The 72,089-nt window shown below is 34.7% G+C and overlaps 1 protein-coding gene across 2 annotated transcripts; it reads left to right on the top strand.

Annotated features, from left to right (window-relative positions):
* The first annotated feature begins 30,690 nt into the window (after positions 1 to 30,690).
* LOC142350783 (mite allergen Der f 3-like) lies at positions 30,691 to 63,750 on the top strand. Of its 2 annotated transcripts, XR_012760910.1 has the most exons (4): positions 30,691 to 30,997; positions 42,089 to 42,178; positions 48,665 to 49,329; positions 63,230 to 63,750. XR_012760910.1 is itself a non-coding variant. In XM_075402738.1 (3 exons), exons 1-3 carry the CDS (start codon positions 30,802 to 30,804, stop codon positions 62,211 to 62,213), a joined length of 435 nt encoding a protein of 144 aa, XP_075258853.1. In that variant the 5' UTR covers positions 30,691 to 30,801; the 3' UTR covers positions 62,214 to 62,227. The 2 variants fall into 2 exon arrangements, 1 of the variants encoding a protein (XP_075258853.1); XM_075402738.1 differs by lacking the exons at positions 48,665 to 49,329; positions 63,230 to 63,750 and adding an exon at positions 62,065 to 62,227.
* Positions 63,751 to 72,089: the final 8,339 nt, after the last annotated feature.

The raw sequence follows: 72,089 nt of genomic DNA, 5'->3' as shown, positions 1-72,089 counted from the left end.
TTTTAAAATAGCCGAAATTCTCTTCCAGACAATTGAATTTTGACAATACGGTTGAAAATTTGATTGCACTGTACAATGAACGCTGAAAATCAATAGACTATTTCAATCAAACATTGAAATAAATACGAAACAACAGTAAGTTTAGTCAGAATTATTGCCGCAGAATGAGAATGCACTTACATCAACATTTTTGTCTTTATACTTGATCAGAGGTTCACGTACAAAAAATGGCTCTCCTTTCGTTATTTCATGGTAAACCTTCTTTTATTTGAGGCAGTTGTAATTTAATAAGATCAAAAATCTCAACCAAACTCATTTTAACCTGAAAAAAAAATTCTGTCTTAAAAGTAAAGTTGATGAAAAATCTCAAGTAAAGTATTACACTTGAAAACAACAAAAATAACTAAATTAGTAAGCTGACACACACAACAAGCCAACAACTGTAAAAGTGTATACAATTAACGCGCTATCTCTCATTTTCTCATGCATACTGTTACAGGTCATAACATAACTGGTTCACAATTAAAACTACACACTGGCAAATCTATCAACTGCAAGTTACACAACACTTAACGGCAAGTACTAACAGCAGTTTAACAACGCTAATTTAGCCTTCGTCATCTCTCACTCAGCAAATGAAACAAAACACCCATTAGAAAGATCATGGGCACCAACACAATTATGATCGGACATGCAGAATAATGGTTTCCAGGTGTTTCAATATTATTTGCAATCAATTGAACCGGGCAAGGTGAAGCTCTGTGCGGAGTATAACCCAATAATTGGCCTCCTTCTGTCCACATGTTCCGTGCAACAGTACAATCCGTACTGGCCATACGATATGTTAAAGCACATGTTGAACTGAAAGACTCAAAATACAATTAGCCATGCATTTTTGCAATTTTGTGAGCGAATCCGTCAAATCTAACACGAGTAACATGTAACATTCAAAGAGCCTTCATCTACGAACGCAAACAGAGGAGATAAATCTCGTAAAACTCAATCAATAGATAAAGCGCTGAGAGAATTTGGTATGCGAGACTATAGCTCTATATTTGATCTAACAAAAACAATAGAAAGACGTAGAAAAGAAAGGGGAAAGGAGAAAACAAACACCCCGTCAACTTTGATTGAATCAAGTTCAAGTCAAGATACTTCAAAAAACAAGTCCAAAAAACACAAACCCAGCAGTTCTAAACAATCCCTGGCAAAAATAGATTACGCTAGTTTTGAGTTGAGCAATATAATTTGTATGAGAGCGGAAATGAAAGATATAATCGGCAATATTGTACAAAGTACATCGTCTAATTCATTATTTTCGAAAAACTTTTGGCAAAATCTTGCAAAATTTTGTCCTAACTTGGTAAATATTGAAGTACAAACTAGCACGAAACTTAGACCCGGCTCATTACACGGTCATTACGATAGTTACTCGGACCGATTTGTTTATAATCTCATCACAAAACAAAAAGTTTCGAAAAATGAGTTGATAGCAAAATTTTACCAATCGCTCATTTTACTAAGAAACCATGCCGTAGAAAATCATTTGACACAAATTTTTATACCGAGACTAGGAATTGGTCTTGACACAATACCCTGGCAAGCAGTGAAGCAAATTTTTCAGAATATCTTTGGACAAACAGCGCTAAATATCGTGATAGTTTTTCCCACAGCAATTATTTGAACTTGAAAATCTCTCAAAGTTAACGACAATTTCAATCAAACATTGGAAAAACTGGGAACCCATAACTACATCATATCATGTGTCAATCATTGCAGGCAGTTTGTACCATTTGGGCACTTGGAATACGAGAAAAGTTAACTAAAATACCAAAAAAATCACAAAACTGAAATATTGACCAAACTTTAAAAAGCACATAAGTTACAACTGATAAACAGATAACCACACAAAACCACACAAGACCTTCAACAATAAGCCAGGGGGACGCAAAAAAGAGCCGTTTTTGCCGAAAAACATGCAAAGTTTTATGTAAATTTATGTGAAGGTTAAGTAATGGCAGGACCACCAAACTTTACCACCATCTGCACCAGTTCTTCTTGTAAACGCCTGCCAAGTTTGCTCGATTTTTAAGCAATAGTTTAGAAGTTATAGCGTTTTTTCTAATTAGGCCAAAAACTGGGAAAAATTAATTTCTACGAATTTTCCAAGGGCTATTTTTCCAACTTTTAATTGCACTTGGGGTACCAAAATTGGCCTGGAGTCCCAACTTGAACCATACTAAAAGGAATTAGGGACAAAAATTTCCTACCTATTATATAATAGGAGAACTGATCACCAAAAATCGCCAAAAATCAGACTCTAAAAAATGCGATTTTTTTTCCATTGACGAGGGAGCCGTAAAAAATTTTAGGGGAAAACTTTCCACACTGAGTACACCATAAAGTACATTATAGTTGCACCTAACACCATGCCAAAAATCAAAATCATATCACAAGTAGTTACATAGTTTTGGCCCTTGATTGGGGGAAATTTTTCATAGCCTAAAAATCGATGTTTTGACCGAAACTTCAGAGGTCGATTGTACTCAAGAAAATGGACTAATACAAACTTTTTAAGGCTTCAGAACTAGACTCACTACTCCTGAAGGAAGTCCAGTCACTTAAAATGACCAAACTTACGGAAAAATGAGTTTTTGAATGATCAGTTGGGGTGCTAAATTTTGAACCCCCAAAAAAGCGATCAAAATGGCCAAATTGCAAGTCAAACTTTAAACTAAGAACAAATACGTAGTAAATTACCTTTCGGCATGCGTACTTTATAGTTTAACACTTAATTCGTTATTAAATTCAGCATGCCTAACACATCTTACATGCAATAAGTGGTTTGAAAGTCGAGCCCAAAAATTTTTCAGAAATTGTTAAATTACAGTGGTAACCTGTACAGCTGACACAGGAACCTCCCAGCGCCGTAAAACTCGTTCTCTCTGTAGGCGGCCTTGGCTGACTAGCTTCCATACTCGTGTTTCACTCACCGGACTGATGAAAGTCGAAACAAACACGTCCATTGAAAACTTTCTGCAATTGTTACTACTAGATGAAATTGTCCAAACGGCAAATAAATGGTATCACCCGGAAGCTGAACACAAAATGACCCGTTTTGCTTTAAATCCTTCAACTGAGTCAACAAATTTTTGGGGTTTTCAGTCAGCCGTTCGTAAAGTTCCGCAAATTTTCCAGGTGGAAGAAAAATCCAAATTTTTTTTACCATGTAATGTAATGTAATGAATGCATCTGTTGGGTCTTCCCAGTCAGTATGGAAATTAGTATATTGAGGACCACAGCTGAGAATGTTGAACCTGAAGGACCAGGGAGAAAGGGTAAATCCATCGGGTAATTTACAGGTCAGGAAATCTTCTTGAGTTTTCTTTAAGACACAGTTATTATAAACTTGGGTTTTAAAATAGCCGATATTCTCTTCCAGACAATTGAATTTTGACAATACGGTTGAAAATTTGATTGCACTGTACAATGAACGATGAAAATCAATAGACTATTTCAATCAAACATTGAAATAAATACGAAACAACAGCAAGTTTAGTCAGAATTATTGCCGCAGAATGAGAATGAACTTACATCAACATTTTGTCTTTATACTTGATCAGAGGTTCACGTACAATAAATGGCTTTCCTTTCGTTATTTCAGGGCCAAAACCGTCTTTTATTTGAGGCAGTTGTAATTTAATAAGATCAAAAATCTCAACCAAACTCATTTTAACCTGAAAAAAAAAATTCTGTCTTAAAAGTAAAGTTGATGAAAATGTATTACACTTGAAAACAACAAAAATTACTAAATTAGTAAGCTGACACACACAACAAGCCAAGAACCGTAAAAGTGTATACAATTAACGCGCTATCTCTCCTTTTCTAATGCATACTGTAACAGTACATAACATCACTGGTTCACAATTAAAACTACACACTGGCAAATCTATCAACTGCAAGTTACACAACACTTAACAGCAAGTACTAACAGCAGTTTAACAACTCTAATTTAGCCTTCGTCATCTCCCACTCAGCAAATGAATAAAAACACCCATTAGAAAGATCATGGGCACCAACACAATTATGATCGGCCATGCAGAATAATGGTTTCCAGGTGTTTCAAAATTATTTGCAATCAATTGAACCGGGCAAGGTGAAGCTCCTCTGTGCGGAGAATAACTCAAAAATTGGCCTCCTTCTACCCACACGAATGTTCCGTTCATGCAACAGTACAATCCGTACTGGCCATACGATATGTTAAAGCACATGTTGAACTGAAAGACTCAAATTACAATTAGCCATGCAGTTTTGCAATTTTGTGAGCGAATCCGTCAAATCTAACACGAGAAGCATAAAGACGCTAGAAAACGAGCATCCAAAAAATTAATTTGATTTGAGTAAAGCAACAAAAATAAACAAACACCAGGTATATAGAAAATAAACAGTTACAATGAATTAAAACGTTTAAGAAATTAAAGTTTCACTTCACTGCTCTCATGTTGTTTCATCTGTTTCCTGTTTGTATCCTCATAAACGGAAAACCTAAACGGAAATACTTCTTTAGGAAAATGAACCTGATTTGGCTAGCAGGCAGTATACTTTTGGCAATATTGCTTCTAATCGATGAAAACACTGCTTTCACAAAAGTTGAGGAAAACAGAGAAAATGCAGAAAATTTGCAAAAGGAGTAATCTTTCACGAAAATTCAAAAATTCTTCTAGCCAAGAAATTTGTTCCTGTTGAATTTCTTATTCCATTTCCGAGGTACAATTTTACCGTAAATACCGACCTTGAGAAACTGCTAAAAGATCTTAAGAACATGTGGCACCAATCATCTTATTTTTGTCCTCTCAATTTTTCTACGAGCTTTCAATCTAACACGACTGGCTTTAACGTTGATTGGATTCTACAAGAAAATTGACGCTGAGGTGGCAATAGCTAAGTCAGAGGTCAGATACCTACATAATGAAACAGAGCACTTCCTGGAGGCGATAAAAAACACAGTTCCTAATCGCAAAAAAAAGAGCAGCGCCAGTTATCTTAGCGGGATTGGCGGCAATCGGACTTATTGGAGGAGGAATTGCTTTTGGATCGTCTGGAAGTTGTGTAATCATTGGAGTATTTGGCGGATGTCACGACAAATCAAAGAAAAATGCAGAAAACGATCAAAAACTGGCCGACTATACCGAACAGATAGCGACATATGTCTCACTTGTAAAATCCGAGACAGACGATAAATTCTTTCTCATTTCGAATGAACTGGCCACTCTGCAAAAGATTCAAAATGAACTTATTGAGAGCCAGAACAGAAACTGGAAAATAATTCAAAAACAGTTTGAAGTTTTCAACAAAAAACATTAGATTGCTCCAAGACTGTGACCAACTACTCTTTTCAAATCAACAGATAAACTTTAATTTTGACACGACGGCATCGTTACTCAATATGATATATTCAGACGTCAAGAGCTATAAAACTGCACTTACAGGATATCGCATGAATTTACTTAATTCAATACCAACACTGTCACAAAAAAGATTACCGATGTCTTTAGTACCTCGAGATTCTCTAATGAAAATTCTAGACTATGTTGCCCGCGAACAGATGAACACTCGTGACCGACTGACCCTAGCAATTCCGATGGATGATCTACTGTCTTACTACAATGCAGAACTGTTGACGGATGCACTATCGGTTAAGGAAGGGCTACTCATAACCTTCGCAATCCCGTTGGCTTCTCGTCAAACAGTTTTCACAGTTTTTACCGCAAAAATTGTACCAATGCCACAAAAAGACACTGGAAGTGCAATTAGATGGAAACTAGAAGCTCCATACTTAGCCGTACCAGAGAACTCAGTACTAAGCAAACATCAACTAGGAAAATGTTTAGGATCTTCCAACTACAGAATTTGTCATGAGACAATTCCAGCTAAGCTTGAGGAGTGTTGGGACACTCCTCATGCTTAGCTACACTCTTCTTTGGAACGACTATGGATGCATTAGTAACTTGTCCAACCGAAAGTGTTGTTTTACCAGTGATAGAGGCAGCAGAATATTTAGGATACGGAATCTGGGTAATCTTGTCAGCGACGGACACATTTACCATGCGAGAGTCTTCCATGGATAGTTCAAACGCTCTCCAAGTCAGAACTTACCCCGGTTGCCAAATATGTATTATCACATTGGAATGGGGCAAGCAAATTACAACTCCACACTTGAAAATTAGATCTGACCTAGGAAGCTGTCACAAGATTCCAGCAGTTAAAATTCAAGTAGAACTTTCTGACCCTCTCAAGCATTTATTGACTGAAGTGCCAGAAATCAACCAACTACCATATTTCAACAATAAAGATCAGGCCGTTCTTACTCTTATTAGACAAGTACAAGAGAAATTAATAAAAATGCCGTCAATGAGAAAAACAGAAAACCTTGCAGAGATAGCCAAGCCCATCGCAATTCAAATGACACAATTGAAACCTGTTTTGAGTAACACTTTCGAGAGCTACATGCCGTTTAAATACGCACTCCTTATGGGAGTGGTATCATTACTAGTTTCACTGGCCTTGCACTTAATACATGTATCTTTATCACCGATTTAGCTCTGTACGTCGTTTAGTTCCGAACCTAATGAAGGTCGGAAAACAAAAGGTTCCAGTCAAACCAATGGTTGTAGTTGACAGAACTCACTTTCGAAAAATAGCTGGAGAGAGAGATAAGTGGGAAAAGCGTGCACACGTTGTCATGAAAAAGTCTAAATCGGAAAACAGCCTTAGAGCTCCTGACACTGAAAAGGAGGAAGAGCTTATGGAGCGGAGAAAAAGTTTATGCTCGGTTTATACAAAAGGTGACTCCATAAACGACTTCGAGGAAGTCAATGTGTAACTTATTCATATTTGGAAGAAAATGTTTATCCTTTTATATTTGAAACATTCTGTAAATCACTCATTACTGTTTTCTTAAAAATTTTTTGGACTCAATTAAGCTGTGGTAAATTGGTGTAATCACATATCTGTATATTCTTATTTATAAAGGGAGCTAGTGTGATTTCCTTGGATATCAAGTAGTCCTAAAAAGGATTTTTTTGATGATCATAGAGCCAATAAACATTTTGTTGTTTTGAGTTACATTTCTTAACCGATGCATTTAAATTATACAAGTATATTTGTTGTTAAATTTGCTATGCTGTAAACTATTGTACTCACTGCCCTTATATGCCTCTGTTGAATCCGGATAAATATTTAATAAATACACATAGCAAATGTTACTTACTGAAAGCTATTAAATTATAAGAGAGAGAGAGAGAATAAAGTCTTGAGAACAGTTGGTTGTTTTAAAAGAGAAGAAAAACCGTGATCCACCACTCCGAAGAGCCTTAAGAGCTCAGGCTGAAAGTTAAGAAGAAGCATATTAGTTACATTGCGGCGGCTATACCTAATCTTATTAAATTGCGGCGGCTACACCTAATCTTATTATATTGCGGCGGCTACACCTAATCTTATTACATTGCGGCGGCTATATCTAATCTTAATACAATGCGGCGGCTATACCTAATCTTAATACATTGCGGCGGCTATACCTAATCTTAATACATTGCGGCGGCTATACCTAATCTTAATACATTGCGGCGGCTATACCTAATCTTAACACATTGAGGTGGTTATACCAAAAAAATGTTTAAATTTACTGCGAGGGGAATTATCTGTTAATGAGCGCTGCCTGTACAATTCCCATTCGCGCTTCCTGTACAATTCCCCTGCGCGCTGCATGTACAATTAATTCTCTAAAATCACCTGAAAGCTGGCTCCGGAAAATCACCCTGATCTGCTCCTTCCTTGCTACTCACCCCCTGGAACACATGTAGGCGCCCCTAGATTCTATACCCGATCTTAATACATTACTGTAGACCCGCTCAGAAAAATACTCCTATACCCTATCTTAATACATGGGATCTACACCCCCCCCCCCGGGAGACTTGCTCACCCTATTACTACTCCTAACAGTTCAATAGAAGCAAAAAGTTGTCAGTTTTCGCAAAAACACTTGACTGCTTGATTTCTAATTAAGGGCTGATTCCTTTTATTTTCCTTTTAAAGTGTTGAAGAAAAAACGGAAACAGTTTAAGAATAATTTTCATGGGCGTTATTATATCTTATGGCGAGAAAAGTGGTTGTTTATTTACTTCCGTTGATAAATGGAGGTGATTTTTTCGCAACTATTTTTCCTTACACCGAATAATATAGCTTTGGTACCAATAGTTTTTTGATATGAATTTTTGTTTCCCCCCAATTAGCAACATTTCACTCATCGCTCATTCAACTTAATCTCAGTTTCAACTTAATCTCACAAGTGGGATGACAGCAGAACCCTAAAAACCCTACCCGAAACAAAACTTTCCATTAGTTCTGCTATTAATTTATTTGACTGCAAGTTTAAATTGTGTCAACCAAAAAGCTGTCATTTCATTAGAATATATTTTGTGCCCAACTGCCCAACCTCCAATTACAAGTTATGTGTTGTCATATATAACGTGATTATATGTACAGTAATAGCATGGCGTCTGATGGGCGTGAAAATTAATGACCATGAAGATGGGGGCAGCCGAAACTAAATAAAACTGTTCTTTCTTATTAGGCTCGGCAAACAAGAGCTTAATCAAAGAACAAAAAAAGTAATCTTGAGATTCAAAAAATTCTGGAATGCATAATGAGGTGTATATTGAATTAAAGAGAATAATACAATCCAAGATCAATGATGAGTACGGATTATTCTCAAAATTTGTCTGCATAAAAACATGAACCAGTTTTCAGAAGTTTTTTTTTCAAAATTTCAGGTTTCGCTCACAAGTTGAGATTTTGACTTATCAACAAACTCTTGATTACTGGAAGGAACTTCAAATTAGTTTCACCAAAATGTGATTTTCAGATCATACTAATTAGTTTCTTTCAAAGCTTTAAAATTTCGAAGCAATTAAAAAAAATTTTGTTCAAATTTTAACACGTTATATAATAATCAGGAAACACAACAGCTCTGATTGTTTGACCTCTACAAAGTAAACAAAAAATCTAGCTGTTACTCTAGCCGATAATGGATGGTTATATTGTAGTAATCTGGCAGGTTCTAACAGAATCCCCCATGACAATGCGTTTTTTAGTAAAAATGACAGATACATACAACATAACTTTTTCTGCCAAATTTCTGTGAGATGACTACTTTTTGCCAAGTTTGTACTAAATAAACATTTTCCTGTTAGATTCCTAGAAGATGAACACTTTTTCAACCACACTCCTGCAAGATGCCCAATTTTCCACCAGAATCCTTATAGATAACAGTTTTTTGGCCAGACTCTTACAGGATAGTAGTTTTTTTGCGGATTCCTTCTAGACAATCATATTTATGCCAGATTCTTACAGAATAACCAACTTCTGACCGATTCATACAAGATATCCTTTTTCTGCTTTATTCCTACAAGATATCCTTTTTCTGCCAGATTCGTGCAAGATAGCCATTTTTCTTCCAGATTCCTAAAGGTTAACTCTTTTTTGGTCAGATTCCTATAAGACAGCTTTTTCCTGCCAATTTTCTTACAATTTCGGTCAGATTCTCACAAGATTATCTTTTTTTCAAGCAATTAATACAACAATAAAGCTAGTGCAAACCATCCTAGGGTTCTAATGAGCTCGGAAAAAATCAGACCATTGCAAATTTTGAAATTACACTTTTTTAGCACGACAAAACAAAAAGAAAAAAGCGTAAGAAAAAGCCTTTTCATCTACAACTTTTTTGATCTTCTCACTTTTTATCATAATTTGTTGAATTTGTAATTTTTTCCTGATATTTCATTTTCTTTGGTTGATGATGGGTTGATGATGGATTATAATCTTTCGGTAGACTCTCGAAATATTATCAGTTTTCTGCCAGAATCTGACGGATACTGACGAGGTAATCATACGTTCTCAAGTATGCTTGCTTTGTTCTTTAGATTGGAATGATTTCTTGGAGAGTTTCAGTTGCAGAGATTTTCATTGAGCATATAAGTCCGCATAAACAAATTTAAGTTACCACACCGTAAAATTTAGATCGCAAAAAAGTGTTCCTCCTTGGATTATTTGAATAGTTTTTCCAAGCCTCCTTCTAACAAAGTTCTCCTGGTGCCGTCCGTTTCCTCAAGGTCAGATAATTCTGCAGCTTTACGAAAAAAATTCAAATATTTTGTGTCTTTGACATAAATTTAAGTGCTTAAATTCTCAGGTTCCATTTTTAGTTTAGACTACCGATATATTGTTTGAAAGAGGCTATTAATCACAATTTCTAGCTGTCGTTAATATTCTGGATGTTTCACTTGCCTAGATCTCAAATGTTTTCAATATTAACAAAATACGAATATTTGGAAAAAAAATTAAATCCATACCAAAAATATATAGAAGGGTTGAAATCAGATAAAATTTGGACATCACCAATAGTTATGTCACATAATTTAAGCAATTGTTTTGGGAAAATCCTGAAAGGAAAAACTTAGAACCCTGTATGTCATATTTGCTCAAGTAATTTTTTTTTTCAAAATCTCATTTAGGTCTTGTCTTTACACTGCTTCGCAACAATTTTTCAATTGAAGTCCTGTTATGACGAGAGAGATCTTTTACGCCAATTTTCCAAGCAAAATCTTCAGAAAACGATAAGAAGGTCATCTGTTTTTTCTTGACTGATCAGTCAAATCATCTTTTCTTGTGAAAAAAATATTTTAGTGCTATTTGTTTGCTTATATTATTGAGGGTACTGTGGTAAAAGAAGTGACACTTAATAAAACATTTCATTGTGATTTAAATGCAAAGTAATTAACACAAACTGTCCCTGATATCACAGTAGAAAGTGGAAATCTTTGAACTCGTCAAATATTTACATTAGCAAGTCGGAGACCTTCATCCTTGACGTCAAACATAGCAAACCTACGGTCTTTTTTTATACGACAGTAGTGTTCATATAGCGCACTATGAAAGTGGGGGTTATCGTTCGATATTATACTTGGGATAATAGGGAGTGGGTTATCCTTCGATATAATACATGGGATAATAGTGAGTGGGTTATCCTTAGCGGTGATACATGTAAAACATTTCACTGGCTTTCAATAATAGGGTTTAATTTTTCCATTGGGATAATATGGTATAGAATTTAAAATCCGCAAATGGGTAAAAGGGGTGAAGATTTGAGTTAGGATAGCGGAGTATAGTATTGTATGGGGATAATAGGCTATAATTGCGCCATAATAGTATTGTATGGGGATAATAGTGTATAGATGCGCCATATGCTGATAATAGGCTATGGTTGTGGGGATAATAGGGTATAGAATTAACCTGTTAAAAGAGTGAGAATTTTACCTGTTAAAATGGTAAAAATTTGAATGGTGATAGGAGGGTCTAAAAATGCATGGGGATACTTGGGTATAGTTTTGACATGGATATAGTAGGGCACAGATTTCAAAGTATGCAAGCTGGTACTGGAGTGAAATTGGAATCAGGATAGTAATTTAAAGTGTTGCATGGGATAAAAGGCTATAATGTTGCCTTCGAGATAATAGGCTTTATATTTGAATATCTGCAAACAGATTATAGTGTGAAGATTTGAATCAGTATAGTAGGGTATTGTGTTGCTTGGAGATAATAGGGTGTAGATTTAAAAATCTGCAAGTGGGTATTAGGGCGAAGATTGCAAACAGGAGAGTAGGATCGAGTATTGCTTGGGGATCATAGGGCTTAGTTTTGCCATGTGTTTAATGGGGCAAAAGTTTGAATATCTGCATGCGGTAATAATGTGAAGATTTGAATCGGGAAAATAGGACATAGTCTTGCTTGGGGGTAGTAGGGTATGGGTTGCCATGGAGACAGTAGTGTATAATTTTGTATGGGAATATAAGGGTATACATTACAATATCTGCATGCTGGTAAAAGGATCAATTTGAATTAAGATAGTTTGGTATTGTATTTCATGAAAAAGTATGCTCTGTTTTTGCCTTGGGGATAATAGGATACAGATTGAGTATTTGCGATCGCGTAATAGCGTGAAACTTTGAATCAGGATATTAGAAGACAAAAATTGTATGGGGTGGAATAGATCGTAGATTCGCATGGTGGTAATAGGATATAGTTTTGCCGTACAGATATGAGGATGTAGATTTGAAAATCTGCAAACGGTCAATAGGGTGATGCTTTGAATAAAGATAGTAGGGATAGAATTGCATGGGTATAATAGGGTGAAGGTGGGCATGGAGGTAGTTAGTTATAGTTCTGCTATAGAGATACTAGGGTGTAGAGTTGAGTATCTGCTAACGGTTAATAGCGCGAAGACTTGAATCAAGAGAGTGGGGTTCAGTAACGCATGGAAATTAACAACGTAATGTTTTGCCATAGGGATAATAGGGTATAGTTTTTAAATTCTGCGATCGAGTAATGGGTTGAAAAAATATTATTGGGTATAATAGGGTATAAATCTCTTGATAATAATGAGATATAGCTTTTGCACGAGCATATTAGATAGTAGTTGCTAAATGTACATGGCTACAAGCTACAGTTTGTCTATTGGAATTAAAAATCATCTTCAACGTCTGGATGATTTGGTGTAATTTTGCCCTGAGGATAGTGGGGTAAGAGCCTGACTATCTGCAAAAAAAGCTGAAGTTTGATTCGGGATATTTGAAAATCTGCATACGGGTAAAAGGGTAAGAATTTGAAACAATATAGTAGACGTAGTATGGCACTGGGATAAGAGGGCATAGCATTGTCACGGTTATAGTGGGGTATAGGATTAAATATCTGAAGAGCAATAGAGTGAAAATTCTATTTGTGATATTTGTTTAAACTATTGCATGGTGTTAATAGGGTATAGTGTATATGGGGATTTATAGTTTAGTTTCGCAATGGTGATACTAGTTTATAGAATTGATTTTTTGCATGCGAGTAGTAGGGTTGAATTTTGAAAGGGATTAGTATGCTACAGTATGGCATGGGATGAAAAGAAATATATTACTACATACAACTTACTGATGCTACTTAATACATTCTACTTAGTAGATACTAATTACTTCATACTATTTACTACACACTACTCATTAAAAACTACTGGCTACGAAATACTTACTACAAGCTACTTGCCCCTTACTGCTTACTGGTTACTACTCAATACATACTACTTACTACATATAACTTACTACTTACTACATAATAAATGCTACTTACTACATTTTACTTTCTTTAACTAACTATTACATACTACTTACTTTCTACTACTTACTGCTTAATTTTCCTTACATCCTACTTACCGCCTAGTAATTACTAATTTTTTAATACTACCTACTACTTAACGACTTAGTTTACTAATAAGAACACACTACTTACTGCAAAAAATTTAACAAAAACTATTTACTAAAACTACTTATTACGTACAGCATGATACCTACCACTTATTAAATAATTCCTACCAAATACAAGTTACTACGTAATACTTACTACTGAACACATACTACTTAATACGTACTTCTATCTTCATATTATATACTACTTTCTACATACTGCACACTACTTACCACAAAACTGTTTACCGCCGCCTGGTTTTTGCTCACTACATATTACTTATTATTTAGAACAGATTATCTACTAAATACTACTTACTCTATACTACTCAAAACATACTAGTGACAACATACTAATTACATACTACATACAATATAATACATACTAACTACCACAAACTAAATACTACTTACTAATTAAGACGTACTAAGTACTGCTTACTACATGATCATTACTACACACTGCATACAAATTACCATATACTACTTACAACCTACCTAATAGTTTTTACAATATAATCTTTACTACACTACATACAACTTACTTCATACTACCTAGTCAGTACTAAGTAAGCAAAATTTAGTAGGTGGTAGGTAGTATGTAGTAATCAATGAAAAGTATGTAGTAAGCAATAAGTAGAAAGTAATATATAAAATGAAGTAAGTAGTATGCAGTGAATAGTCTGCATCAAGAAGTAGGTACTATAAAGTAGGTACTGGTGCTTGCTAGGTATACCTAGTGCTAACTACAAACTACTGATTACGAACAGCTTACCCATAATAATAACTAAAAACTACTTTCTACTCACTAATTACTGCGTACTATAAACTACCTACTATATACTACTTAGTTCTTGATGCAAATTATTCACTATATAGTACTTACTTCATCTTATATATTACTTTCTACTTACTGCTTACTACATACTTTTCATTACTTGCTACATACTACCTACCACCTACTACTCACTACTTCCTACCTACTACAAAAAATTTTTTACCTTTCACATACTACTTACTCCACACTAAATTTTGCTTACTATCTAATAGACTAATACGAATACTTAATACAACAATCAACGCACTGCGAACTACTTCCTACAGTGTTACAAAATTTTACTTACATCACACTACATACCACTTAGAACGTACTACTTAGTACTTACTGTTTGCTACTTACTACTTACTGCGTTCTACTGGCTGTTTTAATCTGACTATTTTGTTTCTACTACTACTACTTACTGCTTAGTACTTACCACTTGCTTATCTTACTTACGTTTGCCTACTTAATAGTCACTACTTACAACCTAATTCTTGCTATTTACTACACACTATTTAGTACTTACTACTTTATAGTCACTTTTTAAAAATATTTGTTAATTACTTCATACCTACATTATTACAATTACTACTTACTTTTAGGTTTTCCAAAATTTTGTCCGTGTATTTGATTTCTAAATCGTTTAATCTTCATTCTTTTTTCAAATTTAGCACTTCGAAGTCATCTGCACTTCTTGTACTTTTTTAATATATAATTTACTAGACAACAACTAGAAGTCCAGCGGAATAGTTTTTTCAATGGTGAAATCAAACGTAAGGAACTTCTACAGCTTTCGTTTTCTGCTCAGAACTTATCCATAAGGGTCATCACAGGTCAGAAATAGCGCATTTTATATTTACTATTTTAAAATATCCCTTAGAATAAAAAGAATAATAGGTTGAAAATGAAACAGAGGTGTTCTTATAGAGTTCCAATCTGTCCTCAATAATCATTGGCTTTTATGCTCTTTTATAAAAATATGTGGACAAAAACATCATTATTATTAAAAACGTTTGGAAGGTGAAAACTAAGTGACAAAGATTATATAATTGCACCACTTTGGATAAAACAAACGTAATAGAACTATTTTATCAATTTTCAGTTGAACTGGTTTAAAAATGAGAAAAAAAATTGTATCGATAGTGGAAACTAATAAAAATCTGGTCAGCTTAGAGTTCTTGCATAATTTGGTGTCAAAGAGTACATATGAGAATAGCCGAAGCTATGAGAATAACTATAGTTTTGTGATCAACTGAAGTTGAAAAATGGTTTTATGGCGAAACCTGACATAAAAATGCTTGCAAAGGCCCATTTATATGCAAATAACACTACGAGTGAAACATGGCAGGTCCAAAAATACATCAGAATATGCTCCTAGATGCTCAAATCTCAAAAAATGCCAGAAAAACTTGATTCAATATTGAACACTAACGCTATTAAAACTTGCAAAATTATAGGTTTCTGTCTCAGGGGGTACCTATGAGTCGCCAAAGGTCAATTGCACATTAATTTATCTTTTAGTATATGTAATTCGTATTGAAGACTTTATTCGAGAAAAGTTATTTAAAATTAGCAAAACAACCCCAAAATTTTAAAACAATAACCTTTTTTGGTGGGAAAATTATTTGATTAGTTATTGGTCAGTCGCTTATCAATGTATTTTGTGATTGAATTGTTTTGACAGAATCGTTGTTTGACAGTTAAAGAAACACTTCGTTTTAACAGAGAAACTTAATTAAGCAATTCTAAGAACTCATAATTGAACTATCAAAAAGATACCTATGAGTAGATCAGATGTAAAAAATTGTATCTAAGGACAAGTTCAGATTTAAAACAACTAAAGCATTTGTATCTGGAGATAATTTGCTTTTTTTCTTAAAGATAATTGCAACAAAAAATTTCATTGGGGTATGGAACTTCCCTTGATTTCAACTACTGCTGTCGTAAAAATTTTCTAATTGTGAAAACTTTCTGTGGAAAAATTTTACTAGGTGCTCTGTCTTGAAAAAAGATGAACAATGGAGAAAAAAAGTTTGTTCAGAAGTAAGATTTGTTGGTTTGCAGCCCTTATGTGAGCACAAAATGTGCTTTCTCAAATTTTTGCTAGAGTTTATGTATTCAAACAAACATTAGGTTGCTTAATTTTAATGTATCTCATGCAAATATAAAGACTAAAATCTGTTTTGCAATTGATCACTGAAGACTCAAAATTACAGATTTTAAACCAAAATGCAGCACTTTTGGAATTTACTACTTGTTTTTTTGTTGAAATAATTTTTCTTTAAGAAAATTTGTTCTGTTCGTTTAGGATAACAAATACAAAAAAAACAGCTGGTATCATTTGATTCAAATATATTGCAAGCGAACCATGTCTTAATCAATTTGTGACCTTTTAGTGTATGTTATTAGAAAAAATATTTTAGTGGGGATAAATTACTCCATCCTTTTATTATTTAAAGACAAACATTGTTATACATCTAATTTTCGATGATCTTTATTTCAACACTGAACTTGTCCTTAGATACATTTTCTTACATCCGGTCTACTCATAGGTATTTTTTGATAGTTTAATTATGAGTTCTTAGAACTGCTTAATTAAGTTTCTCTGTTAAAACGAAGTGTTGCTTTAACTGTCAAAAAAAGATTATGTCAGAACAATTTAATCACAATATACATTGATGAGCGACTGACCATTGACTCTTCAAATAATTTTTCCACCAAAAAAGATTATTATTTTAAAATTAAGGGTTGTTTTGCTAATTTTAAATTTTTTTTTCGAATAATGTCTTCAATACGACATGAATTTAACGAAAGGTAAATTCAAGTGCAAATGAACTTGGCGAATCATAGGTATCCCTTGAGCCAGAAACCAATAATTTTGCAAGTTTTCATAGTGTTAGTGTTCAATATAGACTTAAGTTTTTCTGGTGATTTTGTTTGTGAGATTTGAGCATCTAGGAGCATATAATGATTTATTGTTGGACCTAAATGGGCCTTTGCAAGCATTTTTCTGTTAGTTTTTGCCATCTAACCGCGTTTTAATTTAAATTGTTTTCGTAACTATAGTTATTCTCATAGCTTCGGCTATTCTCATAGGTACTCTTTGGCACCAAGAAAGGCAAGAGCTCTAAGGTGACCAGATTTGTGTTAGTTTCCACTATCGAAACAAGTTTGATTCTTATATTTGAACCAGTTCAACTGAACGTCGATAAAATGATTCTACTATATTTATTTTATCCGAAGCGGTGAAATCATATAATTTTTGTCACTTACTTTTCACCTCCCAAATATTTTTTAATAATAATGATGCTTTTGTCCACATATTTTTATAAAGAGCATAAAACGGTAAGCAAATGATTATTGAGGACTGATTGAACTCCAAAAGAACACCATTATTTGATTTTCAAACTTTTGAATCTATTCTTATTATTCTAAGAGAGTTTTTGAAATATTAAACATAAAATGCAGCATTGTTGAAGTAAGTAGTATTTTGTAACACTGTAGAAAGTAGTTAGCAGTGCGTTGATGGTTGTATTAAGTATTCGTGTTAGTAGTATAAGTAGTAAGCAACAATTAGTATGTAGTAAAGAGTATGTGAAAGGTAAAAACTGTTTTGTAGTAGGTACGAAGTAGTGAGTAGTAGGTGTTAGGTAGTATGTAGTAAGTAATGAAAAGTATGTAGTAAGCAGTAAGTAGAAAATAATATATAAAATGAAGTAGGTAGTACATAGTGAATAATTTGCATCAAGAAAGAAGTAGTATATAGTAGGTAGTGTTTAGTATGCAGTAATTAGTGAGTAGAAAGTAGTTTTTTAGTTATTATTATGTGGTAAGAGTAAGCAGTTCGTAATCAGTAGTTTGTAGTTAGCACTATGTATACCTAGTAAGCACTAGTACCTACTTCATATTACTTACTTTTTGATGCACACTATTCTCTACGTACTACTTACTTCATTTTATATACTACTTTCTTTTTACTGCTTACTACAAACTTTTCATTACTTACTACATACTACCTACCACCTACTAACTTTTGCTTATTTATTACTTACAAAGTAGTATGAAGTAAGTTTTATGTAGTGTAGTAAGTATTATGTTGTAAAAACTATTAAGAAGGTTGTAATTAGTATATGGTAATTTGTATGCAGTGTGTAGTAAAGAACATGTAGTAATGAGTATGTTTTTGAAGTAAGTAGAATAAATTTAGTAGTAATTAGTTTATATTAAGCAGTTTCTAGTATCAAGTAAGGAGTATGTAATAAGTATTATGCAGTAAATGTATTATGTTGTAATTAGTCAGTAGCTAGGTAGTAGGCAGTATATAGTTAGTACAATGTATTAGGCAGTGTTTAGTAAGTAATAACTAGTAAAAAGTAAATGGTATGAAACAGGTAGTAAGTTGTTTGTGATTTGTGGTAAGTAGCATGTAGTATATGGTACGCACCATTTAGAAAGTAGCGTTTTGCGGCTAGTATATAATAACTAGTATACATTAAGTAGTACTTAGTGGGTAGTCTGTAATAATTAGTAGGTTTTTCGTAGTAAGTAGCAACTAGTAGGTAATAGTAACTAGAAATCTTTATGTGGTAAGTAGTGTGTTGTATGTACTTAGCAGTATGTGGTAAGTAGTATGTACCATGGAGAAAAAAGTACCTAGGGATCAGTATGTATTTAGTAGTGTTTTGTAACAAGTTATTCGTAAGAGGTTAGTGGTATACAGTAATTTGTATTTAGTATATAGTAAATAGTATATATTTAGTAGTAAGTAGTAAAAAAATGTATTTTTTAGAAAGAGGTAATTAGCACGTTTTAAATAGTATACAGTAGTTGTAGTATGTGGTAATTAGTATGCAGTTAGGTAGTAGGGTGTATGTGGTAAGCAGTATTTAGTAGGTATTAATTAGTGAGTAGTTTTTAGTTTGTGATAAGTAGCATGTATTATATTGTATGTAGTTCGTAATTAGTATGTTGTGACTAGTATGTTTTAAACAGTATAGAGTAAGTAGTATTTAGCAGATATTCTGTTATAAATAGTAAGTAATATGTAGTAAGTAAAAACCAGGCGGTGGCAAACAATTTTGTGGTAAGTATTGTGTAGTATGTACTATGAAGGAAGAAGTACGTAGTAAGTAGTATGTGATCAGTGGTCAGTGTTATGTAGTAACTTGTATTAAGTAGTAATTAATTGATTAATAGGTGGTAGGTCTCATGCTGTAAGTAGTAAGTAGTTTTAGTAAATAGTTTTTATTTAGTTTTATGCAGTAAGTAGTGTGTTCTAATCAGTAAACAGTAATTCGTTAAGTAGTAGGTAGTAAAAAAAAATTATTAATTACTATGAGGTAAGTAGGATGTAAAAGGAAAATTAAGCAGTAAGTAGTAGATAGTAAGTAGTATGTAATAGTTAGTAAAAGTCAGTAAAATGTATTAAGTAGCATTTATTATGTGGTATGTAGTAAGTTATATGTAGTAAGTAGTATGTGTTGAGTAGTAACCAGTAGGCAGAGGGGGGGGGGCAAGTAGCTTGTAGTAAGTACTTTGTAGCCAATAGTTTTTAGTGAGTAGTGTGTAGTAAATAGTATGAAGTAATTAGTATCTACTAAGTAGAATGTATTAAGTAGCATCAGTAAGTTGTATGTAGTAATATTTTATTTTTCATCCCATGCCATACTGTAGCATACTAATCCCTTTCAAAATTCAACCCTATTACTCGCATGCAAAAATTCAATTCTATACACTAGTATCACCATTGCGAAACTAAACTATAAAACCCCATCTACACAATACCCTATTAACTCCATACAATAGTTTAACCAAAAATCACAAATAGAAATTTCACCCTATTGCTCTTCAGATATTTAATTATATACCCCATTATAACCGTGGCAATGGTTTGCCCTCTTATCCCAGTGCCAAACTACGTCTACTATATTGTTTCAAATCCTTACCCATTTACCCGTATGCAGATTTTCAAATATCCCGAATCAAACTTCAGCTTTTTTTGCAGATAGTCAGGCTCTTACCCCACTATCCTCAGGGCAAAAATACACCGAATCATTCAGACGCTGGAACTGATTGTTAATTCCAATACACAAACTGTAGCTTGTAGCCGTGTATATGTAGCAACTACTATCTAATATGCTCGTGCAAAAGCTATATCTCATTATTATCAAGAGATTTATACCCTATTATACCCAATAATATTTCTTCAACCCATTACTCGATCGCAGAATTTAAAAACTATACCCTATTATCCCTATGGCAAAACATTACGTTGTTAATTTCCATGCGTTACTGAACCCCACTCTCTTGATTCAAGTCTTCGCGCTATTAACCGTTAGCAGATACTCAACTCTACACCCTAGTATCTCTATAGCAGAACTATAACTAACTACCTCCATGCCCACCTTCACCCTATTATACCCATGCAATTCTATCCCTACTATCTTGATTCAAAGCATCACCCTATTGACCGCTTGCAGATATTCAAATCTACATACTCATATCTGTACGGCAAAATTATATCCTATTGCCATCAAGCGAATCTAAGATCTATTCCACCCAAGCAATTCTGCATCCTACTATCCTGAATCAAACTTTCATGCTATTACGTGATTGCAGATACTCAACCTATATCCTGTTATCCGCACGGCAAACACTTAACATAATTTTCCAAGGAACACAATACCAAACTATCTTAATTCAAACTCTGATCTTCTTACCCGAATGCAGATGTTGTAATGTATACCCTTTTATCCCCATACAAAATTATTCAATACCATCTCCATGGCAAAACTATACCCTATTATCCCCAAGCAAGACTATGTCCTATTTTCCCGATTCAAATCATCACACTGTTACCGCATGCAGATATTCAAACTTTTGCCCCATTAAACTCATGGCAAAACTAAGCCCTATGATCCCCATGCAATACTCGATCCTACTATCCTGTTTGCAATCTTCGCCCTAATACCCACTTGCAGATTTTTAAATCTACACCCTATTATCTCCAAGCAACACAATACCATACTATACTGATTCAAATCTTCACACTATAATCTGTTTGCAGATATTCAAATATAAAGCCTATTATCTCGAAGGCAACATTATACCCTTTTATCCCATGCAACACTTTAAATTACTATCCTGATTCAAATTTCACCCCAATACCAGTTTGCATACTTTGAAATCTGTGCCCTACTATATCCATGTCAAAACTATACCCAAGTATCCCCATGCATTTTTAGACCCTCCTATCACCATTCAAATTTTTACCATTTTAACAGGTAAAACTCTCACCCTTTTAACAGGTTAATTCTATACCCTATTATCCACACAACCATAGCCTATTATCACCATATGGCGCATCTATACACTATTATCCCCATACAATACTATTATGGCGCAATTATAGCCTATTATCCCCATACAATACTATACTCCGCTATCCTAACTCAAATCTTCACCCTTTTACCCATTTGCGGATTTTAACTACTATACCATATTATCCCAATGGAAAAATAAATCCCTATTATTCCATGCATTAAGTGTAATCGTAATTCCATTGTCCAGACTGTAGCAAGTAGCGGTTGTATATGTGACGGCTTCGCCCTATTATCCCATGTATTGTGAAAGAAAAAACTCGGAAGAAAGCCAGTGAAATGTTTTACATGTATCACCGCTAAGGATAACCCACTCACTATTATCCCATGTAAAATATCGAAGGATAACCCTTGTCCCTATTATCCCATGTATTATATCAAAGGATAACCTCCCTTTCCTAGTGCGCTATATGAATACTACTTACGACTCCTGATTAGGCCAAATTAATTTATACTGAAGAAGTTTTACCCCAAATTTTTCAAGTGATTTCGATTGATCTCAATACGCATTTTGAACGCTTGAGGTTGATTAGTTGAAAAGCTCTCAGAAACAGCGCTTACTTTATTTACTTTGTAACACCATCTGATCCCGATGAAGATGATTTAAAAAGGTACTAAATTATAAGTGGTTAAACCGATTGGAAAGGGGAGACGTACGCAATAGAGCGATACGTGCGACGCTGTTGGATTTCAATTTGAATTTAACCAGAAAAGCAAAAGAAATATGTAAAATAATACATGGTAATGCCTGGCGGGCACCCCAAAGTGACTTATGTCTCATCGAGTGGGTAGCCCTGAAGTATATTGGAGGAGACCTAACGCATGTCCAGAAAACATATCTATTAAAATTTGATTTTCAAAAATGTAAAGGAAAGTAAATTTTTGTCAAAAAATTTAACTGACGGCGGTTCATTTTAGCTATATTTTCTGGGATTAGGTTGTTTTCAGCGGCATAATTGTGAGCCAGTCTGAGCTGTCGTTGTAAAGGTTTTTTTCCTGTTTCTTTATGATGTCGTTTGCTTGGAAAGATTCCTTTAGTTGTATTCCGAGTTACTCGTCTAGCGAGAAGTTCTTTCTTAATAGAAAATTTATGAACAGATTTGTCTGCCAGTTGCAAAAAAACTTCTCGAAAAATTTCTGATACATACAGTTCAAATATGTTGAGCAATTTCAATTTGCTCATTATTGATTGAACGGAATCAAATTTCCGTTTAAAAAAAATTGCTCGAAAAATTCTTTTTTGCAAATTGAAAATTTCGTTCAGGTTTGTTTTAGTTGTACAACCATTAACAATAAGACCATACGTTATTACAGACTTGGCATAGTTTTCATAGAAAAGTATTAACTGATTTTTTGTAAAGTAGTATCTTGCTTTGTACAAAACTCCGCAAAACTATTCATCTGTTTCGCTATTTTTTCGACATGAGATTTGTAATTCAGTTTGTGCCTATAATGATACCTAAATACGTAATTTTTGTTTACATTTAATGATGCCTAAATTTGTAATTTTGTTTACATTTTGTACGTTTTTAACTAGAAAATCTTTGTTCAAGTATTCAGGTTTTCCAAAATTCATGAAGCTGCATTTTTTGTCATTAATTGTCAACTTATGCTCTTCAAACCATCTCTTTGTTTCCTTAACTTCATTATAGAAAAAACTAGTGTTCTGCTTTGCAGCAGAGTAAATTGTAGTATCATCTGCAAACAGAGTAATTTTGTTTGACTTACAAACTCCCGGGAGATCATTAATGTATAACAGGAAAAACAGTGGACCCAAGACTGAACCTTGCGGAACGCCATAGTTTAACTTCAATTTTTGTGAGACAGAATTATTGTATTCAACGTACTGGTGGCGATTCTCAAGAAAACTCTTCATTAAGTTCAAAAAATTCCCTCGGAAACCGTACTTTTCGAGTTTTTTAATCATTGTTTTATGGCATATGGTATCAAATGCTTTTTTAGATCAATGAAACATGCTAATCCCATTAAACTTTGGTCAACCGAATTCCTTAAAAACTCAGTAAAAGAGATCAAAAAGAGATTTTGCACGATTTTTCTTGTTGAAATCCAAATTGATTTTCATTGATTATTTTAAACTTTTTAATGAAATGCATCATCCTATTAAATAAAATTTTTTCAAACACTTTCGACAACGAGCTTAAGAGACTGATGGGTCGGTAACAACTCGGGTCAGTCTTTGAACCATTTTCGAACAATGGTTTTATTTTCGCCAATTTCCATTCCGAAGGAAAGTAACCAAGGTTAATACGTTGATTAAACAATTTTGTTAGTGGATGTGAAATGACTGAGATGGAAATATTTACAATTTTGTTACTAATGCCATCATGACCAGACGATGCTTTGTTTTTCAGTGATCTAAAAGAAGCTGAGACTTCTTTTTCAGTAACTGGTGACATAACAAAGCTATTGATAATTTCCCTACCAAAACAAATATCAGTTTCATTCAAACTTGAAGCTAAGTTTTTGCCTATGCCAGCAAAATAATCATTGAAAATCTCGGGATTGATGTTCAATTCGACTGATTTTTTGTCAGTGCAAAATTGACTGAACGCAGAAAAAAGGCTTTTGTTCGTTTTGTCTTTCTTCTTGGTAAGACTATCAAAATAGCTCAGACGTGCATTTTTGATAGCTTTGGTTGCAAGGTTGCGTTGTTGCCGATACTTTTTATGGTTTTCTTCTGAAGGATTTTCCAACCATTTTTTGAAACTATTGTTTTTCTTTTTGATGGTGTTTTTCAATTGATTTGTCATTCATTGAGATTTGCGGTTAATTCTCAAGATTCTTAATGGTGCAAATTTTTCAATACAAACAAGAATAATTTCTGTCAACTCTTTGATCTGTTCATCTACAATGTTTTGTTTCAAATTCTTTTTTTTTCATGATTTAAAAGAAACAAATAGTTAAAAACGTTTTCTTTTTCCACCAATATATTAAGTTTTCTGTACAAAAGTTTTGTGTACAAAATTTTAACGATACAATTCAATTCTTCTAAGTACTGTTGTTAGCTCTGATCAAAAGAGCATAATGGTCTGAAATATCAGTTCTAACCGTGTTGCAAGTAAAAAACTTATCACTGAAAATATCATCAATAGACCTTTTTCAAAAGCGTAATCTAATAAAATTTTATCAGCTTTCGTAAGCCTCTCCTCCATGTGCACATTTTTTCCGTTCAAAGGATTTACAGAGCCAGCAGGAAATTTTTTCCGTCCCCAAATTTGACTTTTTTTGACCGAAATATAGAAACTTAGCTATGATAGGGGGTGGTTCGTTGATGTCCACTATCCGTCCTAGTTCATGACAGGCCACTAGGTCCCCTGATGTAACTTCCACATGTAGCACATTTCTTATGAACTCGATAACATCCGTGGTAACGTCCTTGTTTGACAAAAAAGGTAAATTTCGAAAAATAATAGTATCTTTCGAAGTATATCTTTGGACAGCATTCACTTTTTCACGGAGGTATTCAATCTCATTTTGCAGTCGAATTAATTGCGCATCCTTAGTTTTCAAGTTTTCACATATCATGGAGAGAAACTCTTTTAATTCTGGGTCAAAGTTAGAACTCAATAGTTTATCCGTTAAAAGAGCAGTCGAAGTTATAAAGTTGTTCATTTTGATTTCGTAACACAGATGCTTTAACGAGAGAGAGAGAGAGACAGGGATAAGAATTCGGATATGAATCTATAAAACTGGTCTCCTCAACTACAAAATCTAGTCGTCGTTTGTCTTCATGTTTTGATCAGCAGCGGGGTGTCTGCAACTTCGAACGTCGGTTCGGCAATAGAGCGTTTTGTCATTTTGATCAAACGTGACTCAACCGCATCAACGTGTTGTTATCAAAACCGTAAATATCAACCACCATAGGGTTATCAGTGTACTGATTACCTAGTAGAGAGTGGTTCCGAGTAACCGCGCCTAGGTTGTACGAGCGTTAGCAGACGTAATTTTAGCTCTCAAAATGACAAAATATGGTGTTGCAAAAACGTTTAGGCAACGAGGCTGTCGTAGAGCTATCTCTTTATTCTACGTACAAGCCTCTACCACATGCTATCTTTGTGTGGCGCACTGGCTGATTTGAACCCGCTAAACTGTAAACCTTAAACATAGTTTTCTAGGAAATTTTTTTACCAGAGATCACTTTCTCGGTTCAAACAAAGGTATTACTATCGTCTGACCAGAGAATGTCAGTTTTATCCGAATTAGAGAAAAGCAACTAAACTCGCTTTGAAGAAAAACTAGAGTTTTTGAACAAAACGGTTTCAACATGGGCAAAACAACCTCAAAAGCACGTAAATGAAATATCTCAACTCTTTGAGGCATGCGTACTCATGAACGTAGAAAGTAGAAAAATTGTCAACACCTATATTTGTTTGTCGACATTAGAGATACGCAAGTTTCTATCCAGGTTTGCCGGCCATTATGTGCCGAAAGCTGGCAGTTGGGATCCATCAACACGTAAGACAGTCAGACTTTATTAAAAATAGAAAGGAATTTTTTTTTAATTTTGCCTTAATCGTTTTGGATAAATGATTGGAGGCAACCATTTGTCTGATAGATACACGGACGTGAGTATGTCGAATAGGCAAATTAACAAATAAAAGGGCGTCTAAAAATTAGGATATATGACAACGAAGTCAGCTTCAACTAAACGCTTCATCCGGAGATTTGATCAGATTGGACAATTTTACCCTTTTTTTTGGAAGTTCTCAGAGCACATACCACAAATAAAGGCGCCTGCCAGGTTACCACATCAAATAGCGGAATTTTTTGTCAAGAGTTTAAATACATTTCTATTTCTCGCATAACCAGTTGTGCTTGAGGCAGTCTAACTTGAAGCAGTTACGCGAGATGGTAGAAGAGCAAAAACACTGAGAACCACCCAAATTATGACTCGAGACATTCAATTAGTCTCACAAACGCTCATTGGCTGGCGGTGCTTAAAAATTGGGTAGTTCTTTTTTTCATTCAAGTAAACTTTCAACAAAGCCCTTTGGTTTTTCATCGCCCGATGCTTTCGTCCAAAGCGCCATGCTTTTTGGCAACATTCAGCAATCAAATAGGGAAGATACACAATTAGCGCTTCTGCTCAAATCTTTAGTCCCCGAATATTTGGCATATGAAGACAAGTTGCACTGAAGACAGGTCAGAAGCAAGCACAGAAACTTGGAACAGAAATCCCTCAAAATTACAGCACACAGCGAAATGATGTTTTCGCAACTGTCTTAGCACACGGGTTTTTGTTCTAGGCAGTTCAAGGCCACAGGGAAAAAAATTCTTTAAAAATGATATAATACGGAATTTGTTTTTTTTTTCATGTTTAAGTCTAGAAATCATATTCGGTTTGATGGAAAATAGGCGCTTATGGTGTATCAATATTAAACAGACCACTTCCCAACCATGTTAGCAAAAATGTTTAGAAACGTTGTTTTTCGCTGAGACCATATTTGGTTGTTTTGCGTGTAGCTCTTTTGAATTCATATTTCTCGTGAGCTGCATTTTAGGATAGTTTAGATGTGCCAGGTCCAAAAACTGCTCCCTGGGTGCTCAAGGTTAGCATCAGCCATTGGATGTTTTCAGAGCACATACCACAAATAAAGGCGTTTGCCAGGATATCACATCATGTAGCGAAATGTTCTGTCAAGAACTTAAATACATTTCTATTTCTCGCATAACCAGTTTTAAATGATCAGTGGAATTGTTGGGTCAAAAATTGCGGTTACTGAAATAACTCGAGGGATGTCTTACTTCAGCTGATCTGCTAGCTGGTCAAACTGCAGTTCCAGCATTGAAACACTCATCACTGACATAGTTGCTTGAGCAGTTTTAACCCGGATGAAAATAAACTCTATCTGGGTCCAACTTGAAGCAGTTAGGCGAGATGGTAGAAGAGCAAAAACACTGAGAACCACCCAATTTATGACTCGATACATTCAATTAGTCTCACAAACGCTCATTGGCTGGCGGTGCTTAAAAATTGGGTAGTTCTTTTTTTTCATTCAAGGAAACTTTCAACAAAGTCCTTTGGTTTTTTATCGCCCGAAGCTTTCGTTCAAAGCGCCATGCTTTAGGCAAAGTTCAGCAACCAAATGTAAATGACTACAATTTAACAATGCGATCAAATGACCAAGCACTTTGTTAATGATTTTGTTGCCATGCTTGAGCGATCCCGACTCACGATCACATTGTCATCGTTTTAATCCGATTTCAACCCGAGCCAATTAGAAGAATACTCTTCAAATGGCGTAATTGCATTTAATTGATGAGACCGAGGAGATTCGTCGAAATGGTCAACCAGGCTCGATTCATGGCTTACCTAATTCTGTATCATACTAAATAGGGAAGATACACAATTTTTTTCATACTGTTTTCAGTAATTTCGAAAGACCTCAAAAGAAACAAAGCCTTAATCAATGCTGAAGTTTGTCTAAGGCAGATTTGTCTTCTTCTGGACCAAAGCTGTGTATTGGTATATGCTGGTGGTTTTAAAGCACAATTAGCGCTTCTGCTCAAATCTTTAGTCCCCGAATATTTGGCATATGAAGACAAGTTGCACTGAAGACAGGTCAGAAGCAAGCACAGAAACTTGGAACAGAAATCCCTCAAAATTACAGCACACAGCGAAATGATGTATTCGCAACTGTCTTAGCACACGGGTTTTTGTTCTAGGCAGTTCAAGGCCACAGGGAAAAAAATTCTTTAAAAAAGATATACTACGGAATTTGTTTTTTTTTCATGTTTAAGTCTAGAAATCCTATTCGTTTTGATGGAAAATAGGCGCTTATAGTGTATCAATGTTCAACAGACCACTGCCCAACCATCATAGCAAAAAGGTTCAGAAATGTTGTTTTTCGCTGAGATCATATTTGGTTGTTTTGCGTGTAGCTCTTTTGAATGCATGTTTCTAGTGAGCTGCATTTCAGGATAATTTAGATGTGCCAGGTCCGAAAAATGCTCTCTGGGAGCTCAATGTTAGAATCAGCCATGAACATAATGACACCATTTTTCGACGGTTATAAATGGTTGTTTCATGTTTTGCATATGCGCGGATCGTGGTTCAGCTTCATTTTAGAAGTTTGCTCTAAGAATCCCGTTTGTACCAATCAAAATTGACTTTGATATAACGACTGTTCAGTAATGAGTTTGTAACGCGCTGCAAATTTGAAACATTTCTCAGGTTATAGAACACCAAGATAAGCATTTTTTTCATGTGTGGCCGTAATGTAAACCGTTCGAAAGCATACATTTAATATTTAAATCATTTACTACACATACCGTGAAAATCTTCATATTTTTTGGGATCTAAAAGATTTTCAACCCTTTTCCTCTCACTGTAATGTGATTTTCAGTTTTTGAGCAGACGATTGCAATTTTTAATCGTTAACGTGCCAGCTGAGTATTATAACTGCAGAACTATAGGAGCGTCAACAGTTACTGCAAACCTTATGGAATAAAACCAACGCCCTAGTATTGTCAACAGATTATTTCGTCAGTTGCAAGTCTGTAATCTGGAACAGACCTTGACATCCATGAAAGCGTACGAAGTGTAAAATTTTCTGGTTCATTGCAGAACGGTCTGTTGTCTACTAGGATTTGCATTTAAATTCATTTTAGGGTTAAGCCGGAGGGAAATTTTGAACTCAGTAAATGTTATGGAGCAGACTCAACCTTAATTTTTACATATACATGGACCTGGGAACTGCCCGAACATCTGTTTATTTGAGAAGCAGAGCATTTCATTAAACACTGCCTCGGCCATTTAGTGGCAGTTTTTTCCAAAGAGTAACGAATTTTCCACAGCCGATGAGCACCATTGCAAACCATTAGGTTTGTGCAAAAAATTGGGGATGATCTTTGCGACGCTTTTGGGGTTCCCTTATGTTGCCATTTGGCAGCCATGTTGCTGCCATGTTGCATACTGAATTCCTGCTTCTGAATTTATACTGAATTCATACTGAATTCATACTGAATTCATACTGATTTCATACTGAGTTGCATACTGAATTCATGCTGAATTCCTTTATGTTGCCATTTTGCATACTGATTTCCGGCTTCAGATGCTCTGCTGTTTATTAGGTCGTCAACTTTTGCTTTTATTCTTGAACCAACTATTTATTTCTGGTGGGTTAGTTGGCTTATGTGCACTGATTGGTCTAACCCAACGCTTCCATGCAAGGGTATGAAAAGACCGTTGGTCGACTTATGAAAAGACTTTAGGTCGTCCATTACTACACTCTAAAAAATGTATAGCTAAATTTAATTGAACAGTGTGCAGGTAAAGCCACGTGCAGGTAAAATTTACCTGCACAATTTTCTCCGGAATTGCTCACCTGCACATTATTCAGATAATTTACCTGCACTTTTGTGATTTTAATGTATCAATTTGAAGCAAAATTTTTACAGGAAAGGTCGACAAGGTAGGGAAATACCCCCTAGGTCAACTCTATACGTCTTTTCATAAAGTCGACCTCTCAACTGGGTTGAAGTCATGAGCGAGCGTGACTTCTTCATACTGTGTGGTAGTTTGTGTACTGTATTATATATTGAAAAGTGAAGATTTTTGGATTTATCACTATCTGGCAATTTCACTAGTATAAAGCTAACAAGATTGTCCAATTTCGAGCACTTACGTGTGTGTGCGCCCAAATTCTACTCGAAATCAAATTGCAATCCTCAAACACCCGAACCAAGTCATCGATCGATCTTTACGTGTTACTCGGCCGGCTTGTGTCTTTTAGAAACTTTGTTCAGCGCTCGTACTTGCTCCTGAGCTGTGAAAAATTCCCAACGTGTCCTCTTTAATACCTTTCCTGATAAGGCCAACTTAAAGATAGAAGTTTGTTAAACGACTTTTCCGTAACATTTCTACGTGATATGGAATTTTATTCGCTACGTTTTAATTTTATGCAATCCTGATACAATTATTTTCTCTGAAAAATAATTTCTCAGAAAAAGCGGCTGAAGTTGTTGAATTTTTATACTTTTTTAAGACAAAGATAAGATAACCTTGATATTCTTTTACGAAATATTTTTTGTGTTTGCGCTAGATTAATTTTGGGCTAGTTTCTATTCGCAAATGACTTTTTCTAAATGACTTTTTTTTCTAAATGACTTTTTTTCTGAATGACTTTTTTCTAAATGACTTTTTCTGACTTTTTCTGAATGACAATGCTTTCAAATTATTCAAGTTATTGTACTTGGTTTTATCATCAAGTCAAAGTCTCAACTAGGAAACGACATTGCCATGTTGAAATTATCAAGGAAGCCAAGCATCTTATCAGACAAAAAAGACTCCATTCTTCCACTGTGCGAGCACGACTATGAGGGTTTTCAGCTGGCGGTATGTGGAATGGGGTATGTTAATAAAACTACACGGGAAGACGCTGATGTTCTGCAAGAGTTAAAAGTTGATTCCTTGTCTCAAGAAAACTGCCCGTCCAGTTAGTACAATTTTATTGTCTAGTAACGTTTCGGGCACAATAAGCCTTTTTGAAGAGTGAATAAATTTTTTCCATTGAGTGAATGCAGAACAAGTTATAATCAAAGGCGTTAGACATAAACCGCTAGTCCAGAACTTGACTTATGAAAAGACCCAAATAATTTAGTAGGGCGTGGAGATGTTCAATATTGACCAAAATTAAACCAGTTAAGGTCAAGCAAAAGTCTCTTCACAGGAATTTTTGGCCGAGTTTGGTTTTTCATGAGCCGAAAAAAGTCATTTAGTCATTTCATAGGCATTTTGGGTAAATTATGGTATTTTCATGGGTCGCAAAAGTCTTTTTTATCAGTCTGCTTTTCTGCAAATTTGGAAAAATTTGTGTTTTGTTTGCTGCTGCTGCACACAATGATACAGGGACGGGTTAAAGCTAAACAGCATTGCTCTACTGCAGTCCAACTTAAAACACTCACGTGCACATTTTAAAATGCCGAAAGTCTGCAGTGCCAGAAGTCAAAATACCAGAAGTCGCTACTTAGTCGGAAGTCGAATTCCGTTGACTGTCGTCATTTTAAAACGTGCGTGTTTTGTGTTTTAAGCATGGTTAAGTGACTCTGAAGAAGTCACTTCGAAATTCTGACTTAATATCTCAAACTACTTCCCGGTTCTCGATAAACGCCAGAAGTTCTCAGTGACTTCAAGCAGAGTCACTTAACCATTACTTAAAACGCAGTTGGAAAACTGCCAAAGGTCTTCCGAAAATCTGCAAGTCCTAAGATAAAACAGTTATCGCAGCTATTTTATATCACCGCATTACTTGATCGAATGAACCAGGATTTTTCATGTTGATGACCTTCTTCGCATTAACCTTGATGATAACCAGGCGTTATTCAGTTGTTTTCCCTACTAAAATTTTGAATTTGGATTTTAAAATATATTTTTGCGACAGATTGATGGTTCTTCATGATCGCTAAAGATGAAGGGGCATAAATGCTGAATACTTTAGAAGAAATAGTGAGCAATCAAATTGCACTTAAAATTTTTGAGGCAACATGAAGACTCATGAAAAAACGTTTCCTCGACCGATAATGTGACATCGAATTTGACCTGGTAAGGAAGACCAATGAAAAAGTTTTTGAAGTATGGTTGACTTTGCTCTACTCATTTGTTCTCAAAAGCTTTGGTCGAGGAACGATCCAGAGCACGAGTTCCCAACAAGTCCCCGAAAAACTACTGCTTTACATGTTTCAGTCAAGCCAATGTCCAGGGTGACAAAACCACGGGTCGAGCACAACTCTAGCGTAACATTTTGAGTCGAGCAAATGTTCAGAAAGACAAAATTTAAGTCGAACAAAAGCCCAGGTGGTCAAAGAAGTCTGGCAGAGTTCTTGTCCTTGTCATGGATCCTTTGGGTTCAGCATGGTCAAATCGTACCCAAATTTGATCTAGCATAATGTTTTCCTTGATCAAGTTCCAGACTGGGCAAGTGACTATTCATAATCATAAAAAAATTCAACAGTTGATCAATTTAGGTCTTTTACCCAAGTTTTACTGTTGACCAGATTTCAAAAAAAATCTAGTAATTACCAATCTTAATACCAGTACAAAGAGTAACTTTCGGCAAACATTTAATCTGTGGCCTCAGATGTGTGGCCTCAACGAGATAATTTGAGTTTTGTTTTCTTAACTATTAGCTGATCAATTGATTTTTCCGATAAATTTTCAGGATTGATGTCTAATAGATCAACAATTACAAAAAAGATGTCTATAATTAGCCGGACTTTAGAAATCTAAAATTAGAATTTCATAGAGTAATATTCATAGTTTTATAATTTTTATTAAAAAAATTTGATGATGGATGTCAAAAAAACTGTCCAATCTTTTCCTACGTTGGGAAAAATTTCGTTAGAAAAATAAGTGACTCAAGTTTTTTTTTACAGGCATGCCATTTACATTTGCCAAACTTAATGGATCAATTGACCCCCGTCATTTCAGTTTTCCTAATCAAGAATTGCTTATGATTGTTTTGTTTAAAGTTTAAAAACCTTAATAAAGTGTTCAATTTCCGTGACATTCCTTTTTATCGTTGTTTGTTTTACCAACCGTTTTTAACCAAAGATCACTAACAATCCTCATCATAGAGACTCTACTTTTTAGTGCCTTTATTTGTTGTTGTACAAAAAGGTTGTTCCCAAATTTTTACTGACGCGGATAGCGATTTTTTTCCCGGAAGCTTAGGAAGTGAGTGAAAGTGACAAAAAAATTTTTGGTCGAGGAAAAGTGCAGAGCAAAAGTTCCCCACAAGACCGAGCAAAACTACAGCTTTACTTTTTTTGGAAGAGCCAATGTCCAGGGTGACAAAATCCGGGGTCGAGCAAAACTCTAGGGTAACATTTTGGGTCAAGCAAATGTCGAGATTGACAAAATTTAAGTCAAACAAAAGCCCAGGTGGTTAATAAAGTCTGGCAAAGATTGTTTGGTTAAGCATGGTCAAGTCGTACCCAATTTTGATCTAGCATAGTGTTTTCCTTGATCAAGTTCTAGACTGGGCAAGTGACTTTTCAGAATCCTTAAAAAAATCAATGATTGACCAATTTAGGTCTTCTAACCTAGAGTTACTTTGAACAGATTGAAAAAAAATTTAATAATTGCCAAATTGAATACCAAAACAAAGAGGGACTTTCGGCATACATTTAATATGTGGCCTCAAAAGAGCTAATTTCAGTTTTGTACTCTTAGCGATAAGCTGATCAATTGGTTTTTGCGATAAATTTTCAAGCTTGATGTCTAATACGTCAGCAATTACAAAAAAGATGTCCATAATCAGCCGGAGTTTAAAAGTTTAAATATAGAATTTAAAAAAAATATTGAAATTTTTTTTTGAAATTTTTGAAAAATTTTGTCAGAAAAAAACGTGAATCAAGTTTATTTCCAGGCTTTCTCCAAAGTTAAAGGATTAATTGACCTCCGTCATTTAAGTTTTCATAATCAAGGGTTGCTTATGATTATTATGTTTAAAAACATTAATAAACTCTTCAATTTCCGTAACAAAATTTCCTGAAAATTTGGTACATGACTTTTATTTTTATCGTGGTTTGTTTTGCCAACAGTTTTAGTCCTAAAGTCGCTAACAATCCTCCTCATAGAGACTCCAATTTTTGAATGCTCGAAATGTTTCTTGTACAAAATAGTTGTTCCCAATTTTTACTGATTCGGATAGCAATTTTTGTGGTTTTGAGCGAGCAAAAAAACCAGAAGCTTAGGAAGCGAGTGAACTTGGATCAAAATCTTCCACTGAACAGATATGAATCAGCTGGTTTTCTTCACGCTAGAACAGAGCGAGAAAAAATGTGCAAGAAAAAAATTACAGGGCATGCAAAAATTGTTCACATGCGAGTAATGGTAAATATATGAATTGAGATTGCGACCAAAGAGCGACACACACCTTGAGTCCGAAGTTCTTGATTCCCATATTTACAATTACTAAATTAATTGCCTTTCCAACAAACATCTACATGTTTCACTTGGCATCTAGCGCGCTAGATTCATATACTTACAAATGATCAACAAACCGTATAGATTTATAAAAAAGAATAAAAAACAACCAGTATTACAATTTTAACAAAACACTAAAATCTAAGCACAAGCAAGCTCGATAATTTTTCTTGAAAAGAATTTACAAAAAAACAAAAAATTCCCAAACAATTGGTTGATTTAAAAAACTTGAAAAACGCAAAAAATCACCATGCTGAAATCATTTTGAATTTCATGGCTTTCCTGAAGAAAAAACCATGAAAGAATAAGTGGTTTCCTATGTTTGCTCCCAGTTAGCTCATTGTATTTACTCGCGGGAGGTTATAGTTGTTTTTTCTCCTTAAAAGAAGGCATTCAAAACACTCAGAGACAAAAGAAAGGAAATTTTTTTATTGGGCTTTACGAGCTATCAAACTCTATTGGAAAGATTCTGACTGATTTCTTAGTTGAATTCATTAATCTTGTTTCACTCTCAAATTTAGATGAGGATCTGAGGAAAGTTAAGGACACTTTTCAAATTAAACAAAAGAACAGATAGATTACGATAGACTCTTTTTGGATATAATTTTTTTTCTGTTTCTCCTGACATTTTTCGACCTGGCCAGTTTATACATTATTTGGGCGTTTAAAACGCAATCTTTTTAAAAATCTGATTGGTGAAGAAATTTTGTGGGGTCATTGGGGGTTTGAGACAAAAGAAGACCTCGAGTATCCAAAGTTAGTGTTTTATTTGAGTATAACAAAAGTTTACAATGTAAACAGCTAATGATCTGATTTGCATAAATTTCAGCAATGTAGTTAAACCGGTTGTCGCTAGTTTTTGCTTGATTTTTTTCTGAAGGTATTGATTTTTTCCATATCACAAAATTTTTTTTGAACAACCAAGTTCTACAGTATGCTATTCGCTCAAAATCAGGGGTAACTATACTAAAACACTTGAAAAAATATTTCGTCTACTTTTTTTTGAAAAGAAAGTTCCACCTAAACAGACGACAAACTATTTTTTGTTGCCGCATTGCACATCAGCTTACAAAATAATTCACTTATCATTTGCTTTGACAGAAAAATAGGCTACTATATTAAAACATTATCAGGAAAAAGAATGGCTTCCGTTGAAACATTTTACTTTTTGAGAAATCATTCTCCCAAATAGCTAACTGACCAAAAAACACTGCAATGGTACACAAAGTTCCCCCCGTTTAATTCAAAAATCAGACATTTTCCGACTAACGTGCAAAACTATTGTTTTGTATCGGTGCTAATGTTCAAACATTATTTTCTTGAACATCATTTTCCAACACCAGAAAATCAGATTGAAATTTAAAAAAAATGAAAGCAGCATAATGAAACGTCTCGTCTCTTTCTGGTGGCTGTTTAAAAATATTCCACCTGCAGCTTGATTTCAATCTTTTTTTGTTGGAAATCTTAATAACTAAATTTTTTATCAACGAGTTTTTACAAAACAACAATGTTAATAATTTTATTGGACTCATTGAACGATAATGGTATACACAAGAATAATTTCATCGTATAGAAGTGAACAAAGAATTAAAAACACTTTTGATACAGTAGAGATTTTTCTGCTTGTTGCACTAACTTTCGCAGCTCCTCATTTTAAGCTATCATATAGTTAATTAGTTTCTTTGCATGCTGGAAGTTTTTCCAAAACTCAGCCCGTGGAAAAGTGAAAAATTTTCTTCATAACAAAGTTTTGAAATTTTAAAATTAAAAATTTCTTGTTCAATTAAAAACTGAAATTAATAAGTTTTGTCAAATTGTTGGATCCATATTTATCACAATTTCATTGTTCTGATTATTACTTTGTATAAAATAAATCTCATAGAATCGGGAGTTGCCTTTCAGAAAGAAGGCATATTTGGTTTCCATGACATCATTAATCGAAAACAAGAAAAGACAACAAGATTTTAATGCAAAATGTGGTGTCATTTGAAAAACATTAGCAAAAGAGATGTGACGATTTTGGGTTGTCTTCGATATTTCTTCTGTACCAAACACTCCATTATCAACACCCTAGCAAACTAAACTTGTTGTTTTTGTGTATTTGAGTTACTTGACGAAATAGCGAAGATGATTTTGAGGGTAAAATGTTTGGCACCATCAACCACTCATAGATGTCAAGTACTATTAGCCACTCACAAGCGCTTTATCAGGTATCATTAACAAAAAGTGTTGTATGAACGCATTGCATCCAAATGCGGTCTTTTTCTGTAGTTTTTTAAACGTTATTTTACAAACAGGAGGTTTAGATTGTATTTGGTGCTGTTTTCTTGCAATCTAAAAATTGGATTGTATCGACAATATACTTTTTTTTACAATTCATAGAAGTTGAATTGTATTTGGGAGCTGCCTTTTTAGGACTTAAAGAAGTATATTATAGGTGTCTCTTTCTTTATCAATTTTTTTGATGTGATTTCCGAAGCAGGAAAAGAAAAAGTTGAAAAAATTAGAGCAGTTTGGCTGTTTAGGCAAATTGAAGAGCGGATTGAAAACGGATTGTTTTTTTATTGTCTGTATCACTGCTGCGAAGAAAGCAAACAAATGAGGAGTGAAAAAATTCCTAGGAGAGCGATTTTTTTTGTTGTTCACAAGCGTTTTAAATAATTTTTACGCAATATTTTTTGAATTTGATTCTGATAGTTTAGTATGTTTAGATTTGTATTGTTACAGAGTATATTGTTTTTGGTATTAAACTTTTGTTAAATGTCTATTTTGATTTTTTGAGACACTTTTGCCAATTTTAGGCGAGTTTTAGCTATTTTTTGCCTGTTGTTTTGTTTTACTGCTTTAGGTGGTATTTGAAACGTAGCCGATTGCCTCAGGAAAGTTTAGGTACCAACTGGTTATAGTTTTGTTGGTATTGACTCATTGAACGATGATGGTATATACAACAAACATTTCATCTTATAGAAGGGAACAAAGAATTAAAAACACTTTTGATGGAGTAGAGATTTTTCTGCTTGTTGCACTTACTTTCGCAGTTCCTCATTTTAAGCTATCATATAGTTAATTAGTTTCTTTGCATGCTGGAAGTTTTTCCAAAACTCAGTCTGTGGAAAAGTGAAACATTTTCTTCATAAAATTTTTGAAATTTTAAACTTTAAAGTTACTTGTTCAATTAAAAATTGAAATTAAAAAGTTTTGTCAAATTGTTGGATCCATATTTATCACAATTTCATTGTTCTGATTATTACTTTGTATTGATTCTGATAGTTTAGTATGTTTAGATTTGCATTGTTACATAGTTGAATGTTTTTGGTATTAAACTTTTGTTAAATGCCTATTTTGATTTTTTGAGACACTTTTGCCAATTTTTAGGCGAGTTTTAGCTATTTTTTGCCTGTTGCTTTGTTTTACTGCTTCAGGAAAGTTTGAGTACAAACTGGTTATAGTTTTGTTGGTATTCCACATTTTTACCAGGTCTCAAGACGAATGAAGATCTAGAGTATCCAAGTTCGTGTTTTATTTAAAAATAATTATCCAAAGCCAATGAAACAAAATTAAAAGAGAAAATGAGACAAAAACTCAACATCATAGACCTCAAAAAATTCTTACAGACTAGTATAACGAAATATAGCGGATATAATGAAAACATCTATTGATCTGAATTGCAAAAATAATTCAGCAATTTAGTAAAGCCCGTGTTCGCTAGTTGATGCTCTTCTCTTGATCTATTATTGAGCGATTATAAAGTAATTGAGTTTTTCTATCTCGCAGAAAATTTTATGAACAACCAAACTGAATGATATGCTATTTGCGCATGTTCTGGGTTAACTTCACTAAAACATGGCAAAATTTTTGTTTTTATTATTTCATATTGAACATTTACATTGATAAAACGTTACAACTAACTTATTATTTTGCGAAAAAAACAATTTTGTGTAAGAAGTTCTACCAATTTTTTGAGACAAATGTTCCCACTGAAAGTACAACAAACTTTTTTGTTGCCACTTAGTACATCAACTAACAAGATAATACGCGTATCTTTTGTTTGGACATAAAATAAGCTACTGTAAAATTTTTGTCAGGGAAAGAATGGTTTCCGGTGAAAAATTTAGTTTATTTGACAAATCACTCTACCTTCCAAATTTGCTAATAGACCAAAAAACACTTCAATAAGGCACAAAGTTTCCACTGTCTGATTTATAAAGCAGACACTCTTTGACTAACGCGCAAAACTATTGTTTTGTGGCGACGCTAATGTTCAAACCTTAATTTCTTAAACATCCTTCTCCTGCACCATGCAACTTGATTTCCTTCATGTTTTTTAATGGAAATTTTGATAAATAAATTTTGTATCAATGATTTTTTTACAAAACAATAATGTTATTTTTTACAACAAACATTTCATCTTAGAGAAGAGAACAAAAAATGTGAAAAAAAAGTTTGAAAAAGTTGAGTTTTCTCTACTTGTTGCGTTAACATTCGCAGTTCCTCGTTTTAAGCTATCATATAGTTCATTAGTTTCCTTGCTTGCTGGCGTTTATTTAAAAATCAGTCCGTAGAAATGTAAATAATTTTCTTTAAAAAATAAGTTCAAAAATTTAACCCTAAAAATACTTGTTCATTCAATTTTTGAAAACAGAAAACTTAGTCAAGTTGTTGGATCCTCATTTATCACGATCTAATTGTTCTGAATATCACTACCCAGGTTTTGGTCCAGACCCAAATTGAACTATGATCAGACCCAATTGAGCGCACACCCCTGTGTTCCCAGACCGAAATTACAGGGTCTGGAAAGCGGTTCGAGCGCACAATAGTCTGGACCATGGTCTGATTTCGGTCTGATCAGAGGTCAATTCGGTCTGGACGGTCTGATCATAGTCTTTATAGTCTGGACCATGGTCTGGGTTCGGTGTGACCAGAGGCAAATTCGGTCTGGAAGGTCTGATCAAAGTTTTTATAGTCTGGACCATGGTCTGGGTTCGGTCTGATCAGAGGTCAATTCGGTCTGGAAGGTCTGATTTCGAGTGCATTATTTTTTCAATTTTTTTGTTTTTTTTTATTGAGGGATGTTGTCTCTGCCAAGAGGCAACAATAAAGCAGCGTTCCGACCAGAGACTCATCTAAAGTCCGATGACTCTGATCAGAAACAAGGAGTCCAGCTGATAGCAAATGCCGGTCCCCGCAAGAGGAAATTTTGATTAAGTGAAGACCACGACGTTTCTTGTGGAAAGCTGTCTAAGTTCATCCATTGAGTCCGAAAAATGAACTAAGGGGTACGGTAAATAAAATTTTTTTCTCAACAGTTAGGTTTTGTTTTCATTAGCAATATTTTCAGAATTGGCTTTTCCTTAGATGATTTTAATACTGCAAACACCAGTTTTTATGAAATGAATATATTATAGCAAAATTAAGAGATTTGTTTATAATTAAAATCTTGCTCTGATCAGACTAATTTGAGCGCACTTGAGTCTGATCATAGTCTGATTAAGGTCTGTGCAATGGTCTGAAATTGAGTCTGGACCATGGTCTGAAGATGGTCTGATCATAATCTGTTTATAGTCTGGACAATGGTCTGAATTTGGGTCTGATCATAAGCGCACTATAGTCTGGACAGTGTCTGGGTTCGGTCTGATCAGAGGACATTTTGGTCTGGAAAGTCTGATCAGAGATCATTTTGGTCTGGAAGGTCTGATCAGAGGTAACTTCGGTCTGGAAAGTCTGATCAGAGGTCATTTCAGTCTGCATCGTCTGATCATAGCTCAATTTGGGTCTGGACCTAAACCTGGGTATGACTTTCTCATTGACTTGGAAGTTGGCTTACAAAAGGAGGGCATGTTTGGTTTACAATACTCTTAATGTTTGGTGACATCACTCTTCGATAAGTTTTCAGCTCTCTTCGATTTTCTTCTGAACCAGACACTACTTTAATGACAACATACCAGATGAACTTGTTGTTTTCGAGTCTTTGAGTTACTTGACGAAATAGCGAAGATGTTTTTGTGGGTAAAATGTTTGCTACCATCCACCACTCACAGATGTCAAGTACCATTAGCCACTCACGCGCGTTTTATCAGTATCATTAAAAAAGACCGTGTTGTGTAAAAACATTTCATCCAAATGCGACCAATTTCTATAGTTTTAATTTTTTTTTACAAACCGAAGAATTAGATGGTAGTCGGTGCTGCCTTTTTACAATCTAAGAGTTGGGTCGTATCGATATTTTGTCTTTTTACAATCCAAAGAGTTTGTAAAGAGTTTTTTCTTACGACTCAAAGTGGAGTATTATAGAAATCTCTTTTTTAAAACAAAATTTGCTGGAGTACATTTCAAAGCAGGAAAAGAAACACGTTAAAAGAATTGGAGTGATTTGGCTGCTGAGAAAAATTGAAGAGCGGATAGAAAAGAGATTGGTTTTTGTATATACACCGTTGTGGAGAAAGTGAAAAACTGAGGAGTGAGAAAAGAATTTCTAATCAAGCTATCCTTTTGGTTCAAAAACATTTAAAAAAGAATGTGTATTTTTTAAATTTGGTTTTGATAGTTCAGTGGTTTTAGAATCGCTTTGTAACAGGTTAAAGGTTTTTGGTGATCAATTTGTGTTTTACGCTTTATTTGCTTTTTAAAACAGTTTTGCCGATTTGTAGGCGAATTTTTGCTATTTTTTGCCTGTTGTTTTGTTTAACTGCTTTAGGTTGGATTTGATAGAGAGCCGATTACTTGAGGAAAATTTAGGTACCAAATAGTTACAGTTTTGTCGGTATATTAGATATTTTGTATGAAATATGACAAAGAATTGAAAATTTAATCAAATTTTCCTTTTTTGCAGTACTCCGTTTTTTAACAATGTTAAACAAAGAATCTTAGCCTATTTTGAGCTGCAATGTGTTTTCCAATTATTTCAAAAATCTAATTTGCTACAAGGAACTTATCGTTGGCTTTGTGTGCCCTTCTTTTTTTAAAAAAAAAACCTTGTAATTTTTTTCTAATTTTTTTCATGTTCTTTTTAAGAGTTTCTTTTTTTGCGAATTTACTTCGAATATTATGATAATTCTCATGAGTGTTTTTTTGTAAAATTTGGTTGATGTTTTTTAGTGTTTTTGGCGGAAAAGGCTCTTCGTGTTTTTTCTGGAGTTCTTCCGGCTAGGTTTTTCGTAAAGATCTGATCACACATTTTTATAATTTTTAAGATCAAGTTGAAAAAGTAAATGATGTTTTTGTGTTTAAATTACTTATTATTTAAATTTTAGTTTTGATTACAATTAAGATAGTCTTTTCTCGTCTTTGATACTCACTGCTATCAGAAATTAATTATTTGACAGGGTGCGTTTTGGCAAAGACATCTACGAGCAGCTTCTGGAATTCTTCCGGCTATGTTTTCAAGATCTGTTCACAATTTTTCCTGATTTTTGAAGTCAAATTAGACTAGTAACTTTGGCGACTACGAAACAGAAAGTGGAGCAAAAAAACGGGAGATTTTGCAGCTTGAAATGCGAGAAAGTGTGATAACTTACATAACTTACAATTGAATTTTGATCAGAACAGCCATTATTACCACCAACCCAATTCTGTGATTTTTTTCCTCATTGTCTTGTTTCAGACATGTCCGATGCTGATGGCAGCATTGGAAGTGTTATTTGCATGATGGCTTCTAACGAAGTGGCTGGTGGCGTTTGCTCAGGGGACTCCGGTAAATGCAATTTCATCAAAAATAATGTCAAAAAACTGATTATAAACTATTTTTTGTAATGCTGTATCATGTTGTCATCAATGGATGAAAAATTTGAGGCAAATTCTTTAAAAAAGAAGAGTTAAGAGAGCAGTAGTGTGTCAATCATAATGCATAGATGTGCACGACAAAAACTGTCCAATAACTCAGCTATTCAATAATTCACGTTTCGATATATGAAAAAATTACGTACTTCTGTAAAAAAAATTGATAATATAGAATTCTGTTTTTTGAGGTATCGAGTAGAGTAAGTGTTTGATTGAAGCTGCGCCGAAGATGATTTTATTCAGATAATAGCGATAGTCAAAAACAAGCAAACTTTTGGAGCGAAAACAAGCAAAGAAGGAAAACTTTCGAGTTATTGGAAAGTTGATTAGTTGATAGCCATTATTGGACAATTTGTCATGTACATTTGTTAAAAAAAAAATAATCGGATAATTCGGTGACATTTTCTGATAGAAAGAAACCAGTCAATTTGGCTTATTTTTGCTCTGTTTGAATGTTCATTTCTGACTGCCTGATCAAAATAATCGGGCTGTGAGAACTGCTTAAATACGGCTGGAAAAACTGCACATAAAAACTTGATTTCCTTATAAGCAACATAAGCAGGAACAAATTGTAAAAGAAATCTGTTTTCATTAAAACGGTGGCAAATACCGGTAGGTTTTGGTTCCCTTTGGAAATGTTTTCAGGGCTTATTCAGAAGTAGAAGTTGTATATTTGGTTAGGAGAAAAACCATACCTGCTAAAAGATCTTTTATTTCATAATTTATTTACATTTACGACCAATAAAATTCAGTTTGATTTACCACTAGTCAGAATTTAAGCGACCGTCAAAAGAAGGTCACTAATAAATTTCAAAATTTCAGCTTACTGCTGTTTTTATCCAGTCAGAGGGGGGGCTGAATCATTCAAGATATTTCACAATGAAAGTTTTGCATTAATTTGGACATCAGATTTTGTTATTAGATGATGATATCAAAATGAAAAGAGGATTTTGAGAAGCATGAATTACTTGAGGTTCACAGTGATCAAGTTTATAAGTACTTTGTATTAGTAAATATTACCTTTCTTCTCGATTAGAAAAGTAACCAGGTCAGTAATAGCGTCTATTTTTAATTCCAATGAGATTAATTTGTAAGGTAGACCCTAGTTGTGCTGTTTTACTGCCGTATGAGATATAGAGTCAGGGCTACTGAGCTTTGCGCGCAAAGTAGACTGACCTAGCTCTCTCTGACTAACAGGCTCTGTAGAATACTGGAGATAAAGATCAATAATAACTGCGTTAAGAATATTCAGCATCGGATTCAACGGTAACCAGATAATGCAGATTAGGATTAAAAGAATTTTCTCAGTCTGTGTTTGGTAATTAATACACATTCTGCATTTTGTAATTTCGACTTATGCACCCATCCGGGGTTAAGAGCTTTAAGTTTTAACTTTGTCTGAGTAATTTTAGACCAGAGAAAAAGAAGGAGAACTGTGTTCCTAATTCTTTAATTAGAGCGAAGAAATATCGTGGAGCAGAAAAAAAACTTGCATAGGATGAAAAAAATCACAAAAAATAATGAAAAAGAAATAAATAGTGTTAGAGTTTTTCTGGGGAAAGCCGAACAAGGACGCGAGATCGATGTTTTGCAGAAATGGGACTGTGGCCAACTTCGGTTCCTGTATTCACAATCCGAATCATGATCTGTCTATTGCGGAAGGTTTCTAGGGGTTGAAGTACACATCACAATGCGGGATTTACGACGTCCTTTTTTACTTAATGTGGCTCTTTGTTTACAAGTTCAATGTTTCTCCATAGGCGATAAATGGGAACAAGTGTATTGCAATACATACATCTTGTGATGGCCCCTGCTGCACTTTTTGTGGTGGCCTCTGATGTAGAAATCCAAACTGCGGATAAATGGAGACCCAAAAACACCTCTTGTCGACGCTTCTGGTAGACGCGAACGGGGGCGTGTCACTTGTAGAGATGGTGTTCAGGTAGTCTTTAGCACAATCGGTCAACGCTTAAAAATTTGGACGTGCGCCGAAATATCTCATTGAATAGTGTATTCAGAGGAAAAAACACAAGACAGAGGAAGGTCTCGATCACGTCCCTCCAACATTTATTGGTTTTCCAACTGACCGATCGTACTTTTCACTGAAGTGTGTTTAACTGTAGCACTCAGGGAGTGTAGCAAACAATTGATAATCCAGGAACGTGAGAAATCTGCTCAATGTTGATTTCAAGGAGATTAGTTAGCTGGTGATTGAAATTGGGTCCGGTCGCTCTGTGATTTTCATTTGCAGGGGTGCAAAAGGATTTGGATTTTGCTGTTGTGATGAGGACTTGAACCTCGGTCTGGACTACTTGATGACTAGTACGATCGGGCTGTGGTGCCTAGGTGTTTGTTATTGTTTCTGGGTATGTGGAATCAGAAAGATCAACAGAGATGCCTTGACGGTGATTGCGTACGCCGATGATCGAGTATGCGAACACTTCCAAAGATTATCAACTTGGGACAACTCTCTCTAGATTGATCGGCTCAAGACGCCTCTGCCCAAAAACTAATTGAGAGTGGGAGTTGTTCTATGGAGCCGACCGAGTGCTCTAATTTTGAACTCGTGGATTGTTTGATTCGAAACGTCTCTGGTAATTTATGTGCACGGCCAATCAAGAAAGGAACTCGCATTTTGCGCCAGACGAGAATGAGGAAGATGTGACGGCTGAGAGCAGAAGTTTCAACCACGAAGATTTAGGCGATGTCATAGACTGAGGTTGTGGTGCGGCCTGCGCGGGGACTCGGTTAAATGAACTTTTACCAAAAATAATTTCAACAAACTGATTATAAACTATTTTTTTGTAATGCCGTATGATACTATAATCAATGGATAGAAAAACTTGAGACAAATTATTTAAAAAAGAGATAGGAAAGCAGTGGTGTGTCAATCATAATGCATAGATTCTCATGACAAAAACTGTCCGATAACTCAGCTATTGAATAATTAAACTGTCAAAAAATTCATGTTTCGCTATATGAAAAATTACATACTTCGGTAAAAAAAATTGATAATATAGAATTCTGTTTTTTGAGGTATCGAGTAGAGTAAGTGTTTGATTGAAGCTGTGCCAAAGATGATTTTTTTCCGATAATAGAGATAGCAAACAAGGAAAAATTTCGAGTTATTGGAAAGTTGATCAGTTGATAGTCATTATTGGACAATTTGTCATGTACATTTGTAAAAAATAAAATTCATCGGATAATTTTATGACAATTTCTGATAAAAAGAAACCAGTAAATTTGGCTTATTTTTTCTCTGTTTGAATGTTTTTTTCTGACTGCCTGATCGAAAGAATTGAGCTGTGAGAACTGCTTAAATACGGCTCGAAAAACAGCACATAAAACTTGATTCCCTTATAAGCAACATAAGCAGGAAAAAATTCAGAAAGAAATCTGTTTTCACTAAAACAGTGGCAAATACCGGTAGGTTGTGGTTCCCTTTGGAAATGCTTTCAGGCCTTATTCAGAAGTAGAAAGAAGTAGAATTTGCATATTTGGTTAGGAGAAAAACCTTTCTTGCTAAAAGATATTTTATTTCATAATGTATTTACATATACGATCAATGAAATTCAGTTTGATATACTACTAGTCAGTATTTAAGCGACCATCAAAAGAAGGTCACTAATAAATTTCAGCTTACTGCTGTTTTTTATCCAGTCAGACGGGGGTGCACCATTCAAGAGATTTCACAATGTAAGTTTTGCATTAATTTGGACTTCGGATTTTGTTATTAGATGATGATATTGAGATGAAAAGAGAATTTTGAGCAGCATGTACTACTTGAGGTTCACAGTGATCAAGTTTATAAGTACTTTGTATTATTGAATAATTCCTTTCTTCTTGATTAGAAAAGTAACCTTGTCAGTAATGGCGTGTATTTTTAATTCCAATGAGGTTAATTTGTAAGGCAGACCTTAGTTGTGCTATTTTACAGCCGAAAGAGATATAGAGGCAGGGCTACAGAGTTTTGCGCGCCAAGTAGACTGACCTAGCTCTTTTTGACTACTCGGCTCTGTAAAATACTGGTGATAGAGATCAATAATAACTGCGTTAAGAATAGTCAGCATTGGATTCAATAGTAAACAGATAATGCAGACAAAGAAAATTTTCGACTTATTGGAAAGTTGATCAGTTGATAGTCATTACTGGACAATTTTTCATGTACATTTGTAAAAATTAAAATTCATCGAATAATTTTGTGACATTTTGTGATAAAAAGAAACCAGTCATTTTGGCTTATCTCTGCTCTGTTTGAATGTTCATTTCTGACTGCCTGATCAAAAGAATTGGGCTGTGAGAACTGCTTAAATACGGCTCGAAAAATTGCACATAAAACTTGATTTCCTTATAAGCAACATAAGCAGGAGAAAATTGTAAAAGAAATCTGTTTTCACTAAAACGGTGGCAAATACCGGTAGGCATTTGGTTCCCTTTGGAAATGCTTTCAGGCCTTATTCAGAAGTAGAATTTGTATTTTTGGTTAGGAGAAAAACCTTTCCTGCTTAAAGATCTTTTTTTCATAATGTATTTACATATACGAGCAAAGAAATTCAGTTTGATTTACCATTAGTCAGTATTTACGCGACCATCAAAAGAAGGTCACAAATAAATTTCAGCTTACTGCTATTTTTATGCAGTCAGGGGGGGGGGGCTGAACCATTCAAGAGATATCACAATGAAAGTTTTGCATTAATTTGGACATCAGATTTTGTAATTAAATGATGATATTGAGATGAATAGAGAATTTTGAGGAGCATGAATTACTTGAGGTTCACAGTGAACAAGTTTATAAGTTCTTTGTATTAGTGAATATTACCTTTCTTCTCGATTAGAAAAGTAACCATGTCAGTAATGGCGTGTATTTTTAATTCCAATGAGATCAATTTGTAAGGCAGACCCTAGTTGTGCTATTTTACAGAAGTAAGAGATATAGAATCAGGGCTACTGAGTTTTGCTCGCCAAGTAGACTGACCTAGCTCTCTCTGACTAACCGGCTCTGTAAAATACTGGAGATAAAGATCAATAATAACTGCGTTAAGAATATTCAGCATCGGATTCAACAGTGAACAGATAATGCAGATTAGGATTAAAAGAATTCTCTCAGTCTGTGATTGGTAAATAATACACATTCTCCATTTTTGTAATTTCGACTATTGCATCCATCCGGGGTTAAGAGTTTTGTCCGAAGAGTAGATTGCAGCTGAATTTTTGTTGAATGTGTTGGTCCCGGAGGAGTGAAGTGAGTTGTGTTGTGAGCAAGAGGTGCACATCCTGTCGGTCGTGGAGCCAGTAAGGTTTTCAGTGATAGGGTTTATGGCCAGTGACGTAGACCATGTAGTGAGGATTTGATCTCGGCTGGAGGGAGAGTTGTAGTCTGTGATTCTTTGTTGGTGGTGCATACAGATTGAAACAACTCTTTTGTTAGTATTTTTTATCGAGTATACCAGTCGTCTTTGTGAGAATTTTAGCCCATGTTAAACCTCAATAAACTTCAAATTTTTCTTAGTTATTTTAGACCAGAGAAAAAAGAAGGAAAACTCTTTTCCTAGTTCTTTAATTAGAGCGAAGAATAATCGTGGAGCAAGGAAAAAACTTCCATAGATTGAAAAAAAATCACAAAATAATAATGAAAAGGAAATACATAGTGTTAGATTTTTTCTGGGGAAAGCCAAACAAGGACGCGAGAACGATGGTTTGCAGAAATGGGACTGTGGCCAACTTCGGTTCCTGTATTCACAATCCGAATCACGATTTTGTCTATTGCGGAAGGTTTCTAGATTGCGGGCGACATATGCCGCCAGAGTTCAGGGGTTGAGGAACACATCACAATGGATTTATGACGTCCTTTTTTTAATGTGGCTTTTTGTTTACAAGTTTTTTTTCCCCATTGGCGATAAAGATGGACAATTGTATTGGGATACAAACATCTGGTGATGGCTCCTGCTGCACTTTTTGTGGTGGCCCCTGATGTAGAAATCCAAACTGCGGATAAATGGAGACCCAAATACACCTCTTGTCGACGCTTCTGGTAGACGCAAACGGGGGCGTGTCACTCGTAGACATGGTGTTCAGGTAGTCTTTAGCACAATCGGTCAACGCTTAAAAATTTGGTCGTGCGCCGAAATATCTCATTGAATTGTGGATTCAAAAGAAAAACACAAGACAGAGGAAGGTCTCGATCAAGTCCCTCCAACATTTATTGGTTTTCCAACTGACCGATCGTACTTTTCACTGAAGTGCGTTTGACTATGTACTCAGGGGGTGTAGCAAACAATTGATCATCCAGGGACGTGAGTGTTGCGCTCAATGTTGATTTCAAGGGCCTTAGTCAGTTGGTGATGGAAATTGGCTCGGTCGCTCTGTGATTTTTCATATGCAGGGTTGCAAAAGGTTTTAGATTTTGCTGTTGTGATGAGGACTTGAACCTCGGACTGGACTGCTTGTTGGCCTATGAGAGGAGCCAGGCCTCTGCATGGAGTAGCGTGGCGAGAACAACTGGGGCGTCGTGACTGGAGACGATATTTCAGCTGGCAGAGGACTCTGCATCCAAAGTGAGTGATCCTTCAAGGAGTAGTTCTCCACTGATGATGGATTTTCTTAGGAAGGTGTGTGTGGGGTTTAATTCTACATTTTCAGCGCTAGTACGATCGGGCTGTGGTGCCTAGGTGTTTGTTATTGTTTCTGGGTATGTGGAATCAGAAAGATCAGCAGAGATGCCTAGACCGGTGATTGCGTACGCCGATGATCGTGTATGCGAACACTTCTAAAGATTATCAATTTGGGACAACTCTCTCTAGATTGATCGGCTCAAGACGTCTCTGCCCAAAACCTAATTGAGAGTGGGAGTTGTTCTATGGAGCCGACCGAGTGCTCTTATTTTCAGCTCGTGGATTGTTCGATTCGAGTTGCCTGTGGTAATTTAGATGCACGACCAATCAAGAGAGGAACTCGCATTTTGCGCCAGACGAAAATGAGGAAGATGTGACGGCTGAGAGCAGAAGATTCAACCACGAAGATTTAGGCGATGTTATAGACTGAGGTGCTGGTGCGGCCTGCGCCATAGTGAACAAAGCTCTTGTTTGCTTCTCGTAATTTTATTGTTGTAGTACTCAAAAACTTTACGATTTGTGTTTACTTCAAAATTGAACGTCTTGGAGTTCACATTTCATGGAGATTTCATGGACTGTTTTTCCACTTTGTAATTTATCAGCTCCTAGTTTCTGGTTTGATGTGTTACAAATAGCCAAAACTTTAATAAGAGGTAGCTACTTTGTATGCAAGAAGAAAAAAGCTTGGACAATGCAATCTTTTGTGCATAACAGAAAAGCAATATACACCTTCTTCTCAAGGAAGCGTGATTATTTTAATGTGACAATAAGTACTTCATCAGAATAGCAAGGATAAACTCGTTCTGATATCTATTGTTCTTTCATTATTTCAAAAAAAGCTCAAAAATTTTTGTTTGATAATTATGGAATTCTGCAGTTTTAATATCAGGCATCGACTTTTTGCAGAGACTTTTTATTATAACTAACTGCTATTTTGGCAATCTTGCGTGTCTGGAAAATTTGTTTTTGCGATTGAAATCGTCAACATGTAAAATCAAATAGTTTGGTTTATTTTCCTGATGGGTTGTCTTTTAAATACATTAAGACATTAAATACAAAGTGGATAGAATTATCTATATAATTTAGGCGGTTTAGGTTGTGTCAAACAAGTATCATTTAACTTGACTCAATTTTTAATTCTCAGTGTATCTTGGGTTTCAGAGATAAAATTTTGTTTCTAATCTTTGAGGTATGAGTCTTTGATTAGAATGTTGTGACAATGGTATCGGTCCATTACGCTATGAAACATATTGTTAACTCATTTTGAATCTCCTAAGTGGAAGCAATCTAAAATGCTATCTTTAAGTCTTTCATAGTGTTGTCTTCTTTTTTAACCTATTATGGTTCGTGAGAATAATCGGTCTCTAATCAGTCCCAATTGTTTCAAGTTATCATCGATATCAAAATGAAAGGTTTTCGCCCGAAATTCAATTGTTGTTGAGTTTTCTCATGTTTATAGTTTGGTTGACCAATCGTTTATTCTTTTTTGAACTTAGCTTTTATTTGCTTAATTTTTTTCAAAAATAATTGCTTTTGTGTTTGTTGGTGCTTGCGCTTGCTCATTTGATACCAGTTTTAATTGTCCACTATTTCAGTTTGTTGATTTTCTGAGTCTGCAGAAGATTTGGTAGGAAAATTGTTATTTGAAAAAAATTGTCTTTATTTAAGCAAGTTGCAATTTTCTCTATAATCAGTTTCATATTAAGCCGTAGTGGTTTACTAAAGGTTTGCTCTTTTCAAAAATTTTTAAAACCAACTGCAGGGGCTATGTAAATCTGCAAAATAATTTGTTCAGAAAATCTGTTTTTGAAAAAAATGTCATTACGTGAACAATTGGTAATTTTCTCTATGATAATCGGTCTGTGTGGTATCGTGATTTGTTTTGTTTTTCTGGGTTTGGATCTAATACTGACTGGTTGCTATGGATAAAGAGAATCTGCAAATCGATTTGGTCACCTTAAATTATGAATTTCTTCAATTTCTAAAGGTACTGTTTGAACTTGTGTTTCGAGGACCAGAGAGTGAAATAAATTGTAGGACCTAACTTGACTCACTAAAAAAATTATGAGTTTATCCTAGTTCATTTGATTTACTAGTCGTTAAGGGACCATCTTTATTCTGAATAAATCAAACTACATTCAAAAGAAGGTCACGAATAATTTTCAGCTTTTTTATCCAGTCAGAGGAGGGTTGAGCCATTCAAGAGTTTTCACAATGAATCTTTTTCATTTTGCAGGACATCAGATTTTTCATACAGCTGGACATCAGATTTTGTTATTGGATGTTGATATTGAGATGAAAAGAGATGTTTGAGTAACATGAATCACTTGGGGTCGACAGTGATCAAGTATAAAAGTAATTTTGTATTAGTAAATATTACCTCTCTTCTCAATTAGAAAAGTAACCATGACAGTAATGGCGTGTGTTTTTTGGATTCGAATGAGGTTTTTTTGTAAGGCAGACCTTAATTATCCTATTTTTACAGCCGAAAGAGATATAGAGTTTGGGTTACTTAGTTCGGCGCGCAAAGTAGACTGACCTAGCTCTCTCCGACTAACCGGCTCTGTAAAAGACTGAAGATAAAAATCAATAATAACTGCGGTAAGAATATTCAGCACCGGATTCAACAGTAAACATATAATGCGTTTGTCTATTAGGCTGAGTTAAGTTAGGTTAAGTGTGCATGTGCTATTTAAAACCGAATAGATTTTTCTCAGTCTTTGATTGGTAAAGAACACACATTATTCATTTTGTAGTTTCGACTGGTGCATCCATTTGGGGTGAAGTGGATTTTCCGAAGTGTAGATTGCAGCTGGAATTTTGTTCAATAGGTTGGTCCCGGTGGAGTGAAGTGGGTCACTGGTGTCTTGAGCAAGAGGTGCACATCCTGTCGGTTTTGGAACCAGTAAAGGTTTCCGTGATATGGCTTACGGCCAGTGACGTAGACATTGATGGCAAATTTTCAGCTGATTTTCACTCCCATGTAGCGAGGATTTGATCTCGGCTGGAGGGTGAGTTGTAGTCTGTGAGTCTATATTGGTGGTACATGCAGATTCCAACAAATCTTTTTAAGGATAGTTTTTTATCGAGTTTACAGGTTACTTTCTGCTTAGTAACCCTCAATTTTTTGAGAAATTTTTAACCTTATTAAACTTCAAAAATTTAAATCTTTCTGAGTAAGTGTAGACCAGAGAAAAAATGAAGAAAAACTATGTCCCTTATACTTCAATTAGAGCGAAGGATTATCGTGGAACTAAGAAAAATTTTTCCTAGGATGAAAAAAATCACGAAATAATAAGGAAAAGGAAAGACATAGTTTTAGAGTTTTTCTGGGGAAATCCGATCAAGGACGTGAATTCTGTGTTTTGCAGAGATGGGGACTCTGGCGAGCTTCGGTTCCTATATTCAAAATCTGAATCAAGATTCTGGGTATTGCGGAAGATTTCTAGATCTCGGGCGACATATGGGGCCAGAGTTTGGGGGGTTGAGGTACACATCACAATGCAGCTCTGTCGCGGGAAGGATTTAGGACGTCCCATTTTTTGCCGCGGCTCTCTCTTTGCAAGTTTATTTTTCTCCATTGGCGATAAAGGGGTTTTAATTTTTTGCGGTTCAAAAATTTCGTGGGGGCTCCTGCTGTAGTTTTTTTTAGGAACGAATATCGGCCGATGAGCAGCCGCATAAAGGGGAACAAAGTCAAAATAGTTCCCTATGAGGTCAGAATTCTTTAGAGTTTCTTCGCAGTATTGGGGTTCATTATTATAAGAGAAATGAAGCTAGTAGTAGGATCTGATTTTGGTTTCACATACTGTAGTCGGGAACTGCGGTGCATGAGCGTGTTGGCTCGATTGAAATGATGCAGCACACAAAGAAATGTTATGCATTGTATGGAGCTATTTTCTCGTGTTGACATTTTATGAATGGTTATTGATATCAATTTGCGTAGGATGTAGAAATACAAACTGTGGATAAAAGGGAAAACACGTCTGGTAGACGCGAACGGGGGCGTGTTCCTTGTGGACATGGTGTTCAGGTAGTCTTTAGAGCAATTGGCCAACGCAAAAAAATGGGACGTGTGCCGCAATATCTCGTTGAATTGAGGATTCAGAGGAATTTGAACGAACATCAGACAAAGATCTCAATCAAGTCCCTCAATCTTTCATTCGTCCTCCAACTGACGGATTGTGCTTTTCACTGAAGCGCGTTTGAATGTGTGTTCAGTGGGTTTAGCGAAAAATTGATCATCCAGGGACATGAATGTCGTGCTCAGTGTTGATTTCAAGGAGACTAGTCAGTTGGTAATGATAATTGGGTCCGGTCGCTCTGTGATTTTTTGCAAGGGTGCAAAAGGATTTCGATTTTGCTGCTGTGATGAGGAATTGAACCTCGGGTTGGACTATTTTCAGCGGTGTTGCGATCGGGCTCTTGTAAATAGGTGTTTTTTTTTGTTTCTGCGTATGTGGAGTCGCATATATCAGCAGAGATGCATAGACCGTTGATTGCGTACGCCGATGATTGTGCATGTGCTTACTTCCACAGAATATCAATTCGGGAGAACTTTCTCTAGATCTCTAGAGTAAACTGTTCAGATTGATCGCCTCAAGACGTCTCTGCCCAAAAGGTAGTTGATAGTGGAAGCTCTTCTTTGGAGCCGATCAAGTGCTATAATTTTGAGCTCGTGGATTGTTGCATTCGAGTTGCCTGTGGTAAAATAGATTGACTGCCAACCAAGAGGCGTAACGTTGCGCCTGACGAGGATGAAGACGATCTGGTGGGTGAATGCAGAAAATTCAACCGCAAAAATTTGGCTGATGTCATAGACTGAGGTCTTGGCGAGCCCTGCGCCACAGTGAACTACGCTCGTGTTTGTTTCACGCATTTTTATTATTGTACTACAGAACTTTACAAACTGTTGTTACATCACAAACGAACGTCTGGGCGTTTCTCATGGAGATTTATTGGACTGTTTTTCAACTTGGTATTTTATCAGTTCCTAGTTTCTGCCCGGGCGCGTTAAAAATAATCAGGTCTATAATGAGAGGTGGCAATTTTAATATTAGCCATTGACTCTTAGCAGAGAATTGTTACTCTAATTAACTGCTGTTTTTTGTCAATCGTGCGTTTCTAGAATGCTGTTGTTTGCTGATGACATCGTCAACATGTAAAACCAAAAAATTAGTTTGTATCCTTATGGGTTGTCTTTTTACTAGGATATGTTCAATTTACTTGTCGTTGAGTGTACTTATGTTTATAATTTGGTTGACCAATCGTTTATTCTTTTTTGAACTTAAGCGTTTTTTGCCATTTTTTTGGTTTTCTTTTGGTTTATTGTCAGTTGTACAGGAAAGTATTTTTTTTCTTTTTTCTTTTATAAAATGCATGCTTGTTTTGCTGGTTCTTGCTTATTTGATGCTAGTATTAATTTTCCACTATTTCAGTTAATTGATTTCCTGAGTCTGCAGAAGATTTGGTCAGAATATGGTCATTTGAAAAAAATGTCTTTTTTTTAAAATAAGTTGCAATTTTCTCTATGATCAATTTTATATTAAGTCTTAGTGGTCTACTGTTTTTGCTTTTTTTCAAAGGTTTCTAAAATCAGCCGTTGGGGCTATGTAAATCTGCTAAAAGTTGGGTCAGAAAATCTGTTTTTGAAACAAGTTGTCATTTCTTAAATAATTTGCGATGATAAGTTTTATATACGGTCTTTGTGGTATTGTGATATATTTTGCTTTTCTGGGATTTGGTTGATTCTGGTTTAAAAAATGAATCCAAAAAATTCAGAGCAAAATGTGCCTTGAATCTAATTCTGAATCAGAACTGATAACCCTCTGAATTTCGTTCTGTTTCAGTACTTACTTTGCCTTGGCGATAGTCACGGCGTTAGGTACATTTTCGTTTGTTTTTTCTCGTGTTCGGCCACTTGGGAGGATAGCATACCACTGCTGATTTTGCAGAACAATCTTGATATTAGGCTGCGCGTTCAAATAAGCAACGGATGTAATGATATTAATCAAAAAATTTTTCAGTTTTATAATTATGATCTCCTTATATTGGTGCTTTCTTCGCTCATCTTACTGTTAAACAATGACAAGTGTTTTACTCATGCATTTGAATTTAATGTTGTTTCTTTAAGATAAAAATGGGTAGCTCTGCTGGGCATCAAGCTGTTAAAATTTTTTAAGTTCCTGTGTGGTTGAGCACTTTTGTCAACTGTTTTCTGTTGTTTGAGGCACTAGAGGTTCTTCTTTTACAAAAAGATGTGAATTAAATGAATGCTGTCATAAGTAGATTGTTTTTGTTCTGGACGTTAGACGCTATGGCTTTTAGATGTAAATAACTTTGCAAATTTACTAAGACTTAAACGGAGCCGTATATAAATTACAATGTTTCGGACGGTGCGATAGGAGGCCGTAATAAATGTTCTACGGCACCATAGCCAAATGATGAATTTACCAATTTCATTCAAAATTATGTGCTTATCTCCGCGTGCTAGGCCATTAGATTTCTTCAAAAAAATCTCAAGCAAACCGTCAGTGTGTTTTTGATATTTGTTTTTGATAAATAACAAATAACTCAAGAGAAGCAATAGTTTCTGCATCAGCGCTTCCAATTTTTATTTTGTTTTGAGGAGACACTTATTGGATGCGTCAAATAAAAGAGTTATAGTCATTTTTATTGGTGAAAATAAGGTGAGAAATTTAAAGCCGATGGTCCTCCAAGCGCTATTTGAAGAAAAATTGGAAAAATAAGTAAGATAAGCAATGAAAAGTTGTTTTTTTTTCACCAAAAATTTTGTACATAATTTTGCGGTGAAATGCGGTGAAATTATGTAGTCTCTAATGAGTCCCTATTGTTTCAAGTTATCAACGATATCAAAATGAAACACTCTTATCTATAATTTCATTGTCGTTGAGTGTTCTTATGTTTATAATTTGGTTGACCAATCGTTTATTCTTTTTTGAACTTAAGTATTTTTGCCAAATTTTTGGTTTTATTTCGGTTTATTTTCAGTTGTACTGGAATGAATTTATTGCTTTTTTAAAATAAGAAGCTTGCTTGTTTTGCTGGTGCTTGCTCATTTGATGCCAGTATTAATTGTCCACTATTTCAGTTAGTTGATTTCCTGAGTCTGCAGAAGATTTGGTCGGAATATGGTCATCTGAAAAAGGGTCTGTATTTAAAGGGCAATTTTATCTATAATCAATATTACACTAAGCCTTAGTGGTCTACTAAGATTTCAGTTTTTTGCAGAGGTTTCTCAAATCAACCGTAGGGGCTAAGTGATACGCAAAAAGTTTGGTCAGAAAATCTGCTTTTGAAAAAGTTGTCATTTTATAAAGGATTTGCAATGGTAAGTTTTATAATCGGCCTTTGTGGTATTGTGATATATTTTGTTTTTCTGAGATTTGGTTTAATACTAACTTTTTGGGCTTTGAGAAATGTGAATCTGCAAAAAAATTGGCCAGCTTATATCATAAACTTCTACTATTTCCAAAGGTATCGTGTGAACTTGTAATTTTGAGGACCAAAGAGTGAAAGAAATGGTAAAACCTTACTTGGCTCACGAACATAGTTATGATTTTTCCCATAGTTTAGAGAAAAAGAGTCCAAATCGAATTCTGAATCAGAGTCTGAATCTGACAAAAATCAATGTGTGAATCGTTGTCTGATTCGGAGAAAATTCATAGTCTAAAATCACAATCTGAATCCGAGAAAATTCATAGTCTGGATCAGATTCTGATTCAGAGCCTGATTTAAAAAAAAGATTCCAAAAAATTCAGGCCAAATGTGCCATGAATCAAACTCTGAGTCAGCACTGATAACGTTCTGAATTTCGTTCTGATTCAGAACTTAGTTTGCCTTGGCGTTAGGTACGGCGTTAGGTACATTCTATCTCGGAGATACATGTTTCGGACGGTGCGATAGGAGGCCGTAATAAATGTTCTACGGCACCATAGCCAAATGATGAATTTACCAATTTCATTCAAAATTATGTGCTTATCTCCGCGTGCTAGGCCATTAGATTTCTTCAAAAAAATCTCAAGCAAACCGTCAGTGTGTTTTTGATATTTGTTTTTGATAAATAACAAATAACTCAAGAGAAGCAATAGTTTCTGCATCAGCGCTTCCATTTTTTATTTTGTTTTGAGGAGACACTTATTGGATGCGTCAAATAAAAGAGTTATAGTCAATTTTATTGGTGAAAATAAGGTGAGAAATTTAAAGCCGATGGTCCTCCAAGCGCTGTTTGAAGAAAAATTGGAAAAATAAGTAAGATAAGCAATGAAAAGTTGTTTTTTTTTCACCAAAAATTTTGTACATAATTTTGCGGTGAAATGCGGTGAAATTATGTAGTCTCTAATGAGTCCCTATTGTTTCAAGTTATCAACGATATCAAAATGAAACACTCTTATCTATAATTTCATTGTCGTTGAGTGTTCTTATGTTTATAATTTGGTTGACCAATCGTTTATTCTTTTTTGAACTTAAGTATTTTTGCCAAATTTTTTGGTTTTATTTCGGTTTATTTTCAGTTGTACTGGAATGAATTTATTGCTTTTTTAAAATAAAAATCTTGCTTGTTTTGCTGGTGCTTGCTCATTTGATGCCAGTATTAATTGTCCACTATTTCAGTTAGTTGATTTCCTGAGTCTGCAGAAGATTTGGTCGGAATATGGTCATCTGAAAAAAGGTCTGTATTTAAATGGCAATTTTATCTATAATCAATATTACACTAAGCCTTAGTGGTCTACTAAGATTTCAGTTTTTTGCAGAGGTTTCTCAAATCAACCGTAGGGGCTAAGTGATACGCAAAAAGTTTGGTCAGAAAATCTGTTTTTGAAAAAGTTGTCATTTTATAAAGGATTTGCAATGGTAAATTTTATAATCGGCCTTTGTGGTATTGTGATATATTTTGTTTTTCTGGGATTTGGTTTAATACTAACTTTTTGGGCTTTGAGAAATGTGAATCTGCAAAAAAATTGGCCTGTTTATATCATAAACTTCTACAATTTCTAAAGGTATCGTGTGAACTTGTAATTTTGATGACCAAAGAGTGAAAGAAATGGTAAAACCTTACTTGGCTCACGAACATAGTTATGATTTTTCCCATAGTTTAGAGAAAAAGAGTCCAAATCGAATTCTGAATCAGAGTCTGAATCTGACAAAAATCAATGTGTGAATCGTTGTCTGATTCGGAGAAAATTCAGAGTCTAAAATCACAATCTGAATCCGAGAAAATTCATAGTCTGGATCAGATTCTGATTCAGAGCCTGATTTAAAAAAAAGATTCCAAAAAATTCAGGGCAAAATGTGCCATGAATCAAACTCTGAGTCAGCACTGATAACGTTCTGAATTTCGTTCTGATTCAGAACTTAGTTTGCCTTGGCGTTAGGTACGGCGTTAGGTACATTCTCATTTGTTTTTCCTCATGTTTTGCCACTTGGGAGGCTGGCATATAACTACTGGTTTTGCAGAACAATCTTGAATTAAGAACGCGCGTTCAAATAAGCAACGGCTGTAATAATATTAATCAGACAATTTTCAGTATTTTAAGTATGATCTCCTTATACCGGTGCTTTCCTCGCTCTTCCTACTGTTAAAAAAATGACATTGGTTCTACTCATGCATTTAAAATTATTTTTGTTGTTTTAGGTTCAAAAAAGGGTAGCTGGATTTTAAGCTGTTATGATTTATTTTAAGTTCTTTAGTGGTGGTGCACCTATGTCAACTGTTTTTTTTTTGTTTGAGGCATTAGAATTCTTTTTATATTAGGAAGTGAATTAAATGAATGCTGTCATAAATAGGTTGCTTTGTTCTGGACGTTAGACGCCCTTGTTTGTAGATGTAACTAACTTTGAAAACTTACTAAGACTTAAACGGTGCCGTATATAACTTACAAAATTTCGTAGGGTGCGATAGGAGGTCGTAATAAATGTTCTACGGCACCGTAGCCATGTGCCTATTCCCGCGTGCTAGGCCATTGGAGTTCTTCAATAAACTCTCAAGCAAACTGCTATTGTCTTTTTGAAATATTTTTTTGACAAGTAACAAATAACTCAAGATAAGCAGTAGTTTCTGCATCAGCGCTTTTGTTTTCTATTTTGTTTTGATAGGAGGCACTTATTGGATGTACCAAATAAAAGAGAGTTGTAGTCATTTTATTGGTGTGAATAAGGTGAGAAGTTTAAATTCGTTGGCCCTTCAAGCGCTGGTTGAGGTAAAACTGGAAAAATAAGTAAGATAGGCGATGAAAAATTGTTTTCTTTTCACCGCAATTTTTGTACATATTTTTAAAGTGAAATGCAGTGATAATTTGTAGTCTCTAATCAGTCCCAATTGTTTCAAGTTTTCAACGATATCAAAAAGAAACACTTTTATCCATAATTTAATTGTCGTAGAGTGTTCTTATGTTTATAATTTGGTTGACCAATCTTTTATTCTTTTTTGAACTTAAGTATTGTTTGCCATTTTTTGGCTTTATTTCGGTTTATTTTCAGTTTTACAGGAATGTATTGCTTTTTTTCTTTTGTTTTCAATACAATGCTTGCGTGTTTTGCTGGTGCTTACCCCTTGATGCCAGTATTAATTGTCCACTATTTCAGTTAGTTGATTTCCTGAGTCTGCAGAAGATTTGGTCAGAATTTGGTCATTTGAAAAAATAGTCTTTATTTAAATTGCAACTTTCTCTATAATCAATATTATATTAAGTCTTAGTGGTTAACTAAGATTTTAGTTTTTTCAAAGGTTTCTAAAATTGACCGTAGGAGCTATTTGAATCTGCAAAAAGTTTGGTCAGAAAACCTGTTTTTGAAAAAAGTTGTCATTTTATAAAGAATTTGCAATGATAAGTTTTATATTCGGTCTATGTGGTATTGTAGTATTTTTTGTTGTTCTGGGATTTGGTTTGATTCTGACTTTTTGGGATATGAGAAAAGTGAATCTGCAAAAGATTTGGTCAGCTTGTTTTATGAACTTCTGCAATTTTTAAAGGTATCGTGTGAACTTGCAGTTTTGAGGACCAGAGAGTGAACGAAATGGTAAAACCTAACTTGGCTCGCGAACATAGTTATGATTTCACCCCAGTTCAGAGAAAAATTAGAGTCCAAATCTGTTTCTGATTGAATGTCCGAATCAGAGAAAAATCGGCGTCTGAATCGGTGTCTGAATCGAAGAAAGTTCAGAGTATAAATCAGAATCTGAATCCGAGAAAATTCATTTTCTGAATCAGATTCTGATTCCGAGCCTGATTTAAAAATGGTTCAGAAAAATTGGGTGCAAAATGTGCCTTGAATCAATTTCTGAATCAGCACTGATAACGTTCTGAATTTCGTTTTGATTCAATACTTAGTTTGCCTTGGCGTTAGGTACGGCGTTAGGTACACTTTCATTTGTTTTTTCTAGTGTTTGGCCACTTGGGAGGCTGGCAAACCACTGCTGGTTTTGCAGAACAATCTTGAATTAGGGCTGCGCGTTCAAATAAGCAACGGTTGTAACGATATTAATCACACTTTTTTCAGTATTTTAAGTATGATCTCCTTATATCCGTGCTTTCTTAGCTCTTCTTACTGTTAAAAAAATAACAAGTGTTTTACTGCTTTACTCATGCATTTGAAATTTATTTTGTTGTTTTAAGTTAAAAGAGAACAACTCGGCTGGATTTCAAGCTGTTATGATTCAAGCTGGTTTTGCAGAACAATCTTGAATTAAGAACGCGCGTTCAAAAAAGCAACGGCTGTAATAATATTAATCAGACATTTTTGAGTATTTTAAGTATGATCTACTTATACCGGTGCTTTCCTCGCTCTTCCTACTGTTAAAAAAATGACATTGGTTCTACTCATGCATCTGAAATTATTTTTGTTGTTTTAAGTTCAAAAAAGGGTAGCTGGATTTTAAGCTGTTATGATTTATTTTAAGTTCTTTAGTGGTGATGCACTTTTGTCAACTGTTTTTTGTTGTTTGAGGCATTAGAGGTTTTTCTTTTATGTTAGGAAGTGAATTAAAAGAATGCTGTCATAAATGTATCGTCTTTGTTCTGGACGTTAGACGCCCTGGTTTTAGATGTAACTAACTTTGAAAACCTACTAAGACTAAATAGAGCCGTATATAACTTACAATATTTCGTACGGTGCGATAGGAGGCCGTATTAAATGTTCTACGGCACCATAGCCAAATGATGAATTTATCAATTTCATTCAAAAACATGTGCTTATCCGCGCATGTTAGGCCATTGGATTTCTTCGAAAAACTCTCAAGCAATTTGCTAGTGTGTTTTTGATATATATTTTTATGACAAATAAAAGAAGCAGCAGTTTCTGCAAAGGCGCCTTTTTAATTATGTTTTGATGGGAGACACTTATTGGATATATATCATTTAAAAGAGAGTTGTAGTTTTTTTATTGGTGAAAATAAAGGGAGATGTTTGAAATCGAGCAAAGATTGGAAAAATATGCAAGATAAGCGGAGAAAAGTTGTTTTTTTTTCACCGAAAATTTTGTACATAATTTTTGCGGTGAAATGCGGTGAAATTATGTAGTTTCGCCGCTATAGTAAGCGGTGAACTTACAAAAAGTTACAGCATTTCATCGCCTCCTGAATGTCATGCACTTCTTCTTCCACTGCACCATCTCTCACTAACTTCTAGTATATTTGTTTTGAATATAAGTCAAATTCACTCTATTTTCGGTAACACATGCGCGGTGAATTTTTGTATGATATGCGATTTATAGCGACGAAATTACATACTTAAGCGGTGAATTGTGGTTATATTTTGTAAGTTCACCGCATACTCTAGTATAACCGCATTGAAAAAAGTGTAAAAAAGATATAAGATTCAGGGGTAATTTTAAGGGGGGCTTAAATCTTACAATTCCTCCCATACTCCCAATTAATTTAACCGCATTCACTGCTGATCTTACACAATTTTACCTTTTTTTTTCTAAGCGGTGAATTTATGTAATTTCATCGCAACCACCGCTTATCTCACATAATTTGGCGATTTTTTTCAAAGCGCTGAATTTCAGTAAAGTCACCGCTAAGATCAGCGGTGAAAATTTGTAATTTTACCGCTACCGTGCGATAATCTTTTTCGACGCATTCATCGCCTGATTTATGTATTGATTTTAAGTCCCCAGATTTCAAATGAATATCATAAAAAAGAAGATGAAACAACTTTTAATTTTATAGGTGGCCCTGTTTATCCATTAGACGCAGATGGGGAACCAATTTGCCTTTACGGGATTGTAAGCTACGGGTGGAATAACTGCACATTCTATAGTGCCCATACACGAATTCCCTACTTCCTAGATTGGATAGAGACCAACATTGAAATATGACTAGCTAAAGAAACTCCAACTTCTCTATCTGTAAAACGGTTTGGTGAAGGGAACGTCTGAACTTCTGAAAACTGCAAAGGATCTTAAATTTCAAAATTTCAATGGAACAACTTATTACACATTGAAAAGAAAAAACTCCTGACGAAGCTGATGGAATGTTAATTAACATGAACCATCAGTAGATCTGAAAAGTATATGATTCAGGCAAAAACCTGGTTCCTCAGTAGATCTGAAGCTAAAAAACAAAAAATTCTCAGTAATCTAGAGCGAAAAATGCTCAATTAAATTTTTTTTATCAAACTAAAATCTGAAACACAATTTTAGAAGAACATATTGTTTTACAGAATTTACAATGTTCACAATGATGTACGTCCCACAACAAAAAATGCATACAGAAAAAAAACACATCTTATACGTAAAGACAAAGCTAAGAAAGTTGTCTTTGTGCAAAGAGTTCAAGTGTAGCATAAAGCAGTACAATTTCAGTGCAAAACTGTGAATATTTCCAGGAAAAATTCATAGTAATGAAAATATATTAAGTGGTACCTTTTTTACTTTTCGGCTAGCTACGCCAAGAATTCAGTTTCCAACGTTCAATTTTTCTCTTGTGTGATATTTTTTCTTATTATACGCCAAATGCAATCTGATTTCGTATAATATGGAAGGCTGTCCGCCCCATCTGGTTATTATAAGCAGTGGTTTTTGTCACTTATATGGGAAAGCATTATGTTGTTTTATATGGTTACTTTTCCAGTGTTTTGCTGAGATAGAAAAAAGAAGCGTTGACAGCTATTTACTATAAAAAGAGCAAAATTTAGGAGATTTAGATTGGCTAAATATTTACACAGTTTTTATTTTAACATCAGTTGACTTCAACGTTCAACTTTGAATTTGACTTCAACTTCAACTTTCCTTAGGCAATTTTTCTTGGAATAAAACCGATATCTGGAACACAATTGAAATGAGTTGATCAAAAAAAAATACGAGAAAAATACGAGAGATTTTGTTCGTGTGAGAACCAAAATTGATCAAAAATTTTGTCGAAACAAAATTAACCAAAAACCCTCTGAAACTAAAGGCAATAATATTCAGTTTCACGAAGCAGTAAATGTATTCAAAATGAATGGATGCGTCACATGTCCGTAACTTTGAAGGAAAATAAAAGAAGAGATTGCTACGGTTGCAAGCGTAGTTCGAGGATATTGTATAAAGTCTTGCCAAATTCCAGGACCCGTTTAATTGCTCAGCCATATTCCGAGACAAAGTTTTTTGCCCAGCCGAATTCCAGGACACGTTTTATTGTCTATATCCAAATTCGAAGACGGTTGTTTTAGTTCCGGCCAGAGAGGAGGACATCAATTAAAGTCCAGGCAAATTCTTTTTTATACCAAAAATCTATCCAGGACTGTCTGTTCACGATTATATTGGTGGCGGGAGTTCAGCAGCGAAAAACCTGTATTCAAATTTCATTCAAATAAGAATGAATTAGTCACCTGATAATTTGGAAATGTTAAATTTTGACTAATAAGTCATTTGCAGGAAGTGCGGAAAAGTTGGGGAAGCCCTGCAACCGTTAATTCTTTTCTTGTCAAATTGGCTATGGATATTTTCAGTTTGTCCCCCTCCCCAAAGTTGAGTTATAGCATATTATGTACATCCGTTGATGGAGTGAAAAAGCCAGTGAATGAATTACTACTTGATGATAAGCTATCTGCTGGCGCCTGCTCTGTTACTGGGAGTAAAAACGCATAGAGTAAAAACGCGTCATAGACTCAAAAAGCCCTGAATCAGCGATAAAAATTTAGCAAAGTTTTTCAATGAATTGTTGATTGGAACAAGCGCTAACAATGTAAACAACTGACAATAAATGTTTTAAAAAGGTAATTTTGTCCAAAATAAACGGAAGAAAACAGTCATAGTGTTATGACAGTTGCTACCGTAACGATAGAAAATTGCCTCCATGTGTTTGTAAGCCGCACTTGTCATAAGGGTACCAGTTTATACAGTCGTCACTCAATAAGTACCAAATTCCTTGTTAGGAATAAAAATAGGAGTAAACCAAATAGGGCGCAGAGTGGGACTTTACCTGACAAGCAAAATAAAACTCGAAACTCATAAATATCTAGGTCACTTTTAATCAAATACGAATGACGAGCTTTTTTAAAAAAATATTAACCAACGTGGTATAACAGAAAAGAACTGAAAATCATCATTTGATATTTTTTTTGCAAAAATGAAGTTTAGACTGTGAGAAGAGCTGGACATTTTGATGTTGTGTCAGTTTCCGGCTTAACTTTGAATATTTGTTAGAGAACTGCTGACCCTTCAAAAGCGGACTTTTTTGATGTATGTTTTAGAGTTATGCGAAAAGTGAAACTGCTAACTAACATATGACAAATCCTCGTTTATGGAAAACACCCTCGCCTTAAGGCTGCCTGTGAAAACGTCCCATCCTTATGCATAGTTTCACAAAGAATTTTTGACATGTATTGATTACATCTTTGCACAGCAGTTGCTTTGACTTCATGTTGCTCAAATCAGTTTGAAACTTTTTTAAAAAAAATTATGAGACTTTTCCTGTAATTTGTTTTAAAAATACAATGAGTTTAATAGTTATTTAATATTGTATAAAATAGCAGTTATCGTTGCTAGCAAAGATCCACAATTAACGTTTCAGCTACAGCATAAAAATTTTGAAATTCTTTTCGGGAACCAAGAAAAGAAAAGAGAAAAGTGCAAATATACAACATTGAAGAACCGAAAATAAAAATTTTTCAACAGAAGCCACTTGAAAATTTTAGAATTTCAGAAAACCTGTCCACATTTGCAAGACAAAAAAACAATCAATCAGACTTTTCTCTCTTTTGCACCCTCTCCAGCAAAATAAAATAATATTTTTGATGCATATTAGCTTAACGATTTATGATTTTTGTTGTCCAAACGGGACAAATAATAATAGGAAGAGAAGCGGGAATGCGGGTGCCGTGTTTTGAATAGCGAACAGCAGACAGAATAAGTAATTTTTCAGACTGGACATTGTGGCAGAATTTTATCTCAGAGCACTCTTAACAAAAAAAGTTTGAATGACATACCTATCTTCCTTTCCAATCGAAAAAAAAAAATGGTTTCCTGAAAAATTAAAAAAAAATTATGGTGTTTGTTTTTCAGCGTTTCGTCAGTTTTACTATTCATAATTGATTGTACTTCCATATCATTTTTTCCATCTACACATATAATTTGTCTGAATTCTTTGAACTAGGAAAATGCGCACCTAACAAAATCTTCCGACTGAAATAAAAAGAAGATGAATCAATTTTCAACCCAAAATTTCCAATGAGAGAGGTCGAAAGTTGCTTGAAGAATTCTTGCCACAGCAAGCTGAAGTGTCTATTAATTTATAAAAGATATTGATTTCAATTAAAATTGTGTTTTAAAAAATTTTTTGATCATTTCACATTCAGAATAAAAGTATACTTCATTCAATCAGTTCATGCCTTTATTGATCCGGAATTGGCCAAACTAAATTGACAATCTTTCAAGGAGTTAGATGCGTGTTATAAAAGATAGCAAAATTGATGAATTTTCATTTTTCACTAAATATTTGAATATTTGAATAGTCACTGCATAGTACATTGTAAGTTTTTTAATGATTATCTTTCTTTCAATTTTTGCTTGAGCTATAAAAAATGAAACTGATGTGTCAAAGTTAATCGGCAAAAACATATCTTATAATTTTATTGAGATACTATAATTTCTTAGAGGATCATAAATAAGATAGTAAAAAGAAGAAATATATTCATTAGTCAACCTCTGTTTTCAGCATTAAGGTAACCATTCAATCAAGTTCCAGTCAGTATAGTATGATTTTTCTGCTGTATCCCTTGAAACCAAGAAACATTTTAGTTACCGATATCTCGATAAAACCTTATTAATCAAAATAACTGTTTCTAATAGGTCAAGCTCAAGTGACAGACAAAGTTAGCTTTTGCTCCAAAATTTATCAATCTTTGTTTAAGTTCAAGCTATCATTGATAATTGTTGAGCCATTTGGGTCTATTGTTGGATCTTTTCAGCAATTTACCGCCCCCCCCCCCGCCCTATATAGCCGTCAATTGAGCACCCTCAAATAAGAGCGCTTTTTGCAATTCACTGAAACAAGAGTGTCTAGGTAGATTGAATGCAATTTTAGAATAATTTTCTAAAATTTTTTCTAAAAATTGAGCACTTATTATAGCCGATAACACCAAAATGGTTTAAAGAGAAAATTTTTGTTGATGTTTACGTTATATGCTACAAATTTTGGTTGAATACGTAATAGCTTCAAACTATAGCTGCGAGATTTTGATAAATGCATATTGTTCAAATATCCTCATGTATAAGCTTACTTAGCTTTAACAGTATGTTTGAACATGTATAAAGGGGGTGGGGGCGCTAGCAGAAAAGATCCGTTTTCTTGGTAGTGTGACAATTTAGTTTTCGAGAAACAAAAATGCTTCGACAACTTGCTCTGGTTCTTCTTCTGGTTGCGTTAATGGTCCAGGCCGAATCTCCGTGGAGAAGACACCAAAACGATACTGGCCAGCTGAAAGAAGAGAGTCACCCAGAGATATTTTCGAAAGGAATTCGGCAAAAAGAGTTGATTGATCTTGCATGAATGACGCTGAATGTGACAGTGGAGAGTACTGCAAAATACTGGTTTCGATTATATCTGTTAAAGGATTTTGTGTTTCTCTTTGAAGCCTGACGATTTCTCATAGTATAATCAAAAACGATGCAGCAGGAATCAATAGATAAAAAGGGATTTGAGTTTGAGGAACATATTTGATTATATATCTAAATTGGATTTAAATCCGCAAATTTGGACATTACCCGAATTTTAATAAATTTGATTGAAATTGATTGTAATTATTTATTTTCTCTCTCCCAACCTCGCCAATAATCTCTTGGAAATTGCATTTATAAATTTTGGATGCAGATTAATGAGCTTCTTATTCGATAATTGTCCTAAATTTTTGTACAAATAGTTGCTCATTTTTTTAACCATCAGTTATTTCTCATATTTTGTATGACATAATTTTTAACAGAGATGCACGAGTTGGGTGTCCTCTACTCTCTATTGATACACTAATATTTCACTAAACTTTAGTTTGCTACTACTTTCTCTAAAATCTCATAGTTTGAGAAAACTTGAATTGAACTATTCTAATGATCTCAAATACCGTAACGTGTCATGATTTTCGGGTTTCTGGCTATGTGCCACTGCCGACTCAATAATCACACTTTGTTCTCGTATAAAAAGAGGGATCTCTTCTGTTTCGCCCCCCCCCCCCAGTGTTTTTACGCCTCCCAGTTACAAATTATATGTTGTTATCTGGCACTTTACTATGTAAAAAATAGCACGTGCGCATGGGGGCGTAAAAAATATAAGCCCACTAAGCTGGGGGGGGGGGGGGGGGGGTTCAAAACAAAATAGATCCAAAAAGAGAAATGATGTAGTAACTGAGCCTTGGAAACGCTGGTGCACTATTGTCCCAGAGTAATTCAACTAGTGAATTTTCTATGTCTACATTAAACCCGGGTCAAAGTGTCACCGACAAAAATTGCTGAAAGATGAAATATTTGCAGTGAATTTAATTGAAAATTGTAAGATTTGCGCTCAAGGCGATGAATGCAGTGGTAAAAAACTTTTAAGTGGTTAATTTTTTTCAACGCTTATGCGGTGAAAAATAAATTTCGTCGCTAAAAATAGCAGTGAAATATTGATTTTCACCGCATCACGTTGGTAGCGTTGAGTTTTTTTTTCACCGCTTAAGCGGTGAAAATAAAAAAAATCACTGCTAAAAACCACAAATCTTTCAAAATTTCAAATCATTTGTCTTTCATAACGTTTATTGAATCTGATTTAAAATTACACGAAATAAACGAAGATTGCGACAGATGGTGCAGTGGAGTAAGAAGTTGTTGACATGCAGGAGGTGAGAGGTTCACGTGTGCGGCAGTTTCTTTTTCGTAACGCGTGTACGGCAGTTTCTTTTTCGTAAGAAATCCGGTGAATGCGGTGGAAAACACTAAAAACCGCAAATCTTACAAAATTCACCTCTCAAAACCGCAAATCTTACAACAAATCACTGCATTCACCATATTCATCGCAAAAAGATGCGGGCGCTTTGCGGTGAAAAAAGTTTTTTTTCACCTCTTTTCACCGCTGATCTTAAATTATTTTTCCCGGGTCGAGAAATAATTGGAAAAATATCTAAGAAAAGCGGTGAAAAGTTGGTTTTTTTCACCGCAAATTTTGTACATAATTTCGCGGTGAAATTATGTTCAACGCTAGAGTAAGCAGTGAACTTACAAAAAATAACAACATTTGACCTCTTACTACAGGTTTCTGTCCTTGCACGGATTCGCACCTCTCACCTCCTAAATGTCAGCAACTTCTTCTTTCACTGCGCCACTTATCACTAAAATATAGCATTTTTTTTAAAATTTAAATCAAATTCACTCTCTTTATGTGTAACATACGCGTTGAACTTTTGTAAGATAAGCGGTGAAAATACAAATGTTAGCGGTGAAATGTTGTGAATGCGGTGAAACAATGTAAGTTCACAGCTTATTCTACTGGCGAAATTACATAAGTTGAGCGCTTAACAAGAATTTCAAAAAGATGAACAAAACTCTTTTGTTTTCGCTGAACAAAAGACAATTCGAAGCGTTTTGTAAGCTGTGAATTTATGTAATTTCACCATTAAGTTAAGCCGTGAATTTGTGAAATTTCGTCGCATTCACTGCTGATATCACACAATTTAACAGTTTCCTCTGAGCGGTGAATTTATGTAAGTTCTCCACTAACGTAAGCGGTGAAATTATGTAATTTCATCGCATTCACCGCTTACCATTCACCATCTTACATAATTTATAGAATATTTTTCAAAACGGTGATATTATGTAAATTCACGCGTATAGTCAGCGGTGAAATTATGTGAGTTCACCTCTACCAGCCGCAATCACCGCCTGATTCATGTAATTTCACCGGATACACCGCTTATCTTACAAAATTTCCGCATTCACCGCTTATCTTACATAATTTTGCGTTGATTGGCTGTGACACCTCGACCCGGGTTTTGCCAAACCTCAAACCGGGAAATGATAATGAAACACGTGTCTAGTAATGGGATAGTAGTGAGTCACCGATGGAAAATAGTGGACGATATGTTTTGATTTTCCCGTGAAGAAAAATTTTGATGCCAAACCCTAAGAAAAATCAAATTAAACAGTGCAGTTTAACAAAAAACATTTTTTAAATAATAAAGTAATCAACTTTTATCAGTTTTCGATAGTTTGCGTCATATCCAAACAAAATTTTTTTCACCCACTTCTCAAACTACACTGTTTGTTCAAAAACTTAAATGAAAGAGTCAAAAATTGAATTTGAAAGCTTCTGCCTTTTGCTAGCGTTTGAATTGACGAACTATCTTTTTCGCCGAAAAAATAAATTAAAAAAATAATTTCTCCAAACATAAGGAAGTACATAAACTCCAAACATTACTACATTTTTTGGAGTAATATTCGTCTAGCAAAACTTTGGTTAACTTCCGATATCAATAGATTCACTGTTTACCTGTCGAAATGTAAGACTGAAGTCAGAATCCGTTAATAAATTATTCATCGTAAAAACCTGATGTTTTTAAAATAATTGTGATGCAACTAACTTTGAAATGTAAAAAAGGTTTTGAGTGTTCCTTTCAATATTATAGCAGCATGCATTTTATTTCATTCTCAGTTTTTCTTTTCAGAAAAGTCTTACCGCGCCTCAAAACCAATTTTTAGGGCAGATCGACATTTATATTGTGTTGGCGCTACTTCAAATCTGCTACAAAAGCCATCAGACAGCAAGAAACAACCTTTGAAACTGAAAAAACTTACAATTCGTCAAAACTCAAAAATGATCAAAACTGAAAATTTTTACAAGTTGGGACGGAAATTTTGTACACCCCCCAATTTATAGAAAAAAAACCCGAGCAACCCGAGGTTATGCAACACGGTTAGGATTACTTCTAAGCTACTCATGGACCCAACGAACTTCATTGCATCGGACACAAAAGTGTGGCTATTAGCACTTATATGGTGCAAAATTGTCATTTTTCGATATTTTGTCATTTATTGTTAAATTTCTTAAGTTTTTTATTTTATGATATTTTAGGTGATCATTAAAGATCAAATACCGTATGTTCAAGGCATTTAGAGCGTCGTAATAACCATCTGCGCTTATGTCAATAAAAGTAATTAGTGCAGTAATTTGACTTTTACTATGTAAACAATGAACTAAATCATTTCCTTGATTAACCAATCAGAAACAAGTAGCAATGATGTTATAAAGGATAAATATTTGCTTATCTAATTTAACCGAATTGTTTGATTAGTGAAACCGAATTGTATTTAGAACCATTAGAAACTGTTATACGGAGCAGTTGGCTCTCAGATTTACTAAAATTTGGTACTTTAGCAACTTCAGTCTTTTTTGCTAAGTTTTGGTAGATCTTAAGATCTTGCGAGTTTTAAGTTTGTTTAGCTTACTTGACGAGAATTTAGCAACATCACTGACCATGGTTGAAGCCTTACAAACTTCAGCAGAAGATTGAACATAGACTATCACGAAGGATTCTCTTAACCTCAATCAACAAAATTAAAGTTACAGTCCTTCAATACGTCCGAGTGACTAATAATTCTGCGAGATTGTTAGTCAATCGAAACCTGTAAAGAACCAGGACGGCGTAAAACTCGAGAACCAGGCTGAGGTATATGGATTCCGTTGAGATTCTTGAGCAGCCGCAACACATTGCATCTGACCAAAACAGGAAAAAGGACCAGTGCCTACCATTACAGTTTTATAAAGAATTGACAACAGGAATTCAAATTATTCAAGCCCCCCTTGCACCTCTACGGTTTTAATTTTCGAACATCGGTTTACAAACAAAGGAAAACGCCATTTTTGGAATCTTTTATATTTTCCCCCACCTTTCTTTTAGGTTACTGCATCTTATTTAAACCCCTCAAAAAAAGCACGCGCCCTAATTTTACAAAAACGGATTACTATGCAGTGGCACGTGGACCGTAAAAGTAGGGGGTTGTCGAACTCTATTTGTCTGATGTAGGCTTTTGCTACGCGAGCGTTTTTTTTACGAATTGGATTTCGCTGGGCAAAATTACAACTGTAATTCTATTATTGAACATGCGGCGCAAAATCAAGAAAGAGAGAAGCAACTGAAGTTGAAATAAAAAATGAAGCAAATAACTGCAGTGGTTAAAAACAAGTGTGATAAAGTGATCAGACGTCTCTGATTACGAGGCGGGAAACACTAGAAAAGATGAGTGGAATTAAGTTGAAGCAGGAAACGTGAAATAAACAAATGAAGATGAAATAGGGATAAAGGATAAACTAAAAGAATCTAAATTATAGCAATTTAATAAATTTTACTGCACGAAATAAATTGAACAGTAAATAATAAATACAGGTATCACAAACCCATTGTGTGAAAAAGATTGAACAATTAGGGCATTTTTTCTAGTACAATAATAACAATTTTTACAAACTAGTACTTGGTCCCCGGTTAAATAAATAGTACAAATGTATTTGCTGGTTATCATAGCTAATAATATGAATATAAAACGTTATAACGTGTACTTGAGTTTTGATTTGGAGTTGTCTTGGTTTTCAGTCATGAACATTAACATTTAACGTCATGAAAATTATGTCCTCCTAGAGTGTGACGGAGCCCTCTGGTCTGCTAACAGGTGAAATCGCGGTTCGCATTAGAGACAGCTAATAGTTGAACTAGCGGAGGAGACGCATTGCCGATGATTGGTGATATATTTCCG

The sequence above is a fragment of the Convolutriloba macropyga genome, chromosome 12 (genome assembly GCF_964194025.1).
Source record: "Convolutriloba macropyga chromosome 12, txConMacr16.3, whole genome shotgun sequence".
NCBI lineage: Eukaryota > Metazoa > Xenacoelomorpha > Acoela > Convolutidae > Convolutriloba > Convolutriloba macropyga.
This window is presented reverse-complemented; position numbering and strand designations above follow the sequence as displayed.

Excerpts from the sequence above, each read along its gene's own strand:
- LOC142350783 (XM_075402738.1), top strand. The coding sequence starts at position 30,802 with ATGTTGAAATTATCAAGGAAGCCAAGCATCTTATCAGACAAAAAAGAC. Across the intron at positions 30,998-42,088 it reads TCAAGAAAACTGCCCGTCCA|ACATGTCCGATGCTGATGGC; the intron begins GTTAGTACAATT and ends GTCTTGTTTCAG. Across the intron at positions 42,179-62,064 it reads CGTTTGCTCAGGGGACTCCG|GTGGCCCTGTTTATCCATTA; the intron begins GTAAATGCAATT and ends TTAATTTTATAG.